This window comes from Sinohyriopsis cumingii, chromosome 13 (assembly GCF_028554795.1).
Source record: "Sinohyriopsis cumingii isolate HCF-2022 chromosome 13, ASM2855479v2, whole genome shotgun sequence".
In the NCBI taxonomy this organism is placed as follows: Eukaryota; Metazoa; Mollusca; class Bivalvia; order Unionida; family Unionidae; genus Sinohyriopsis; species Sinohyriopsis cumingii.
In genome coordinates, this window is record NC_142973.1 from 63,296,163 (window position 1) to 63,368,251 (window position 72,089).

Sequence of the window (72,089 nt, forward strand, 5' to 3'; positions counted from 1 at the left end):
TAAAGAAAACCAACATTGTGAAAAAAAGATAATTACTGAGTATGGGTGAGAACATATTAACAAATATATATGTTCATGTTATTATAAACGGAAAATGGGTACCCAGGTGGCCGAGTGGTCTATAACCCTCGCCCTTACTGAACATTTCCATCTCACCTCTGTCTATGTCTAATCGAGTCTCGGGCTCGGCCAGTGTGGATATGTGAGAAAGCATGTCATTAGGTTCCCGCGGGTTGTTTGTTCTCACGGGATTTTTCTGGGTTCTTCCTCTAACATTTATGCTCGCCGCCATGTTTAGCCTATGTTGGGCTGATGAAGTTAAATCCAAAACAACAATGACAACAAAAAGGAATTAATTTGTTCAGGTATATGAGTTTCTGTTACAAATTATAAAATGGAAATGCGGTTTAAAATGAGAATGAGAAGTATATAATTAAATCAGAATTAATCTGTACTAGTCTTTAGGGTAAGTAAATCACTCTAAGTTGGTATGTTTTTCACTCATTACACGATAAATGAACTTACTTCAAGAAAATTCTGTGCAAAAATAACACAACTGATGATATATTTACAAGATTTCACTACTGTTATATACACACTGTCATATTTGATCCACATGCTATGGAACTTTTCATGCATTTTTTAATGTCAAACATTGTTTAGTTCGCATTAACTTATAACATATATTGTACGAAACTTAATTAGAAAGAAATCAAGGTGATACTGCATCAAATATACATGTCTTCTATTGTAGGACAGTTCCTTACTCATAAATTTTTATATATAACATAAATTAATATCAACACATTGAAAATAGGCGGATTTTAAATTTCTCCTCATCATATATACTTAAATATAGTATATTAAGTATTTTAATATATATATATTCATCAATCCTTCATAGGACTTTGGCTCGGAAGATCCTCATTACGGACTTCAAAAAAAAAAAGCTATTAGGAATTCATTATGTAACGGATGAATGACTTTCTGCTTCTATCCGCACCTTATTCATGATTTGTGGAAGGTTTTTGACAGGCGGAGATCTTTACATTTTCGAGCTACGTGATGATATATCTCATGCGTACACTGTAGTGACCACGATGTACGGACTATCAATTCCACTCACTAACAAGTCACAAAAAGTGTGTGCTCGACATAAAAGGAGTTTCAAAATGGAATAAATGTGTCCACTTATCGTGTTTACATCATGTTTTTCTTCCCAGCGACTGCCAGACAATAGACCTGTCCGCCTGAGGGTCATTTGTTAAGCTCAAAACAGAGAGATAAACTGACAACGGGTCACAAAGGGTCTCTGACAGAAATGAAGCAGACGATACAATAAAGCAAAATGACGTCAATTTTCTGCACTGAAGCGTGGCGGATTGTGAGTTTTTGTAGCAGTTATGTTCCATTCATTGTAGTAAGTCACGATCTCGACCAGGCGGAAAAAAGGATGTAATTTTATATCAGATGGCAATGGGGCAATGGTTACTAAGAAGAAATTACGGGCTCGGGGAAGAAAAAAAAAACATAAGAGTATGATCGGGAAACGGAGATGTAAAATGACACGATGGATGTAATGGATTCTAAGTTTATTTTACAGATGAGAGGATATTGATGTAGAGACAATGCATATAGGCAGTTCGAGAAGCGACTTAATTTCAAGAAAGAAAATTTCATAAGATGAAAATTGGCAGTTTCAAATGTGTTCTTAATTGGATTATTCTAATTATGATAGGATTTTCTGATGCCAGAAACGGTAAGTTGTCCTTTACTTCATTGGTATATCATACCATTATTCACTTTAAAGCTTTAACATTCACTTTTATGACGAAGTTTTCAAAAGTTTAGACGTAAAAGATTGATTTGCATCTTTTTGAAACTCATTGTTGTGGTTTTGTATTCGACCATCACGAAAATGTTTGAAAAAATGAAGAGTTTACGCTGTACAGTGGTGATATGAAATGACAATGTATTAACAATTCAAATTGCTTTTACTGTACATTGGTTGATATGAAATGATAATATATTAACATTAACAAATCAAATTGTTCCTGTATGTTTAAAATAATTTTCAATTAATAATTCTGTACAAACAGTTAGCATCCATTTTTCACAAATACTGTTTTTTAACGTCTGCGTCTTAAAGTTGTATTTTGAACTTATTTCTTTCTGGAAATTGTCCAATAAGATTAGACAGTTTTTTCCCCCACATATACTACAAAGCGCTGATTTCAGGCTTATGTTAAATAAAATAAATGAATACGCATTAATAAATCTTCACCATTTAAACATACTCCATTATCAGATTCAATAGACATGTTATTCAAGTCACCCTGAAATTCAGCTGGCATTTATTAATATAGAAATATATTGAAAATAAATAAAAATGTCTCATGTAGGGCAACTATTAAGTAATTTAACATTTATTTAACTAATTTCACAAATTACGATACAGATGTTCTTTTCCTTTGAGAGATTTTCATTTCCACACTAGTTCATTATTAAATTTTTACAGGTGACCCTTAAATCCTGCATGACTGCGTAATTGCCTTAAATTAGAGAGTTTTAAGGCTTCCAACATATTATTTATCATCGTAGTCAGACTAACCTGGTAACTTGTGATATTTAGTTCTCAGAATTATTTATCTATGCTCTTTGATAGGTTTATTATTATTTTTGCAGTAGTTCGGTATATATTCAGTATTTACTTCTTGACATTTCCATCACAGTGTAGTTATGCTACTGAGTGTTTTGTTTTGAATGTTGATATTTCGGAAGCCTTCTTCCTACTTCCAAGCGAATCTCCAATTTTTAAGACAATATCAAAATTACCATCCTATTGCTTGACTTTGTAACCGTTTAAATGGTAGATCTCTAATAGCTACATGAATTGTGCACTCAGGATTGCTTTGGAATCATTTAGTATGGATGTCTCTATTACTAAATACTTGTACCCAAAGCGGCGAGCACAATATGTCATTTTGTTTCAAAGATACAATTTTTTTTTGACAAAGCATGAATGAATTGTAATCATGGGTAAGTGATATATCTCAGATTAGTATGAGCTTTTCCTTTTTTGGTAAGATGTAAAGAAATATCTTACATCTTTACCTGTGCAACGCCAAATTATCCTTGTGTTTCCAATGTACAAAATTAAGCAATTTTGGTATCTTTAAATATCATGGATACCAAAAACACCCTTGAAAATTCACAACTTTTGCAAAACATTCTTCGCGTTCATACACTGTGCACACGAACGTTTTAATTTATTTTTTTCTCTAAAACAGGTTTGTTTATGTGTAAGGTCCATACGGGTTTTTAAAAATATCATCGACAAAAACAAACAATATCCAAAATAATTTTCAAAGAAATCTATTCCGATCTGAAAATTCATCAGCCATTTTTCACCATAGTCCTTCTAGAAAAATGTGAAAAGGTTAAAAACACTCCATGTTCATTGTTACGTCTATAACCATGTATATTTTTTTATGAAGGTTTCAAATCAACGGATCATGCGTTCATTTCCATCTGTACTCTGTATGAATGTGTATTAAAATATCATTCACATTTTCCCATACCCTTTTAAAATTTTAAGGAATTTATATATTTGTACGTGTATCTTTAAATATTTTCACCTGTATCTTTATGTATGTTTGCCTGTATATGTTCTTTTATACACCTTTTAAAGAATTTTAACATATTTACTATTTATCTATTATCTTGTAGGAGTAGATGTTTACGTTTATTTGGAACTATTTATCTTCCTAATGTTTTTAATATAGTGTTTACATGTATGTCTTTCAATCGGCAATATATAGCCATGATTGTGCAGCTGTGCCAATGAACCCTTTACATACATATATATTCTATTAGAATAAATTATTTTGTCAAGATGAAAGTATTGTTACATCTATTGCTTGGATTCCAAGTTGATGTGTGCATTGGGGGGGGGGGATAAATGAGAAGAGATTACATTTTGATATCGTATTGCGACCATACTAGGGTTTATATCTTTATTCGTTGTATGAATATTAGTTATATTTGTGTCCCTATCAAATGATTATTTTTTTGTTGCGATTTTAAGACCCGGCTAATGTCAGGAAATACAAAAAATGTACAATAGAATGTAATTTTCATAAGCTTTTTATTGGAGATTTTCTTCATTTTTTCAGACCACACAAATATTGCTTACTTGAGTCACATTGGTGAGGTTTCTAAACTTCTCACTAACTGCGAATTCCCAAGATCTCTGCAACTCAGGCTGACGCTAGGACATGGAGGCGAAATTGAGTTTAAGTTGACGAGAAATTTTTATCTCAACATCAATGCTCCTATGTATCACGTGACTAATTTTTCCAGAGATAATGCTGTTTCATTATCGGATACAAATCATGTATATGTAAGTATATCGTTTGCATTTCCTTCACCATTTTTATCCTTATCGTTACCATCATCTCTAATTCTTCTTCTTCTTCGTTGTCCTAAATTATACAAAATCTTTAGTGGCATCAACTAAACGATCATAATACTTGCTATAGTTACGACTTGAATAGCATGTTATGACTTGGATTAGCATGTTCTGTACAATTCTGTGAAACAAGCCGATTGTCACTGTAGATTATACAAATCGTATCCAGTCCATTCAAAGTACTGTTGCAAGCACGCGAAACACAATGTGACCATTTTTCGTTTAAAATCACTATACAAGTTCCCAGGTGTACAATTTTGAAGCTGTCAATGTTTCTAATACTTTCTACTATCTCTATCTCTGAAAATTCCAATACTGACAGAAATACCATAAACAAACCTACCCAAAATCTCAATTTCACGTGAAACTTGTATAAAACTTAAGCCTGAATAAGATATTTCATTAAAAACCAGTCAACTACAACGTTACAAAGTAAAGGTCTCTACGATCGGTTAAGTGTGAAAGTGTCTTCTCAGAACTAAGCTAATTAACTTTATGATGTACAAAAATATGAGATCAGTAATAAACAGGTGGTTGTAGGTTATGTTTTGGCGTACAATATGCACGATCGGCTGTCCGTCTCTTGTTTGGTTTTCATACCAACTAATTTTTTTTCTCCTGCGGTGCTACCCGACACAAATTGGCAAAGCAACATCATAAGCAGGTAACTATGAAAGTAAAATACATGCAGGTTATGTATGTACAGTTACTCGCCTTAAATTAAATATAAATTGTTGTTGTAAACTTTAATACTAGCTTTGTTTAACCCGTGGGTCTATTCAGTCCTGTTATTGAATGCTCTGCACCTGAACTGTCACCAAGAAACTTCCAGAGGAAAATTATCAATCGCTATTTTTACATTGGTGGACAGTTACTAAACTGGATCAGAAAAAGAGCACGTCGAGTCTAATTGTCACAGTATAGGGTAGTACGAATTTGTTTATCAACATGCGTAGCTTTCATTGTGACATTACAACGCGCGACATTCAATCCGGATTGTACTGGATTATATGTCTAGGTTGATCTCGCCTAAAAATATCCAATTACTTTAACAATGATTTTGCCGTATGTACTTCTCGGAACGTGTAAATAATTATCTCCCAAAGGAATAATATGGATGTAAAAGGATCCAAACAAAGTGAATAATTGCCATTTAAATATATGTAGAATCAAATTCTAAAACGTTACATCCATTCCTGAAATAGTTTTGTTGAACGCCTGCATGACCTGTATGACATTTACCTTTAGCAAAATCTCTGTATCCGAATTGACTAGTCTGTGACGTCAATTGTACTATACTGACGACATTTCCATAATTATTAGTCTGAATAAAGTTTTAAAACTTCCCTTTGAAGTGAAGTAATTGGTTCGTGGTTGCACTAATTGCATGATGGGTAAAAAGTACGAAATTTCCATTCTTGCTTTAAAGATGGGGGATAGCAGACATCTAATGTTTCACGACCACGAGAAGTATGATTTAATTGTCAGCGACAAGTGAATTCGTGGGTTATGGGTCCATTCAGAGCTCACTTTCCTCTTCAATAAAATAGTATATGGGACACAAATGTCACCATCTGATATGAAATATCTCCGATTTCATTTAATATATTCTTTAGGACGTTGGAAACCAGCTGTTTGACGGATATACACTCCTTGTTGGATGGAGATGGTGTGACTAGAAAAAGTGTAATCGTAGGATCACTTTTGTTATGCCAATATTTTTACTGATTCGGTTTCTCCATCAGGGAAAAGTTTAAAAATATTGCGCAAAAATGGTTTTTGCGCTTTATTTTGATATTGGGTGACATCAGAGGTGAGACACGACATCATCGGTCTAGTCCGAAGTCGAAAACTGTTTTGTGCTACCTTAACGATGGGGGCATTTTGTAAACAAAATCAAACAAAAATTACAGCAAGAAAGCATAATCTTAAAAATCAAGTTTTTAGAATAGATTCTTTTCTATACGATCTGAGAATGAGCACGTTCTCGCAGAGAACAGAGTTTGCAGTATGAATAAAGAAAACATGGTCAACTCATTGACAACGTTTTTATCAATCAAGATGGGTCCGTTTGTAAGTACTGGATATCATATCAGTTCTCATTTTTTATCTTGCAAGAAGCTATACACTATAAAAAGTACCAAATGTAATTTTTGATTGATGCAAGTATTGTGAAATCAACACAAACTATTTGATTGATTACTTGAGTAAACTCTGGATATAGATTCACACATGATATATTATGCTAATATACCGTGCATATCGGTTAGCCACACATACATTCCACGAAATATTATATTTTGCCAATCCAATACTATTACTTGACATTAAGTGTTTTGCTTTGTAATAAAAACGCACGAACATCGATATATATATATATATATATATATATATATATATATATATATATATATATATATATATATATATATATATATATATATATATATATATATATATATATATAATGACGGGGCATGTAGACGCACGATGTACACACTTTAGATAAACGTGACAAGAACATGCAACGGCTAATATTTAATGAAATGTTCACCATTTTGAATCAGTCCTTCGTTCAGTAATTCCAGTTATACGTCATCAAGATATGATTCAATGATAAGTCTTAAACCTGTCGTCACCCCGAGTATCCAATACACGTGGCTTTTTCATTAGCATTCTCAGTCGACACTTCGAGCTGAATGGATGATTTCTATCCAGAAAATAATTCTCTTATCTGCCACGAATGTATTGAGCTGAAGTGATGTATGAGACCAGACGACAAATGCTGAGTAGTCTTGATCATAAACGTCACTTTTGAAATAAATGATTTCCAGGAAATTGAATATGAAGAGACAAATTTAGATTCATTCAACATACACTTCATAGTAAAATTACGTAATAAAGGCAGAGGATCAAAGACAAAATATTTGAAAGCCTTTTCGTATTTGCCAATTGGACAACTATAAATCTATAGTTAAAAGGTATGGCGAGTATTTCAGCCTTCGGTATCAATGCAATTATGTTGTTTGCAAATACTCTTTTTAAAAAGAGTATACACAAAGTAACCTCTCTTAAGCAGATACTGACGGGGTCTATAAACTTGGGCTGATAAGGGAGGTGGTTGTTGAGGAGAGATTAAACATATCGACGAAATAACGAAGAGAAAGGAAAATCAAAACCCTGCCTTGATATTAGGGGTTTAAGGAAAGATAACGTTATGACAGGTTGTACTAGAATGATTTTGACGCAGTGCACAAGTATTTATTCTCGTGCATTCACATCATTTCATGGATAGATAAAAAAGCAAACCAAAAACGTTTTAGCATGCAATATGCAAACGATGTCTTGACAGTCGCGGAGAAGGCATTATTAATAGAAAAATATAGAAATCCTACATCGGACAGTAACAATTAGATACATCCATTACATTAATGACCAAAAAATAAAAATCATGACATATCTAATTCTAGGTCAGGATCTGGTTAGCTTCATTTAGTAATTTATTAGGTACATGTCAGAACGTGATGCATTTGCCCTCCATCATGGCGGTTAATAGTGCTGAGTCATGCAGTCAGGACACGACTTACAATTTGTTTTAGCTGACACTCGTATTTCAAGCTCTTCCTCAACCAGTGAATCGGACTCAGATCCGTTAATCAAGGCACGGAGAAACCCGGATGTTCTTAATTTGTAGACCTTTTCGGGAACTCAACCTTTTACGAACGATCTGATCAGCAACGTGTTCAATGGGCACGTTGAACTGTTTACCATCCTATACATCGTTTTAATCATTACACTCAGCTTTTTAATGAAAGGCGTTTCCTTTTTAAATGAATTCTCCCTCTGTGTGCCGAAACTCGTCCTCAAGTAAACCGTCGGTTCGGCAACGGCAGTAAAACGAGTTTAAATGTAAATTAAATGATATTAAAAAGAAAATTATATACGAGAGGTGGTCATTAATGAAACTAATTACTGTATAAATTTACTTTGATTGTTTAAAAAAAAAGACGTAATGTTCAACGGCATTGGGAAGTGTAGGTTATTGTAAATATCATCTTAAAATTGAAAGGAGATGGTGGTAAGATTGTATGGAGAGAGAAACAAACGATTTCAGAGGCGATCAATGACCCTCCAATATAATGGCACTGAAGATGAAACCAGAAACCTGTTGAGTTCAAAACTGAATATTTTCCCACTGTACTAATTACATTTCATAATATAAGTATACTTGAATGAAATTTGACTTCTAAATATGTTTTATTGTCCAACGCTGTCGCCGTTACTTACATGTTATATATCGTCTTCGAATTTAGCTGAATCACTTAAAATATTTACCTCTAGAACTTTTAAACATTTTTTTTTTCTTCTGTTAAAACTGGTCACATAGGATAAATAACGTCAATAACTTTGGTTTTGACATGTGCTGGCCATTTTGGTCATTTACTCATTAAGTATTCTGATTAAGTGACACTGCATTTACTTCGCCTACCATGCCATAAGGGTGAAGAGATTGTCCCTGTCGTATCTGCAGAGCAGTCAAAAGAGTCCGGTTGCTCTGATCCAGCAAACTTTAGGTTTCTATTTTTGAATGACGTAGAACCCTTAATACCGAGCATATCAACGCGAGATTTCGAAGATTTTAGATCTTTGCGATCGGTGAACAAACTTGGAATCGAGGTTTGAATGTAAAGTATTATAAGGTATTCTTTAGTAAAATGTTCACTTCTTTTCAGTCGATATAACATAAAAATGTACTGGTAAAAAGTAATTTAGCATGGAAAAAAATAATGGTAAGAAGTAGTTTAGCATAAAAATATGTAGATAAAGGAGTAATTTAGTATGGAACAAATAGTATATAATATATGTATGTATGTGTTATATATATATATATATATATATATATATATATATATATATATATATATATATATATATATATATATATATATATATATATATATATATATATATATATATATATATATATATATATATATACTTTAATACTGGCTGAATTGCTTATAGAAAATATGAATTTGGTTGCTCTTTTGGTACAAGCCGCAGGATTTTTATTGGTGAATGAGATATGTGCAGGCATTTTTAACATATAAGCGCAAGATTTCGAGTATATAAACCTCAGCTAGTAGCGAATTTTGGATGTAGTTTTGAATTGCAAATAATTGTTCTTAAAACTTGTAACTGTTTTAAAATAAAAATAAAGAATCCGTTGACCATAAAACATAAATTCCAAGGAATAACTTTGCATACAAAATATAATTTGATTAATATATTCATGTGAGCTGATCGCTTCGGATAGTTACATACATACGAAATAATTTTGAGAGAAAACGACCATTTTAGTTACCAGAATCCAAGTTATTTCCGACTTTCCGACGTAAAAATCCCCAAATATAAAACAACAACAACAAAAAGAAACACACAGACACAAAAACAAACAGATTTATAGTTTTTCATAACATTGATAAGGCGTTATCTTTCCGAAACATCAATGACATTTTCTTTTCATATAAAATTATATGAACAGAAATCATGTGGGAAACGTATATCGATTTCAAAAGTAATGCGTCAAATTCTACAGAAATCATGTGGGAAACATATATCGATTTTAAAAAGTAATGCGCCGAATTCTACAGAAATCACGTGCGTAACGTATATCGATTTTAAAGGTACTCCGTCGAATTCTACAAAAGTCAGGTGTGTAATGTAGATAGATTATAACTGTAATGCGTAAGATTCTTCCCAGCATATGTCGAAATTGGCAGAAAATTTGGACTCAAAAGTCAGAGTCAGCGGCTCATCGGAAGCACAAATTCATGAAAGTGAAGCCTTGAGTTTGATATATTTACAACACGTTGTCCCTGGCGGAGGAAGTTGTCTTGAATAGTTGAACCATTGCACACGTACTAGAGAATTCCAATTTACAGTAGGAAACTCATTTGGTCGCTGGAATTCTTGGAGAGAAGCATTCACTTTTTACTTTCGAGATTAATTTTTTTTATTCCACATTTGTGATGTAAAATGAAATAATTATCGGCCGATCATCTAATACAGTACTCCGCTATCTATCATAATCAGTATGACTTGTTAGCTAGCATAATTTCAACTGCTGACAAATCGTACGATATAGGTATTTGAAGTAAAGTTGAGTATTTGTATTATTCTGTTGGGTCATCTTGATAGTTATATATATATATATATATATATATATATATATATATATATATATATATATATATATATATATATATATATATATATATATATATATATATATATATATATAATGGCATTCTTCATCACTTAAAATAAATGTGGCCGTACCAAGTAAACATTACATCTATAAATTATCCCAAAGAGCTTTCGAAGCCATGAATTTATTTATTGTGTCAACGATATCTCATAAAACACACGAGAATATCAGAGACATACTCTGATATAATTCTTTTTTGTATTTATGGAAGGTTCTTGCATTGAGCTCTCCTTGTAAAGAAAAGCAGTCTAAACTATACTCAATGCTCAACCCATCGTCAGGTCACTGAAACAAATTACAGGATAGATCAAGATGCAGTTTAATGACTGAATCAAAAGTACTGGAAGGTACATTAAGATGTAGTTTAATGACTGAATCAAAAGTACTACAAGGTACATTAAGATGTAGTTGAATTACTGTCATCAAAAGTACTACAAGATACGTTAAGATGTAGTTTAATGACTAAATCAAAAGAACTGAATGGTACATTAAGAAGTAATTGACTGACTGAATCAAAAGTACTACAAGGTACATTAAGATATAGCTTAATGACGGAATCAAAAGTACTGACGTATACGTTAAGATGTAGTTTAATGACTGAATCAAAAGTACTACAAGGTACATTAAGATGTAGTTTAATGACTGAATCAAAAGTACTACAAGGTACATTAAGATGTAGCTTAATGACTGAATCAAAAGTACTACAAGGTACATTAAGATGTAGTTTAATGACTGAATCAAAAGTACTACAAGGTACATTAAGATGTAGTTTAATGACTGAATCAAAAGTACTACAAGGTACATTAAGATGTAGTTTAATGACTGAATCAAAAGTACTACAAGGCACATTAAGATGTAGCTTAATGACTGAATCAAAAGTACTACAAGGTACATTAAGATGTAGCTTAATGACTGAATCAAAAGTACTACAAGGTACATTAAGATGTAGTTTAATGACTGAATCAAAAGTACTCCAAGGTACATTAAGATGTAGCTTAATGACTGAATCAAAAGTACTGGAATGTACATTAAGATGTAGTTTAATGACTGAATAAAAAGTACTACAAGGTACATTAAGATGTAGTTTAATGACTGAATCAAAAGTACTACAAGGTACATTAAGATGTAGCTTAATGACTGAATCAAAAGTACTACAAGGTACATTAAGATGTAGTTTAATGACTGAATCAAAAGTACTACAAGGTACATTAAGATGTAGCTTAATGACTGAATCAAAAGTACTACAAGGTACATTAAGATGTAGCTTAATGACTGAATCAAAAGTACTGGAATGTACATTAAGATGTAGCTTAATGACTGAATCAAAAGTACTACAAGGTACATTAAGATGTAGGTTGATGACTGAATCAAAAGTACTACAAGGTACATTAAGATGTAGCTTAATGACTGAATCAAAAGTACTACGAGGTACATTAAGATGTAGTTTAATGACTGAATCAAAAGTACTACAAGGTACATTAAGATGTAGCTTAATGACTGAATCAAAAGTATTGGAATGTACATTAAGATGTAGTTTAATGACTGAATCAAAAGTACTACAAGGTACATTAAGATGTAGTTGAATTACTGTCATCAAAAGTACTACAAGGTACATTAAGATATAGCTTAATGACGGAATCAAAAGTACTGACATATAGGTTAAGATGTAGTTTAATGACTGAATCAAAAGTACTACAAGGTACATTAAGATGTAGTTTAATGACTGAATCAAAAGTACTACAAGGTACATTAAGATGTAGCTTAATGACTGAATCAAAAGTACTGGAATGTACATTAAGATGTAGTTTAATGACTGAATCAAAAGTACTACAAGGTACATTAAGATGTAGTTTAATGACTGAATCAAAAGTACTACAAGGTACATTAAGATGTAGCTTAATGACTGAATCAAAAGTACTACAAGGTACATTAAGATGTAGCTTAATGACTGAATCAAAAGTACTACAAGGTACATTAAGATGTAGTTTAATGACTGAATCAAAAGTACTACAAGGTACATTAAGATGTAGCTTAATGACTGAATCAAAAGTACTGGAATGTACATTAAGATGTAGCTTAATGACTAAATCAAAAGAACTGAATGGTACATTAAGAAGTAATTGACTGACTGAATCAAAAGTACTAGAAGGTACATTAAGAAGTAATTGACTGACTGAATCAAAAGTATTAGAAGGTACATTAAGAAGTAGTTGAATGACTAAATCAAAAGTACTAGAAGGTACGTTAAGATTTAGTTGAATGATGGTCATCAAAAGTACTGATGTGTACCTTAAGACGAAGTTTAATGACTGAATCAAAAGTACTGAAGGGTCGATGGAGATGTAGTTGATTTACTGTCATCAAAAGTACAGAGGGATACATTAAGATGAAGTTTATTGACTGTAATCAAAACTAGTGAAGGGTACATTGACATCTAGTTTAATGACTTAATCAAAAGTACTGAAGGGTCGATGGAGATGTAGTTGATTTACTGTCATCAAAAGTACAGAGGGATACATTAAGATGAAGTTTATTGACTGTAATCAAAACTAGTGAAGGGTACATTGACATCTAGTTTAATGACTTAATCAAAAGTACTGAAGGGTCGATGGAGATGTAGTTGATTTACTGTCATCAAAAGTACAGAGGGATACATTAAGATGAAGTTTATTGACTGTAATCAAAACTAGTGAAGGGTACATTGACATCTAGTTTAATGACTGAAACAAAAGTACCGAAAGGTCCATTAATAAGTAATTGACTGACTGAATCAAAAGTACTGAAAGGTCCATTAAAATATGGTTTAATAACAAAATATTTGACTGATGTAAAGTACAGTCCAACTGAATTTTTGGAAATGAACAACATGGACACAAAATTCGATCGCCACAGCATTGCCAGTTGCATCTTTGTTTCCTTTCTGTTCTTCTTATATGCTTTAATTTGTTTCAGGATGTAGCCATGTATCAGGACGCAGAAAGGGGCGCTTTTGTTAGTGCCAAATGCTATCAGAAATCCAACACCACTTATATACCTCTTTATGTGAGTAGTGTTATGCACACACACACACACACACACACACACACACACACACACACACACACACACACACATATATATATATATATATATATATATATATATATATATATATATATATATATATATATATATATTTATTTATACATACATACATACATACATACATACATGATCTTAAAAATCTCTTTTTACGATGAGCTAGATTCACAGATAATTGATGTTAACTCTCATTATATTTAGTGTTACATATTTAACCAATCACAATTAATGAATTTCAGACTGGTGTTTTTGTACAAAGAAATGCAGAATTTACATTCAGTCCTCGTGCGGAGTTAAACAGCTCCTTTCCAAATGGTCTACAGATGTATATAGTAGAGAGAAAAAATCCTGGATCTCTGCCGACACATGATTATATATTTTCAGGTAAAGTGGTCAAATCAATCAGCGATATAACAATATATTTACAGACCGACCTACAGATTAAATAGTAGACTTGTATGTTTTTGTTTTTTATTCTTGTCAGACAATTTTTGTTTCAATTGTAAATTTTACATAACATTTCGGATGACAAAACTGAAATTAAATAATAGTTAGATTTTAATTTTTTTCTCAGATATTTGATAAATTTACCAATGGACCGTATGCATATTTTTCTCTTTCAGTACCTCCAGTTGCTAAAAACTTAGTTAAGAGCAATTTAAAACTCATTGTTCATTGATTTTAACATAAACTAGACATTCAACTAAACGTTAAAATAATATTTATACTTTATAAATATCAAAACATTGAACATATAAATTCAAATCAGACTATAAGACATGCAGACAAATTGATACTTGATTGCAGACTATATAAGACATTATTTCAGATTGATACTTGATTGCAGATTATAAACATGAAGACAGATTGAGACATGATTGCAGAATCAAAGAATCTGATTAGCAATTCTATCGTCTTTAGATTCCTTTTGTGTCATAGTAAACATGTTTGTTGTTTATTTTACTAAGGACACCCTAAAATGAATAATCAATGTGGCCTTTTAGCCCTTCTTTCCCATTTTGAAAAATTAAATCGTGTTAACATTAAACTGCACTTGTTGCATTTCCTGTAAGCACAATTTTCAGCTTAAGGCACATTGCATTCAACGAGTTTTTCGTACACTCTACCAACGTTTCGTTGTGTTGTCATCACTAACAGTTATTAATAACAGAATTATTAGTAAATATGTTTATGAGATTAGACCTTTTTCCCATGGTCTGTTGGGGTTTGGACGGTTCTAGAGAAATTAAGTAATTTCCCATTGGATGGGCTAGGTCATATGAATAGGTGTTTCGAAATGTTTATTGAATAGTATGATCTGACACGTAGATATTATTTGAGAGGAAAAACACTTGTTTGGACTGTTCAGTGGAAACAGAAGTGTCCTTGTTTTGAACAATGACATTATTCTGGAACTAATGTGAATTATTCAAAGAAATTTGGACAATGCCATCTTGACAACTTGACGATTCTTGGAGGACCAGTACATTTCCGGTTCTGTTTATACGGAACTTTTCGTTCTTTGGGACTTTAATATAACTCTTTCAGGATTATTTTGGATTAACTTCATAATAATTTTAGTGTGTCTCACATTTTCATTTACGACTTTGATAATTAAATTATTTGTTAAGTTTTAAATTTTGCTATGTTTTTGCTTCTTTTTGTTACTTAAGACCATATAGGTCTTGTGAGTAAAACCTTCCCCATTTTTCAAGATAATTGTACTGTTTGCAGTTAAGAATACGCAGAAGAGTCTAAAATTGTATGGTATCTTCATCCCAGAATGGACTTTCTTAAATAAGACGATATTGTGGCTTGATTACCCTCTGTTACAATTTGATATGTAAAAGAAGATATAGTCCATTGCCGAAGCTGTTTGTCAGTATTTATCTATGGCTATTTCTAACTGAACCACGACAGAATAATTATATTTATTCAATGTTGTTATACAGTGTAGTCCACTGCTGCACCACCATCAACATCATCAGCTAAGTTCAATTATCACTAGGTGTTTCGCCCGTTATCCCTGAACACCCTCCTGATGGAGGGACGGCACTCGCATCAGTCCCCAAAGACGTCTAAGCAACTTAAGGCACGTCTTGCATATCTCCTAGGGTATACCATTAGGTCCTGGGGCCGAGATCAATCAAGTTGTCCATACGACTTTGCGCAGTTCTTTCTACCGAGACTCCACCGTTTTTAGGGTATATGATGGTGTCTTTATTGGTGGATTCTTCGGACGTTCTTCTAGATTATCTTATCTATGAGGACAAGAATGTGTTTGTTACAGGAACTCTTCTGCTTCCCCCCCCCCCCCGATGCACTCCAGGTAGACAAAACTCAGTTTCACCAGAAAAGAAAAAGCAAATTTGTAGGTAATCGCAATAATGACCACCCTTTTGCGCGACTTAATTCTTTTCCTCTCTAGAAGGTGTTCAGTATTCGTAACTTTAAGCAGTCTTTCTCTAAGGACCTTCCGCAACTGTTGCAGCCGCACTTTATTTTCTTGTATAGCGTCCCTGACCTGTCTTATCAATGGCCGAATCCCTTGTCGTATCTTCTAATTTCTCCTTGTGGTCTACTGGGTCCAGGTTTGCTGACTTGGAATTTGTTTTTTGGACACCAAGCCGGTATTTACTGCGTTCATTAAGTCATCGTAAAACTCTGCCCAATGCACTCTTCGTTTCCATCTTAGAGCATTCCACTTTCTCCTTTGTTCCTAACATAATTCGTCGAGGCATTTCCTGTTGTTGACTTTGGTCTTCTGTGACAAATTAACGTGGCTCAGGCTGACTAAGTGCACTAGGCGCTCCCTGCTCAGGTGGTTGCGGTGAGTTCAGTAGTCTCTTTCCAGTACTGACAACAATGTCATAATTCGCCCTCACCTCCACTCCGGCTGGTGCACTTGTCTGGGGGGACAACACTGTGATACCTGATTGGTATCCTTCTCCGTCTCACAATAGCTGGCTGTGCGCTTTGCAACTAATATCTCACAGGCCCGCACCTCGACATTGATTGATGGATATGCAGACCCCTTGCATTCTTGCACTTTCCCCACAGTGACCGCTACCACGCATGTCAATGTCCATTGAACAAGGTCGTTTTCTTACCGATATATATTTAAGAAATCGGTGGAGATAAAATATTACAAAGTCGTGCTTGTATCATATTATCCCTCTACTTTATGAAGCTTAGATTAGTAACAAGATTCCCATGGCCCGAACTCGACTATATTATGTCGTATTACACACGCATTAATATCAAACAGACTGAATGACATGGATTGATACACGAGTATGCATGTTTCCTACTCACCTAGAACCTCGACATTGCCTTGGGGCTTTGTCTTGTTAGAATTGAGAGCTTCAAACTGCTATGGCTCGCCACGATATTGTTACAGGCAAGTCTGATGGCATCACGTCTTTATATTAGGCCTAATGCTCGACGTAAAGAAGCGGATACTGTGACATGTGAACAGATTGTTAATTGTTTTCGATGCACAGTTATGTTATGTCCGAACACACGTCTGTCATATGATTCTGAGACATTTTTACATACTGATTCATTTCAAGCGTCATTTAAATATAACAAAATATAACAAAAATGTCACCGGATTGTGTAATTTTACACGTTGCACGTCTCGTAGGCTTCCTTTTTTGTTATGTTTTATCAAATATGAATATTTTTTCTGATTTTTTTAGCATGCTGGGGCGTGAACCATTATGAACTTGTTATGTTACAGAGTTGATCATGCTGGGGCCTAGGCCATATGGACTAATGATATCACGAAATTAGTGAACAATCTCATGCATACATGGGTTACTTGTTCTATTTTACACTTAACTTTGTCTTTTCACTGCAGAAAATTCCATTGTACACATTCTTAACAAAGATACTGACCCTTCTCTGTCTACAAGGAGCAGACGGGATACAGCGGCAGTTAATTCTTACTACATAGACGTTCTTCTTGTGGTGGAATATAGTGTTTACGAAAGGTTAGCAATACGGAACTGACTAAAATTTAATTAAAGACGAGTATCGGCCGTAGAGAACGAATTATATATTGTTCTTTTTAAACAATTAATGGAAAAGTTGTAAATATACACTTTAATATTCGATAATGTTGAAGGTTTGTTTGAAGTTATAGAACGAGTTTAAATAATTTGTGACTAATATTTGAATTGAAAAAGTCATGGTCATGGTTTGACCTGTTATGGTATTGAAGTATGGTATTAAAATACTAAATACCTGAATCTTCTTAATCCCATATAAACGTAGTATACTTTCTGAAAAACTGAATCCGGTATAATGGTAGTATACTGTCTAACAAACTGAATCCCGTATAAGCGTATCATACTTCCTGAAAAACTGAATCCCGTATAATGGTAGTATATTATCAAACAAACTGAATCCCGTATAAGCGTATTATACTTTCTGAAATACTGAATCCCGATTACGCAGATTATACTTTCTGAAGAACTGAATCCCGTATAAGTGTATTATACTCTCTGAACTACTGCAAAGACGGTACTGTAGGTTTACAGCGGTAATTGCACATATATGTACTAAGAATTAATCAATTTTAGTATTTAGACATTGCATCATGAGTTGGGAATGATGTAGACTTCTGCACAATCCATTTATCTGGTTATATTATTATGGTAACAAATGTAGAGTAGCGTGTATTTTTAAATTTAACGTTATTCTTCGCATCTTCTAGTGTAGATTAATAACTATGTACGGAAAGCCAGTGTAAAAAGTATCGAGCATCCTCATTGATGAAGTAGCAATGATGCATTTTTATAAAAAAATCAAAGTCCCGCCAAGAATGTGAAGAATTAATTACCAATCTGTTATGAAGAAAGTTAATGTCTAACTTTACATCAAATAAGGCATTCTGGTGACCGATTCAAAGTTCTTACATGAAATGACGAAAATATTACAAACTGTTAAATTTATAGAGCTGCCCATATACCGGCCTTATAGTAAGATTTCTTTATAATGAAGCAAGTTATACATATGATTTTACTACCGCTTAATCAAATGAGACATACGACCATAACGCCTTATAACAGGAACCGTGTTATAATGAAGGCCCTATGGCGAAGGAGTGCTGTATATATCGCTTGACAATTCCCGCTAAAATAATGTCTATGTCATGCGTTGTTTCTGAGCTTATGTCCTTTTTTCTTTCTAGCTGGTACGGTTTATCATAGTCAGGTATTGCTATTATAGTATATGTAAAATCAACCTACTTAAATGTATCATGATACAAGCAATGATACCACAACTACTCTCAACTCGCATGTCCTATTTTTATGTCCTCGTTCGGTTATATTTATAAGTGAGAAAATAAATGTTAAAGCGAATACACTCTTATCTTCTAGATACCTCAATTTTATATAATAATTTTTCTGTTGCTTTTAACTCTGAAGGTGGTATGCTGATGCCAAAGGTCAGACTGCCAACGAGAAAGCTGCAAAAGCCAAGAAAGAGATCCGCCGATACTATGCTCATGTTATAAATGGGGTGAGTGATAGAATAAAAATATTCTAATTAAACTCTTTTGTAAAAATGTTATTATTTAAGTATACTTCTTAATTCGTACATCTCTACAGAGACTTTCAATTCCAACAAAATTGATTAGGTTATGGTGCACAAACCAACCCCTATATCCATTCAACTTAGCACGCATCACCAAAAATGATGATACAAAGTCGATGTCACATAGATTTGTGCTTAGCAGACACATGTAGACGGATTAATTAATTAATTATGATCTAAGGAAATAATCAACAGAATATATATATATATATATATATATATATATATATATATATATATATATATATATATATATATATATATATATATATATATATATATATATATATATATTCCAGAGAGAAAGAGGGAGAAACTATAATGCTATAATGAAGTAAATTAAAGCATTTAAATTGTGCAGCTTCGTGTCTTCCTCTTGAAAGTACTTTTCATCTTAAGTTCATTTCCTCATTTTCTTAGCTTTTTACTTCATCATAAACATCCCATGTAGACCATATAATTATTTATCATCTTGAAATATTGACCACTTTTAACATTTTACCATCACACCAGAGAACAATAAGTGCACATTGTACTCAGCTCTACGATCTGCTCTGACCAAGTTCGGTATGCTTCGTATATAGATTGCAATCATCCACGGTTTCGTGATGTAATATAGTACTGCATCGTTCCTTTATTACTTGTAGATTATATGTAATTAATATTTGAATGGTATTCCACAGGTATCAAATTATCTCTTGCAGGTTGACCTGAGGTATCAAAACATTGGATTCGCCGATTTCGAAATACGCATAAAAATATCAGGTTTTGTTATAATGGAGGTATGTTACAACCAAGCTACACACACACACACACACACACACACTTTTACTAGGACTTTTCTAAAAGGCATTTAAATTGGTTAAAATCACATAATATGACGCAAATATAAGAGAAGTTATTAGCTTGAACACGAAAATGGAACTACTTATACACCTATGTGTTCTTTATATGTACTTTCACATTATTTTTAAATTTATTTCTTGAGATTCAATATTATTTTTGTAGTTTTTTGTAATTATTAGAGCTGAACTTCATATTTTATTGGATTTAAGAAGTGAAGTATAAAAATAAATTACACACGCTGCAGGCAAGACATTTTCTATGCCACTGTTGTTCATCCTGTGCAAGACATTTTCTATGCCATTGTTGTTCACCCTGTGTGAACTCGATTTTCAAGCTTCATATTTTCATACATCATATAAAATAGGAAGCTCGATTTCTAATAATTTCAGCAATAAAGGATTTCTTTTATCGTGGTAGTAGTAAGCAGAACCGTATGTTCGTGATGAGGGACATGTCAAAAATCGGAATACACTGAAAACAAACTGCTTTAAATCAAGGATGCACAAGGATCATAGGTTTGGTGTTCCCCACTCTTTAGAAAATGTATCCGATTAGTATCATTGTAACAAATTATTTCATCATTTTGCATGCTTACAGTGATACACGTGAAAATTGTTTCTCAAATATTGCAACAAGTGCATACTATAAAAATCCGACTTGCTTAACTTGCCTTTATTATAACTGACATGCCTTCTTGTACAATGACCATTTTAAAACTCAGTGGGAAAGAAAACGTTATAACCAAGGTTGAAGCCGTCTATATTTGCGCGTCACAGAGGCTTAAAGATTTGTTTCCTCCGTCAATGGAGTCTGATGGTTTCTTGCTGTTTACAATGTCTTTCGAGAGAAACTTTATTCTTTGCTTTACATTTATTTCTTTAGACGGATATATAGATCGATTAATAAGTAAATACATTTTAGACACCCAGTATGTACCCGTGGGCAGAGACGAGAAGAGAGAGCGGTCGTGAAGGTCGTTATCAGATGAATGCTGACCAGGCCCTGAAGGACTTTAGACACTGGATTAATAGCACCAAATATCTTCCGAAGCACGATCATGCAGTGCTGTTTACTGGGTAAGTTTCGTATGTATTTAAGAATGTTAAAGATGGATGGATGGATGGATGGTTGGATGGATGAATAAGTCAATCTACATTTAAAGCTAGTTCTTGTTTTGTCGTATTTGCTTGATAAAATACCCCATTGTACCGCTTATATTTATAAACAAATGTCCGAAACTAAAAGGAATTTTACACATTTGACCAAACCTACCAGTTATGAATAGGTTCAATATTATATATAATTATGTATATAATTGGCAATATATCAACATAAAACCAGAGTTAGAATATAAAAAAAGGAATTCAATGTTTCTATACAATATACCAAGACTGGTTCATGTATGTCAAGCATAATGCAACTATATGACCATCTATCACAGGTATGACCTATACACCGTGGCAAATGGACGCCGGGTTGCACATACAGCAGGTAGGTAAAGCGATCAAGCGAATACACACACACACCACACACACACACACACACACACACACACACACATATATATATATATATATATATATATATATATATATATATATATATATATATATATATATATAATATCTGCTATTAATTGCATACATTTATTTCGTATTTATCTTGTGTTAATTTCCTCGTTAATACCAATATATCTATTTACCTTTCCTTTCAATATTTAAAAAAAATGAACATTTTTATATTTTTCTCTCAAACATTTTAGGATATGTAATTGCAAGTTGTCATATTATTTATTGGTGTCTGAGTGAAATGTTTTGGTATGGGAAAGTAAAACCTCATTGAAGAGGGGAGTGCAATGTTACTAAAAGAAAGAGAATCAATCATTCTTTAATACTTCGTCAGAAAGATAATGTCGTAAAATTTACAACACATGGGCAAATGCAACATAGGACAAATACGAGAACTACATGCATGCAACAGTAAGTAAATTTACACATTAGGAGGTCATTAATATGGTATTCCTATTTGAAAATTATAATATAGAAACGTTCCGAAACTGAATAACTACATGAACTGTTTGTATATTCAACAGTTTCAAAAGTTAATAACCACTTGGCTTTCTCCAATAGTAAGTTTTGATGTATTTATTTTCTCCTTATTTCCAATCTTTTCCGGATTCTAAAATAATGTGATTTTTGTCTTCAATTACACTGAACCACATTTTTCACAAGTCCTGTTTTCTTTTGAATTATTTTGAAATCAAACTTGTTTAGTTCGCGTGCGGTAGGCTAGAAATTTACATATACGTTTCTTAAATTCTACCAAATACATTAACGAGATAGTTATGCACACACACAAAAACCCACACTCCACACACACACAAAAAATTTTTTTAAAAAAATAATAATAATAATAATTTGATAAAGAGAACAAAACTACCTATATCGCACGAAGCTTTTCTTGAGTGTTTGCCTAAGCTCGTAAAACATGTTTTCATTGTCAACATATTGGTTTTGCCAAAGATAACCACGTTCACATTTTTTTCCAGCTAATGTATGCCAGTTAATTTTGTCATTTCTAATTCAGTACTAGTACTATCTTGACAGACGAATGTCGCCTGGCACGTATTAGAATAAATTAAGAACGATGGATACGTACTGATTCACATATACTTTCATCTAGTTACAAATTATTGTTATATTAGATGTATTTGCTTCAGTCTCCTCTTTTGAGAAAGCCCATTTCCTATTGTTATGCACTGTAAATAAACATCTAAGAACAGTAATGTTTGAAATCTTTTTATCACATGGCTTCGATTTTCATCTTTTTGTCACATGGCTTCGATTTTCAATTGGGAAATAATTGCAATAATATTTTTGTATTTATAATGGAAACTAACACAGATATTGCTCACTTTGATTATTTAATTATGGATTTCTAATTGTTTGCGTAACGCATTTGCCACACTATAGTTTTCGTGATTATCTTTAGAATGAGGAGAAAATGAGTTAATTTAATCTATTTCCTATCTTTTCGAATTCGAACTATGTTCTTGAGGCAAGAAAATATGTTTAATACAGCTTTCCTTTTACGCAATTTTCAGCTAATTTAATTAATTTCTGGTTCTTTTCGCCTACCATCTAATTCAATTTAATTCTGACACTTTTTTATTACTTATTATAACGACAATCTCTACAAAACGTTGTGTCTTCTACTTTCATTCCATATCAACTCATAGCTGATTTCCTTTAGAGGACAGAAACTCACCTTTGATGAGGTATTCCCTCGGCAAACACGGGGTTGAAGTTGCTGCGTGTCAAACTATTCCTCTATTCAAAACACAAATTCGTAACCTGGATAATTTTAAAAGATTCAATACAAAGATGACGATTTTTCGCAAAATCTGCCTTCTTTTCTGAAGTGTGCTCAGACTCGGTTTCCCGATGCAAAATTATGTTGTCTATGAGTGAGACTGACTCATCGGGTTGGTTAGCTACATGCATTTCATTTCTAATAACCTTCTAGTGCCTTTTTTAAGACATCGATTTAAATGTGATTGACATAAAGTGACAGTCTTGTCACTTAACATTTTTCATAGATATATCTAACATACATATGCATAGTTTTCTGCACTTGTTAGCCTCATATTGGAGTCAAGTTTTAGACTCGTGTCTTCTCCACCTGTAAGGTTAATTATTACAGGATATGTTTGCAACACTCATTTTGCACACTTATGTTCGATGTTTCCAGTCACAAGTCACACACACGAACACACACACACACACACACACACACACACGCACACGTACACGCACACACTGACACACGCACACACTGACACACATGGACAACTGTTCTTTAGATGCATTTATCATTATAATGATTTATAGATGGACAGTTAGTTCCCTCGATGTAAGAGACTCTCATTCGGTCAGGATGGCTCCTTACTAAAACGTTTTTCCATTAATGTTCAGACTGTCAGTATATGATTTAAATAGCTCAGTTTATTCAAAGCCACCTATGCTGTACATTATGTATTCCTCCTCGGTCTGTTTAAGCAACAAGGTGTCACTGTCAAACAAGAATCTCCTCGCCAACGTGACAACATTTGGAGTATCCAATAAAGTGTAAGGTAAAATACAAAAGTCGCTACTGGATAAAAATTAGGTCAGAGCTACCCATCTTTGGTGTGGCTGTTTTACTCCTCTTGAGATGCGTCCACATTCCAGTGTTCTTGTGTGTAAGTGAAATGGGCTTAAATATATTGAGGATGTAACAAAAAAAATGTTGAAAATATAAACACCAGTTTAACCTGATTTTTTTTTTAAATTGTGACATTCTCTGTAAGATGCAATAACATACCATTTTGTATTATTATAGGTGAAAAAAGGTCCAAGATATTGAGAATGTAACTAACAAATAGCTGAAAAATACAAAGGCCACTCCGTGGCGAAAATGAGGTCACTTTGACCTAGGATTTGGCATAGCTGATTTATCCTTTGTAAGATGCATCCTGATTTAACTTTTCATGAGTGTTGATGAAACAAGATAAAAATATAGGATTATCGAACAGATAGCAGAAAATAGCAAAAGTAGCTTTAGCATGAAATTTAGGTCATAATGACCTAATTGTTTATATTTGAGTTTCCTTTATTGAGATGCACCTACATACCCATTTTCGAGAGTTTAAGTGAAATAGGATCCAAGATATTGTGGGTGGAACAAGCGAAGAGCTGAAACTACCAAGTAATCATTTGTGAAATTTAGGTCTCACTGACCTAGTTTTGGTATGCTTGAGTTATACTGAGATGTCTCTACGTATTAATTTTCATAAATGTTACTTCAGTAGGATCCAGTATTATTAGGTGTAACGAACGGTTACAAATACAGTTGTCAATTTTGTTTGGTTAAAGATTATTAGGTGTAATGAATGAACAGTTAAACATACACGTCACTTAAGCTTGAAAGTTTTGTTTCATTTACCTGTTTGTCTGTATAAGTAAGTATCGTTAGTTAACAAGCATCATCGTGTTAGTTTTCGTGAGTATACGTGAATTTGTCTCCAACATATTGCAAGTGTAATGAACGAACGACTAAAATAATAAAATCACTAAAGCGTCAAATTAGGACACATTGGCCTAGTTTTGCACGAACTGAGTCATTTTTGGCGAGATGTATCTACTTACCAATTTTAACCAGTCTTGGTGAAATAGGTTCTAATATTTTGAATGTGTAACAAACGATCAGATGAAGACACAAAAGATACACAAACTTGAATTGTAGGTGACAATGACAAAAGTAAAAGACCGCTCGGTGACCTAAGTGATTAGAGCGTCCGCCTCGGATGCGGTAGGTCGCGGGTTTGATTCCCGGCCTAGTCATACCAGTGACTTATAAAAATGGTACTAGCAGCTGCCTCGCTTGGCGCTCAGCAGTAAGAGGCAGTGTTAGGACTAGTCGGTCTGGTGTCAGGATAATGTGACTGGGTGGGACATCATGCTACATGTCTGCGGCATGATGCTGCATTGCCAGACATCACTATAAACTGACACACTGCAGACATCGTAGCGATATGACTGGAAATTGTTAAAGCTACGTTAAACATCCATACACACACAAACATATACACACACACAGACACACACACAAGTCAAGAGTGTAGGTGAAACAGAGTCCAAGAAGGAGGGCATGCACAATGAACAAACAACTGATATAAAATACATAAAGGAACACACGAATACACAAACAAACCTACAAAACCCTACAGCCTGATTTAATATAGTACTTATGATATTCATCGAACAACTTAAAGGAAATAAAATACGGAATACTTTAATGCATTGTTCATGTACTCACCGTTTGAACCAATTGGCAGATAAAACTTCCATTTTGCAGCATAATTTAAGGTTATTCAGTTCCTTGAAATGCACAAGAACCTGTCAGAAACACATTTCATCATATTTTAGAGTTTCTTTTACAGTCTGAAAGCCTTGCAAAATCTTTTGCCAACCTTTTAATAACCGAAGTTTTACAGAAGCATGATTGCTCATTAGGCCTAATTTTAAAACCATTGTATCATATTATACAAAGTGGCATTTTCCATCTACTTTACAAAATTAGTGGAAGAAAATTCCACAAGCAAGCTAAGGTACATACAACCCCATTAACGTAGAGTGGCCTCCTTTATGTAAAATAAATTGTCATGCCCTGCTCGCGTATAGAAAATACATGCATGATCCCACACTTGTAAGACTACATGTTTATTTTTATTTGGAAGGGGATTATCTTCCTAAAGGTTATTGCAATTTCTTTTTACCTTTACATTGTTATAATTTAATAGTTAATCTGTACTACATAAGTAAGCATTGTGATCAAGTGCCATTAAAACCTATTCATACGATAAACAGAAGTGAACCACCAACATACCCATCGACGGTAACTCTTAGGTGTTTTGTAAAATTCAGTTGTGCTCGTGTGTGAAGAAAAGAATTTTACTTTTAATCCTACTTTTAACAAAAGCTTTGAAAATACTTTGTTGACTTGCAGTTTATCTTGCCCGTGAGTCAAACTTAAAATTATGTCAAGAAATAGATGTTTTTCAACTATTTACTTTCATACCAGCATTGAAAATAAAGTGTTCAGTTAAGGTTTATGTTGACTGTCAGTGGAACATAATTGCAACTGCATCAGTCGATAAATGTAGTGAACATTTCCATTGGTCAGAACATAACCATGTGATCAGGCCAAGCTGCATTTTATTTCTGCATAAAATGCATGGAAAACTACTTTTATACCAACTTTTATAAACAGAGTAACGTGCAAAGTAACAAATGTAAACACTGAAAGAGATGGCATACAAGCTGCATGCCTTTAAAATTCAATACAATTGTTGGTCGGTTTATATTTTATTCTGAAAATTGAATTGATTTAGACATAATCAAATAATAAATCTTTGTATTTTTTCTCTCTGAAAATAGATCATCCTTTCTTTTATTATATTTGATATAAGACTTGGAAAAATGTTGAATGTACGCTAGACTTTGGTCTGTTGTGCCGCTGGTATTCTGCAAGCAATAGCTGTGTCCAAAATTTTGAAAATTTTCGCTAAATTTGCCATATGATAAATTTCATACACGGAAACATTTAAATAACTGACCCATCAATATCTGACGTGCCTTCTGAAGTGGACAGTATTTCACAATTTGAATTATCAAGCATTCCGAATGAACCAACTTATTTTAGTCACTTGCCAATGGAATTGCAGGATGCTCACAAGCTAAAACGAACTGAATCTTACAAAGAGGAACTATGACCAGAATACAAAACGATCGAAATCTCCAGAAGAGTAATAGTTGTTTTGTAGACCCCTATCTCAGACATTTGAACTCTAAATCTACCAAGAAAAACACTGGGGATACAAGACTTTCACTGCGAATGGTTATAAATGAAATTAAAACTATAGGTAAATAAATATAAGGATTGGGAGGAGGTAGTTCAAAGACTACCATAATAACAATTGGACCCATAGTCCTCCAATGTAAGAAGTCGACACTGACATTTACGATGTGGTATGGGGTGGGTGGGTGATAGATCCAACCTATTCCCCATCGTAAGTGTCAGTGTCGATGTATTGCTTTGTTTGACTATTGGACCCCCTCCCCCAATCACTATAACCATTTACCGCATTTACCGATAGCCTTAATTTTATTTGTAAGTAGTCCATGTATGTTGTCTAATTTGTAAACGAACACGAAACTAGATTTAAAGAAATGAAAATTACTCACTAGACTGGACAATAAACAATCGACCAAATCACATTGAACTCGCCCATAAAAGCATCGAATCCAAGTAATTTGTATGTCCAATAAAGCAACACCTTATATGCTTCGAATATTGAGCTTATACTCAGAACACGTATGCCAATTTAGACAAAATATTAAGACCATGATGTGAAATGTTCAAAGTCTTAGATCGCCTGAACTTGCCTGGTTGATGTTGACTTAGCTATTACATACTTTCTAGAGAATCCCCTGATCAATAAATGTTTGCGTAGCAGACGCCATCAACAAGAATTCATACGCTTAAATTAGACTCTAAAACTTTTAAAGGTTCAATATTGTTTTCCCTGAGTTTAACGTGGTATAAACTGTCAATTGCCAACTCGTGAAACTTATATAACGCCTTTCGGGCGTTATTTGCTCTTTGATTTTTCAACCGACAGTTTGTACCACGATAAACTCAAAAGAAACATTAAAATGTTAATTAAAATGTTGCAACGAGAGATTTTTTTCAACTCTTTAATTTTCTTTTTTCTTCACCTACATGATAAATCAGATGGACACTCACTTTGACCTGCAACTGCTATTATTTTGTTTGAATATATTCGAAAATGTATCTGTAGCTGAAAATGACTTCCTGTTGCGAGATGTATGTATGCGATGATTGACACATAACATACAAGAAAAAATTATAAGCATTTGACTAGGAATGTGCTTGGGAAGTCTTTTAGAAAATCTAAAAGTAAACGTTCATGGTAATATTAATAAACTATCACTTATCATCCTCATAATAAAAGCATGCAACAACAACAAACAACAACAATAACAAATAATAATAATAATCTGTCGAGACATAATCCAGTATATATATATATATATATATATATATATATATATATATATATATATATATATATATATATATATATATATATATATATATATATATATATATATATATATATATATATATATATATATATAAAGAGAGAGAGAGAGATATCAGGGGTCTTAAACAAGCGGCCCGCCAAGCCGTATCATGTGGCCCGCACAATGATTGGCATCACAAGGTATCATGAGAAATAGCAAAGGTGTTGTGGCCCTTGGCTCATCAAAATGCCCTCATGCGGCCCTCAGGGTGGTTTGAGTTTGATACCCCTGATATATAGTATTATTTTGTCAAAATCTCATATGAATACTGGAACTGACGTATAACACATGTGCCCTTCATAAATTTGGACTTTTAATGTTGACGTTACAGCCGCCGACGCATGCAAGGCAATACTAATTCTACGGCTGTTGCTACTACTGCTTCAACTACTACAAAATATTTTAATTTATTATTATTATTATTAATATTATTATTATTACGCAGGTTTAGCGTTTATTGGCACATTGTGTCGCTATGCAGACAGCGTTTCAATCATTGAGGAACAAGGAGGTTTTCAAAGTGTTGGTACGACAGCACATGAAATCGGACATAGGTAATGTTTAAAATTTGTATAAATTGTTTGAACAGCTAAGTCAATATGATGGTATATGACGTCATTAAATTAAAGCTTCAAATGGTACTTCTGGTCCTTAAATTATTCTTGAAATGGCAGTTGACATCATTAAATTTAGCTTGAAATGGTACTTGACGTCATTAAAGTTAGCTTGAAATGGGACTTGACGTCATTAAATTTAGCTTGAAATGGTATTTTACGTCTTTAAATTAAGCCAAATTATATGTTATCCATTAACATGGTCAGAATATTTATATGATCTTTAAACAATTTTGTTGCTATTATATTAATTTTTCGTTTTAGAATAAAAAAGGATTATCCAGCCTTCTAGAACGGTCTTTGTAATTAGTATGAAAAACTAGATAGATTATTCATTTTATTTTGTCTGGTTTTTTTTTTTTCTTCTTCATGAAACATGTTCATGTTCATGAAGTTTTTGTTTGAGATTTTACATAACGAAGAGATGAAAATGTGAACACTGTTTGTTTGAAGGTTTTAAGGATCGGCATAGATAGTTTTCATTTCAACAGCCGAAAGTAGAGACTAATTCTCCACACTTCCAGAGTTTTCTATAATTAGGAGTTAAACACAATTCAGGATCAGAATAACAAAGAAATCTTAAGAAAATACGAAAATACGTATGTACTAACATTTCTTTTATATTAGTCTTGGCGCACGACATGATGGTGAGGACAACGGATGTCGCTCTGACGAAAGATTCATTATGGCGGCTTCCGGAATGGGACCAATCCCAGAACCCATACGTCTGAATCCGTGGCACTTTTCCACCTGCTCAGTTGACTACTTTCGGAATTTTATTGCTTCCTTATTGGCGTGAGACATTTTTCTTTTTATTTTAATTTGTTATTTTGTCATGCAAACAATATGTATTTATATGTTTATAGCATAGACGTCTTTTTATCAAATTATTTGAAGTATATACTCATTTCTTCGATCAGTGTAATTATACTATTTTCATCGATCAGCGTAATTATGTTGTTGTTGTTGCTGTAGGGTTTAACGCCATTTTTCAGCACAAGATAGGCTATACATGGCGGCCAGTATCAATGTTGGAGGAAGAACCCGGGAAAACCCCGGAAAGAACCACCGACCCACAAGAAGCTACTGGCAAGCTTTCTCACATACCCACATTAGCCGAACATGAGACTCGAACCCACGCATACAGAGGTGAGATTGCAATGATCCGTAACGGTGAGCGCTTTAGACCACTCGGCCACTTGGGGCCCCCAGCGTAATTATACTAATACTAATTTCATCGATTAGTGTAATTATACCGCCCTTTTTTCTAAACTAAAATTCAACTATATACTTGCGTATATATCTAATTCAGTTACAATCAGCATGGACCCAAATCAAATGGTACATAACGCGCTGGCAGACCATGTTCTATACTGTTTATTTACTGACTAGTTTTAACAAACTATAAAGACACAGACCTGTCGGCTCATTATACGACAACATATCCAGATCTGTGATGTTTGTTCTATTGATTTATTATAACAAATTATATTGACCTAGATCTGCCGGCGCATTATAAGCCATTTTGGATCTGTCTTGTTAGCAGTTAGGTCTAACTTGTACGTTGCTGTTTGTGTTTTATTTTTTCAGTTATATCCAAGATGGAGCAAGTAAAAATAGGTTTTTGTACATCGTTTCATGTTTTTGTCGATACAGAAGCGGCTCAACATGCTTGCAAGAGACCACCAGCGATCCTTCTTCGGATGTCTACGCTAGTGAGATGCCCGGTCAAATGTATGACGTGGACCAGCAATGCAGTATGATTTGGGGACCCAAGTCTTTTCTATGTAGGGTATGTAAATTTCGGAGCTAAAATCAGCTTGCGTTCTGCATTTGGACTAGCAATAAACAAAGCATAATTCGGGACTGTAAGACTGGTGTTTCTGGAACTCTGAAACGGTACTTGATATAGGGGTCATACACGGTTCGCTAGTTTAAAACGCTGAATTTAAGCCTAAGACTGATGTTGAAAGGGCATTCCCAAGAGTTCCAGAAAACGTCTCCTCGAACATGGCGGATGGGAATGTGAACTTGAAGCCTAAACTTGAAGGTTAATAATCTTTTCTAAGAGTTCCAGTAAACGACGTTAGCAAATCGTGTATGGTTGTTTTTCTTACATGCTCAAATTACCAAATACATCTTACAAATTACTATAGATTACACATGAAAATTAGGTTAGACTGTCAGTTTTTACATCTGTAAGAGATCATTTTTCTTATCATAAATACCTTTTCGGCTCGTGCATGGCAGTATCATGCAACGTTTAGGAACATCATCGATCACACGTGTCAACCCACCTGGTAATGTAAGAATGAGCATTTACGTTCTAGCCTAGAGGTTATTGAAACATTCTAAGGTTTGGACTCGGACTTAATTCACAATTCTGACGTCTGATTGGCTAACGCCCAAGAACTGACCTATCAGATACCGGAATCCGAGTTGCTTCTGACGTTGATATTGATTTTTCTAAAACATTTTTGCTTCGTGCTATTTTGCGTCAATGATTGTTTTGACCATACCTGGTGAAAATGCAATATCACGAATGGATATAGATCTATTTAACAGGAGAGTTGTCGTTGTTGTAGGGTTTAACGCCATTTTTCAGCGCACGATAGGCTATAAATGGCGGCCAGTATTAATGGTGGAGGAAGAACCCGGGAAAACCCCGGAAAGAACCACCGACCCACGAGAAGCTGCTAGCAAGCTTTCTCACATACCGACATTGGCTGAATCCGAGACTCGAACCGCCGCAGACAGGTGAGATGGCAGTGATCTGTAACGAAGAGCGCTTTAGACCACTCGGCCACTCGGGGCCTCTAACAGGAGAGTACCAACAAGGATCCTGCCCTTCGTGACCTATTTTGGGGGAATAGACTGTCATGACTGTTTCAGAAGTTCAGTACGCATGGATATAATTTTGATCTTTGAGAGCTGAAGTCGGTCAAATTCAACCTCGTCTTCTTTTGCATTATAGATAATAAAAAAGAATATTCGCATATTGGTATAGGTAGCATCTCTTAACCAGCAATAATATGACGAAACTTTCAGTAGTGTACTAACGGGGGGGGGGGGTCGGACGTTAAGCCCGGGCGCTAGAGGTATTGGGTCTTATAAACCCCTTCGCCTTCATCGTCGCCCCGGACGTCATTTACTCTTGGTAGGCCACTGTATAATTTAATAATAATTTAATATCTGCCGTTAATTTCTAATAGGGTACGGAATTTGGAAATGCCAGCACCGTCTGTACAGCAATGTACTGTCGAGACCCTAGCAGCCCCAGTGACTGTGTTCTTCACTCTGCAGCAAGGGGAACGTCCTGTGGGAACAAAGCGGTAATGTTCACACTATTTGATCTATTCTCTTTCTTTCCATTAGTTTTATTCATGTCTGAATACATTATTTTACAGATTATGATTATTTTTTCCTTCTTCTTTCCATCCGAATCACGAATCTGGCTTACATTCAGCATATTTGTACAATGGAATGTATATCAAATGACATTATAAATTAGTTGAAAATTTGATTAATTTTTATCTACTGGATTATTATTTGATTCAATATATTTATCATGTTAGTAAATATAAATGATTATAGGAGAAACATATTTATCCCGGCTTACACGACAATTCTATGTTGTGAAGAAAAAGCTATATCAAGTTGTCTAGTATACCTAAACCTTAATTTTTTATGTATTACCTTGTTATCTGCAATACTATGATTATTAAAAAAAAAAACAACAAAACCCCCCCCCAAAAAAAAAAAACCAACAACAACTAAACATTGGAACTGCTGCGATAGTATGATTCTAGGCTAATTTTGAAACTTTAGGACCGCGATACAATTACGTAGTCAAGCTCGTTTTGTAAATTGTAAGGTGTAAAGGTAGCAATTTCCGAAATTTGTATTTTTCAGTGGTGCATTGATGGGATATGCACACATTCAAAGGACGCGCCACAGAAAGATGGTAAGCACACCTTTCAGTCTATTCTTCTCTAACTTTCGGAACTCCGTTCTCCAACAAGTTAATCACCATACATTCTTCTACTTACTTCAAAATTCCTTCAATAAATACATTATGATAGGTAGTTACCTTCAATATTCTTGTATTTAAAAAAATTCACATATTGGTTGCATGATGAACTAAGTAAATAATATTTTTGTTATGATCAGCCGCAAAATAGTTCGTACCAGGATTTTCTCTGAGCGCGTTCTTTGAGCATTGCAGTTGTAAAGCATAAGGGACTGACCATTTACTTTGGGAGGCTAGTAGGATGAGGTGGGTTGGATGAAGGAGCCTCTAGTTAAAAAACCTGGCCTTTGCTGTTTTTGTAAAAATAATTATATTCATCTTATAATTTGACAGAAAATTATCTTGAGATCAAAGAAAAGAAATACTCTGGTTAGAAAGAATACCCCGCCACTGTGGAAATAAAGTAGTTCGTGTATATATATATATATATATATATATATATATATATATATATATATATATATATATATATATATATATATATATATATATATATAATGATTAATGTAAAAGCTGATTTTAATAAAGACAGTAATTTTAAATTATATTTCACGAGAAAGATTAGTTTCTTTTAAAAATTCAACTCTTTTTCAGAGACATGTACACTGGGGGACCAGCCCGGCATAGCGTTTAACGGCCTGACATGTAAGGAGTTGTTGAGCGTGTCTGCATCGTATTGTTACCAAAGCAAGGTCCGCGCCAGATGCTGCGCTTCTTGTAACAAACATCATACTTGGATGCAAGGTATGCATTAACGCCTGAACGAATCGAGCACAGTCTGCTTAATTTGATCAACATTAAAATTCACAAGTTCCGGTGTTTTTAACAACGATCACTTCTATACCTGGTGGGATTGCGGACTACAAGCAAGTTTTACTTACCTCCATAATTGAAGAGCTTTACAACGTGCAAAAAAACTTTGCACGACCGAAAATGAAGATTTGACAAGGGAATAGCTCCAATAAGCATCGGCAATGTTTATGCTTTTCAAAACACATATTAACACACTTCTTGGAAGATGGGAATTTGCGCTGAGTTTAAAATTACTTCCAAGAGATGTATTAGACTGACTTCAGTGATGAATGAAAATTAACAAAGTAATGGGGCCACGTATTTGGAACCAATTTGTTTCTATTAACATACAGACGTGACTTCGGACTTGAATGGTGCAGGGATAATATTATAAACTGGATAGTAAATCGTCAGATAGCAGAGTCGCTTATTTAGCGACTATGGCGCAGAATGGACCGAAACTCTGTATTCACATATCCATAGTTTGACGTCATTTCCTGCAATAACCGTCCATAATTACTTACTACTCTAACCAGAAAGTTTGATTTACTTAAATATAAACATTGTAGCTTTTCTAAATTAAGTGATAAATCCGTCTTAAAAGAAAGTTGATTTAAGTATAAGCAAAAAATAGAAAGTAAGCATATATTTAACCTCTTTTATGTACTTTGTATTAAACACGCAGTTTCTAAGTTTGAGATCTATAGCACTAGACGAGAACTAATGATGGAGCAGAGCAAATGTTTTCATCGAGCAGAAACATATCTCTGACCCGTATGCATGCTAGCTAAACTGACTTGCCAATTTTCTTCGACAATAAAGAAAACCTCTTCGTGAATATTTTTCTCCAGGTTGCGAGTACGGGGACCGAGTAGTGGGCTGCTTGCCATGGCACTGTACCCATATTTCAGAAACTCGCAAGATTCTCTTCGATTGTTGCGGAACATGTAATTCGGGGGAAGTAATGGAATCTACAACCCGTCATCAGCAAGTGCCACATACGACGCCACATATGTCCGGCTATCCAGGAATGGACTGTGAGGATTCTGTCAGCATTAATGGCCGATCATGTGAGGACTACATCCTTCGAATGGGATCATCCATGTGCTACGGCTCCAAGGTTTCGAGATTATGCTGCAAGTCATGTGCCCGGATGTACAATGTAGAAGCTAAAGGTATCTTATACGTGTATCAGTATCATAACTAACTGATAATTTCGGCATGACATCCCTGGCATCCAACCAATTAAACATCACAATCTGACTCATTCGAGTAGGTGATTGACTCAGTTTGTATCCTTTTAGACTTTTGTCTTTGATAGGGAAGAAAATCCTTCTAACCTACTATTTTTGTTTTAAAATTAAATATTTATAACCAATAACATGTTAAAATGTATTCCGAAAATTTTTCAAGAATCATTTTTAGAAATTCTATGATGACGAAATTAGACACTTATAAGGCAGGAGGAAGGATAAGACCGGAGTAAACTAAATGTTTCCCCTACTGAAATTAGGCGTCAATACTATTTCAGCGCGTACGTCGAAATTATCAGTGCTATGTACGTAAAACCTAACAGCAAACGTAGGAAAGGCATAAGCAGTGATTAGGAACATTGTAGCGTTTTGCAGTTCCTGCATCATCTAGATCATCAGCATCTGCTGGTTACTGCATTCCGTAACCAATCCTTGCGCAAAGGTTCATGACTGATTCTCTCAGTAGCAAAAAGTATCGTTTTTATTATTTAAATAAATGCCGTTATGAATTTGTTAGAAAATGACAGTAATCAATTAGCGATTTATCAATCACACTTTTCACAAAACAACGGTATACATTTAGTTCTGTATCTTTTTCTTAGAGGTCAGTTACGGTAAAAGTCTTTTTGAAAAATGCTAATTTATAGTGCTTGTTGTAAAGCAGTATGTGACGATTATAAGATTGATTCTATGGTAGATTCCCCAAATGTTCCCTTAAAAATAATGACATTACCGACTGTGTTAACTCCCTTCACTAAGACTGTTTGCTGTCAAGTGTGACGGAACTACAAGTCGACCAGCTACATATATAGAAATCATGCCCGTTTTCTTTCGGGCTGTGACTTTAGCAATCCCTGGGAATTTTGGCGAATGTTAATACCAGATAAAGACATATGTGCGATCGCTATTCCTCCATAAAAGTACAACAAAGAAAATTTTTGAACATTCTCCGATAAATTTATAGCTTCCATAGTGAAGGCGCCGATCAGGTACGCTGGCTTCATTGAATACTTTTCGAGGGGCGTTGTACCCTCCGTATTAAACGGATGTACGTCTCAGGGTGCAAGAGACAATTTTTACGCACAAATTTAATGTTGCGTGCACCTGGCTAATATAAAAATTCATACAAAATAAAATACATGAGTGAGGTCAAAAGGGTCATATATTTGGATAGGTATGACAAAACAAAATATAAGAATCTCATTTACTTGACCTGACAAGTCAGTGAAATTTCATTTTTTTAAAAGATGATGTACCCCACCTTCAAATTTGTACATGCATTTTCATGTCCAAAGGCCATTTTTGAGAACACGTGATGCTCACAGTGCAAACACAAGCCCTTTCCATAGGTGATAATTTTGAAAAAAATTGTGTACTTAATAGCTTTATGCAGTACAAACTAGTTGTCATCCAGGCAGGTTTTTTTAATAGATATCTTACTTGCCCTGAACCAACGTGTCTACTGCTATAAGTGGCTAGCTCGGCTTCCTAGCCAATTGTTGGTATTTCACTGGCTGCATACTGTGCAGTGACTACATGAGGTGTACATGCCTCACATCAGTTTCAAGAACAACACAAGCCAGAAAGACCAAATTCACAAATATATCCATTTATTTAATTATTACACAATAATAGCTGAAAAAGTCATACCATAGCCTTAAGTTAAGAAATTTTAAAAGAGGACAATTTACGAAACTGTCCCCTATCACTTCAGTATAGTGTAAGTTTCGAGGAATAAACCGAGTACCAGGTCTTTGGCGTGAATTTACGTGAACCGTTCGAGCTATATGCAGATGAATCTGTTAATGTGGAGCGGACGGGTTTAAAACTCCCCGTTGCGTGCATTGTTAATCCTTTGCCCTGAATAAATAAGACATAGGGCAAGATCACGTGAAATTAGATATTAATACATGGATTTTAATACATGGATAAGGCAAATGGATACACCACGTTCAAAAATATTGCGCACGCATTTTATTGATTGCATGGTAAGGTCAAGTAAAAATTATCATACGTTCATAAATCGTGATAAAAACATAAAAGGGTTATTCTCTTACATTGAATTTCTACTTTAATTTCATTGTTAATCGATAGAGTTTTAACAGAAGCTTCCATACTTGACCCTTAAGTACCCATTTACCTTTATAGTTCTTGTAACCGGATGAGAGGAATAGATCCATTTGTCAGTTTTATTTGTCAATCCTCAATCTGATTAAAATCAGATCTCGCTGTCCGACGTGAAGATCTGACGATGACCATCAACAGGTTATGTTCTGGTGACCTTTCAATTAGCCAATGGAGATGCAGCTTTCAAAAATCTGAAAGTGAATCAAATCGTTCGGTACACATTCATGCTCTTCATCCACAGTACTCTGTATCCAAAAACGAAGATATTAGACTCCATACGATTGGTTGATAGAATAAGCGATTATGGTGATAACATAGGTTGCCAAAACATGACCGATAACCGGTCGTTGTCAGATCTTCATGTATAACAGCGGAGATCTGATTCTAATCCGATTGTGTCAATCCTTGGTCTTTGGAACGTATAATACTAATCTGATTATAATCAGATCCACTGTCTTACATGAAGATCTGCCAATGACCGCTTAGGGGTCATGTTCTGGCAACCTATGTTATTACCATAATCGCTAATTTTATCAGCCAATCAGATGAAGTCTTATATAGCGTTTTGAGACAGCAGTTTGGATGAAGAGCATGAATGTGTACCGAACGATTTAATTCACTTTCAGAGTTTTGAAAGCTGCATTCCCATTGGCTAATTCAAAGGTCAGAACATGACCCCTAAGCGGTCGTCGTCAGATCTTTACGTAGGACAGCGGAGATCTGATTTTAATCAGACTGGTACAATACTAAAGCATCGTCAAATGGAGTAAAAGCCGGTTGATAGTGTGCATTAAATTCTTTACTATTTCACTACCTTAAAGTTCTTTGAATCTGATTTTGCACCTTCCATTCATTTTCAGGCTGTGAATACGGTGACAGAAGCCCGAAACTGTGCTCTCGGATTGCAAATGTTACGAAACTCGACTGTGAACGTCATGCACAGTTATGTTGCGCCTCCTGTGTTGGAAGCGAGACCAATGCTGCTTCCCGTTGCAGGTTGCGCTTGGAGTTATTTCCCTTGGCAATATTTGTACTTTTTGTATCATTATTGCACTTTCGTTGATATTGGTGAGCATTTAATATCCTTGAAAAAATGCGATGGATTATTTATTAGAATTTATAATTTACATTCAGACGCAAATGTTCTTACGGTTAATTTAGACGTGTCACTTATTTAATTTATCATAGCATTGTTATATAACATATAATTCATTCTCAAAGTTTACATTTATTTTTAACATTGATCAATGCACAGGGAATTCATGAAATCATTTTGTATAACATGAAAATTATGGTGCAATATGGTATAATAAAACGGCATAGCATATATTAAAATAGTGGAACCTACATTTTTTCCACTCATGAAATTATGTGTAAATATAAGTTTACTGACTGAAATTGCTGATCATCTATCTTTCAACACAAGGAGTGTTTGGTAATTAAACGTGTACTGAATTACATTGTTTATCGTTGAGAAATCATATTAGAAAGCCGATATGTTTTGAAAACACAATCGACCATTACACTATCATTGAAATTCTCGACTCAAGAAATTTGTTTAAAATTAATACAAATACATAATTGTGCGTGATATTTCAAAAACATTTCCACCAAAGTTTTAACAGGAATTTTAAGTTGTCCACATCGCTTTCCGAAATATATTGGTTGATCGCATGTCATGTAGTTCTTTGCAATATATAAGTGCTCCAGTCAGTATGATTTTTAGACAGTATTGAGCTTTCGTGACCATAAGGCTAAGCGAGCTTATGATGTTGCACTGTGTCTGCAGTGTATTGCATATCGTTCGTTCGTCCGTTAAATCCGGAAAAAATTTGACAGTGAGTATACCAACAAGACACTGCCTTTTAATTTTGTACGAAAACTGGAGATCCTCATAAATTATAGCCGTTATTACAAATAATATAAAAGTTTTGAAAAGATTACATAAAAAAACAGGTGGACCAAAACAATTTTTAAAAAAAATAAATTTGACAGAGCGTATCCGTACATTAAGGCTCTTAAGTTTGCATAAACTCTGTCAATCTGATATCAAGTATGGCCGCAGTTACTAAAAATAGAAAACAATCTTTCAACAGCTTCTTTATTGGCCCTTTAAGAGATTGTGAAAAAAACTGGACAGAAAGCATAACGGCAATAAATCTTTTCACATTTATAGAAATAATGCATATCTATCGTACAGCATACTCACCATTACCACAAGATAGAAATAACGTATAAAGGACTCAAAGAAATCTCAGCCGAATTTTACCTTTGACAGAGAGCATATTGGCGTCAAGCCCTTTTAGATTATATAAATGATGTCAATCCATTATTAAATATGACCGCATTTACTGACCCATATTACATTGTCAGTTGATATTGTATTTAGCAATCAGACTGATTTCAGATAAGTGAGCTAGCTTGGGCCTCTTGTTATGAAATCTTTCTCAGGTTTTGGTAAGACCAAAAGCGTGAGAAGTAATTTCGTTTTTGCATTTTGTTTTTTATTTATGTTTTGGTTTTATGTCAGTATTGAATACTTAAATATCTAAATCACATGTGCTGTATCTCTGCGTTTCATGGATATCAAATCGAGAACAGCTTCATATGTAAGAACTATGTCTACATGGTTGATGCAGAATTTATATTGTTTTGTACTGAAAATAACATAATTTTCGTTGCAATTTACATTTCGAAAGATGAAGCTTGTTTTATATCTTTGTATTTTGGAAAGAGATACGAATTTGTAATTTTTGTACTGAATACAAGTAGTTTTTCATTACAATTTACATTTTGAAAAAGAAACGTGTTTTAAAACGCTTTAAGCATTACTTACTTTTTTCTCTCCCCCCCCCCGTCCAAGCTATTTGTATGATAAATAAATACCGCTAAATGTTCTTGCATTGCATATATCTCTGGCTTTTACAAGTCTAACACGTTCTAATTTCTCTACAATCATTAGTTTAGTGCACATTGATTTGGGCTTTTGTCCTTAAATGTTTTCTTACCTTTTTAATATGTTGCTTTTCACCGTCGAAGGATTTATATCTTTGTGGGGTTTTATAAAGTGTAAATTCAGAGTGGGTATTGGTCAAGGAACGGCTGGTGCGGTTGGGTGGAGGAGAGGACTGAGTTGGACTGATCTTACTTAGACGGAATTTAAACAAATATAATTTTATATACTTTGAATGGTGAACACCTTGTGTATTAGCTCTTTGTTGTATCTGTTTAACGATTTTAAAGTTTTCTAATGGATGGGGAAGAAGGGGGATCTTGTTTCATAGGCTTTATACCCTCTGAGTTGGTGATTGGAAAGAGTCGTAAGCTATTTGATTTGGTTTGATCACCACATGATGAAATATTGAGTCTCAAGCCACATGAGTAGGTTTTCATCACCACATGATGACTATATTAAGTCTCAAGCCACTTGAATAGGTTTTCATCACCATATGATGATTGTATTGAGTCTCAAGCCACTTGAGTAGGTTTTCATCACCACATGATGACTGTATTAAGTCTCAAGCCACTTGAGTAGGTTTTCATCACCACATGATGACTGTATTAAGTCTCAAGCCACTTGAGTAGGTTTTCATCACCACATGATGACTGTATTAAGTCTCAAGCCACTTGAATAGGTTTTCATCACCACATGATGATTGTATTGAGTCTCAAGCCACTTCAGTAGGTTTTCATCACTACATGATGATTGTATTATAACCACATGATGATTGTAAAGAGTGTGAAGCCACTTGAGTAGGTTTTCATCTCCAATGTTGATTGTAAAGAGTCCGAAGCCACTTGAGTAAGTTTGATCACCACAGGATGATTGCAAAGAGTCTGAAGCCACTTAGGTAGATTTTGATCACCACATGATGATTGTATAGAGTCTGAAGCCACTTGAGTTGGTTTTGATTACCACTTGATGATTGCAAAGAGTCTGAAGCCACTTGAGTAGGTTTTCATCGCCACAGGATGATTTCAAAGAGCCTGAAGCCACTTTAATAGGTTTTCGTCACCACATGATGACTGTAAAACGTTTGAAGCCACATGAGTTGGCCTTGATCACCACATACTGAATATAATGAGTCGAAATCCCATTGAGTTTGTCTAATACCACACAGTGATTGTAATGAGTCGGAAGCCTCTCGGAAACTCTTGAATTTTAGAGGTACACATACCTTTTAACATTTGCGGTTGAGTTGTGTGTATCCACAGACGATTTAGGTTCCATTCTGACAGAGACTATTAGTCGTATGATAATAGCGCTTTGAGACTAGCCGCTAGATTACATTTCAAAATCACCTAAAGCCATTCTAGTACTTCCATGAACTTTTCCTATTGAGGATCTTTCGCACACACGTGAGTCCATGATTGTAACCCGCGCTGTGCTACCTAAGTGAAATCTCCATAAGGCGTCCCAGTGGATCAATGCACTATTACCAAAGTTACCGCAAAAATATTTTCATTGAATTTACATATAATTTATTCTGCAGATATTTTTCTTTGTGAGAATATATTATATTAGACCAAAAACACTACTACAACAATGTGTGTGTGTGTGTGTGTGTGTGTGATTTTGATTTTTAACGTAGCTTTAACAATTTTTCAGTCGTATCGCTACGATGTCTGCAGTGTGACAGTTTATAGTGATGTCTAGCACTGGGGTATCATGCCGCAGACATGTAGCATGATGTCCCACCCAGTCACATTATTCTAACACCAGGACAACCAGTCCTAACACTAACCTCTTAATGCTGAGTGCCAAGCGAAGCTGCTGTTAGTATCATTTTTGTAAGTCTTTGGTATGACTCGACCGGGGTTCGAACCCGCGACCTCCCGCATCCTAGGCGGACACTCTAACCACTAGGCCACCGGAGCGGTCTAAAACAATATGAATATGGAAATTCCTTTATGTGAGAATGTTTTATATTGATCACGACTATACTGGATTTAATAGATTTTGTGGAGGATTTCCTTTTTTGGCGAAAATATATTAAAGGGTTACTGTGGTATATAATATACAGGCGAAAACTTCACCGATATTTTGAAATGATTTATGAGCTTAGCTAATACTGGAATAACATTGTCCGAGTAATGTCGTCTTTGTAACATAATGGAAAAGAAAAAAAATTATTTCGCCTAAATGGGACATACAGATGTATCAAAGAGACTCAAAAGATGTATGCTTTTTCAAATATGTATTAGGAACATCTTGATCAATTAATCGAGTTAGGGAATGTATTGGAACAAGAACGACTTAAACTGATATTTGTAAATAAACAAATAAGTCGGTGACATTAACCGAGTCACCAGTCAAAGATAGTGGATGTAGGGAATATGTCACCTGTGATAACAAACCTAGTAATTAGGAAATAACTAGAAATATACTTTGACATTTATATAGCAACTGAATCCACACCCGACTTTCTTGAGGCATATTATGAAATGATTCACAACGCCACAGGAGAGCAGCTGAAGGAATGGTGGAGGTTCTTCGAACTAATTTCCAAGTCTGCTAGAGCAAACACTGTAGCTGAGATATACAAGTATTCTATTAAGATATGTGTATTTGGGATATATACGGACACAGTCTCGTCGTATTCAAGTTGGCGGCATACTAGGCGACGGTTCGTTTGAGCTCATTTGGGCGAACACGAGCTTCGAAACTATTCAGGTTTGCAAGTGAATTTCTTGATCTTGGGACAGACCAAACCCGTTCATTTGGAAAGGATTTATTCATATTATTGTAGTAGGGACATTTGATATGATTTAACTGTTTTCCAGTTTTCTAGTCTTGTACATAGTCATGTTGATTAGAATCCAGATTTCAAGAAATGTTCTGCTTCTGCAGTCCAAAACGATACAAGCAGAATCTTTACAGCACACTCACCCCATGGTCTTATGGACATAAATCATTTGGTTTAACAGGTCTAGCTCTATGGTCTATGTAGTGAGAACTACATGCATTTGTATTTATACAAATTAATTAGATGATTATTTAAATGGGCTTATAATTAGTTTTAAATTTTGAAAATGCTGATGACATTAGACATAAGATAGTAGATTAAGTTTCTCATATTAACAAGAGTATCTTATATATAGATTTTAAAGAAACATATATTTTATACTTGAACTCTGCCAACCTCTGCCAACCTCTGCCAACCCTTACACATGAACTACATTTATTTAATATTTATATTTTGAGGAAGAGGTTAAAAGTGAGTGTGAGTCTGATCAGATATATTATAATCATTTATATGTTTTTAAATCAACTTCTAGACCACTCAAATGTTTAGTTTAATGTAGGAAATACATATCTGTGTACCAGAAACAATAAAGCCAGTTATAGAAATATGATTCAGGATGTCTACTGTGAAGTCCGCTAGGCTAGATATATATATATATATATATATATATATATATATATATATATATATATATATATATATATATATATATATATATATATATATATATATATATATATATATATATATATATATATATATATATAAATTACGTGTTGGTCTCGGTGCTCGACCCTGCCACAAATATGGTACCGATTTAAAGTCACGTATTCAGCTTTGCCGAACATGTGGATTTGTTCGCGTGTATTATCGGGCGCGCCATTAAAGACTCACCAACACAAATATGTAACCTATCATCATGGAAAAATGCAACGATGGAAAACGATGCAGAAGTCAATGAAATAATTGTCAGGATTGCAACGATTGCAGTTCCTAATCCTGGAAAAGTAAAAGAGTTACAGAAAATTTCCTTGTATACCTGCATACCTACCGTGAACCACCTCAGGCAACTCGCGCTAGGGCATGTAATAATGATACAGAAAAGTACGGCAAAGGCATGTATACTTATATTAGGATTCAATTTGGACGAACCACACTTGAACATAAAACAGCTTCGTGCATAGAAATCAGTTATATATTAAGATTCTTCCAAGAGCCAGTCGAGTCGAAATTGCACACTTGGTTGGCGATGATGGGAAACGCCGCCACCGTATCACAGCTTCCACAGCAGTTGAGGCTGCTTCACAAGCACGGCGAGCCAAAGTTCCAGAGTTTACGTTGAAACAGCGCTGTGATGATTTAAAGGATTAGCTGGCAATTATCCCAGTCAAATACGATTCAGGTAAAGACGACATGAAGCTTATTTGAAACATGCGTCCGTGAATTATATGACCGTTACATTATACGAACGTTTGTCGGAGCTCACTTTATTATGCCGCTTAACCCCATTGAAAGCATCGATTTGCCTGACAACGATATTTTCAAAATTTCATTTACGTGATTTTGCAATGATTTTTTTTCTTCATCTTGAACCGTTAAGACACTGAAGCCATAAATGATGAAACCGAGAAAGCTTTCTAACACCCCATGTACATAGAAATACCGAACGAAACTGTTTCCGAGTGTTTATAATGTTAGTTGTTGTAAAATTGTTCTGTGGGCAATGGCTTGATTTTCGCTAAGTCACGTCAGCTAGTTTTAGAGCGATCATATGTGTGGTTTCTTTGTTCAGCACTGATATAATCAAGCAAAGACGTGTCACTCACACGCGAGATCGCTCTGCGATTCGAGGCGGCTTTAGAGAGCTAGCACTCCGGGTCTAATTCATCAAAAAGTTATATGCCTACCGATGCCCAACTAATCGTTCCGTAAGTGTATGGTTAAATCGTTCCACAATCACCTGATAGCGATTTATATTAAGATGTCCTAGACAAATAATGACAATGTTTTTTGCCAACAACGCAGCAATGACTCCAAAAAATTGTTTGGCCGGGTCTACCTGCAACAGCTGCGGACATGATAGCGGTGAGCGTGTATTGATACGCTTGAATGTGTCTGCGACACGGATCGAAACTGTTGACGTTAGTGACCCAGCTTCCTTTTATCTGCTAGCAACAGAAACAATGTGTGGCTGAGTCCACGACGACGTACTTGATCATGTAGGAGAAATTAAATGTTCGACTGATTAACTTCTTTGGAGTCCTCCCATCAAACCATCAATGGGAAATATTCCTTGGCGTGGGTAGATAAATCTGACATAATAGTTGTTTTATCACACTGATCGAACGACCTTGTAGACAACTATTGTTGCGCTCTCTGCTTTAACCTTCCAATACATACGCGAACTGTAGTATATTGCGGCTAGTTTCTTATCCATGTTTGTTGCATTTTTATTTTGAATGAGTGGATTGTGTCCTACAGTTTTACTTTGAATGAGTGGATTATTTCCACAACCAATGAGATTCTTAGCCTTCATACCTCTTTTGATGATCCATCTGGAGAATCTTTCTCGAGTGTAGGTTGCTTGCGTTCAAGTCATCAACACATTGACGCGCAAGGATATCACTTGATGTTTAATGTGCTAGATCCTTTCGATGACACTGAAGATCATTAAGCATTAAAACCTTCAAATGTTAGGATGATCTTGCCAAGAACGGCACTCACAGAGTACAAGAATCCTCTTCGAAACGACGCAACAATAATAGTGAATAATATTGATAAAATAATGGTTCCGAGGTATACTAATAATGAGAATGAGATAACAAGGTTAAATGATTTCTTTATTCGTGTATTTCATTCATATCAGAATGATTTGACTTGAATTTTCAGTATGTGGAAGATTACATAGCATTGAATAAGTTTACTACTTGGAAAACTTGGAATTTACCTACCACTGCAGTACACCAAGGTTGTAACAACCATCTATATTGGAATGATAATAAATACAGTCCAACATGGGTAGATAGACTTGATAGTTCGGTAAAACTGGGTTAAATTCTCGGCGAACTCGGTAAAACTCGGTAAGGTTAACAAAGGGGAAATAGGCGAGCAAATTGCCGACGCTGAAGTGAATGCAGCATTGCCTGTTCAGTCAACTTGTATGCATACTCAGCTAGCTGTGTTCCATTTAGTGTATCTGCGCCTCCGACATGATGAGTAAAGCTTATGTAAAACTTCATAAGTGTGTATTAATCACTAAGATAAATATCAAAGTTGAACGTGCTAATTCAGTGATAGAATTGGAAACGTAACTATGATTGACACATGGCTTCATTACCGTGTTTATTCTGGTCAAATGAATAGTATCAATTTCAGTACTTATATTGTTGGAATATCTCCTGAGTTTCATTATAAAATACAATAATGTCAGCAGACCGTTACAACATTCAGCATCGATACGTTACGAATATCCAAACGTGTCCCAGTTCTGTAGTGATTATATCCGGAGATATGTTCTTCACAAGGGCATTTGTTCTGGCGACTGTTTTTTTATATTATAAATAAATGTAAACTTTGCTTCACCTACGACTCAAGTTTCAGCGATTACAGCTCTGATGTTATGTGTTACAACACGAATTGGATTTGCAGTACGATTTGTTATCGCACACAATATCAAGGCCTGATTGTGTTATAAAACAATTAACACATAACATGATATCACAAAAAAGAGAAACCTCCGACTTTACAAAAGCCGATTTCTCTGCACGGGAAAACCACAGACCACCCATGCTGACATGTTTCCAAAGCTCAGTTCGCTCACTGATCATTGTCCCTGCTGGTTCCGGAAAAACGAAAGTTTTTGTTCCGATCATGACATTGTTAACATGGGATCAGCCATATTATGATGTACTCAAGGATTTCACGGAAGCGCTGTATGGTCGAGAAGCTCGTCGTCGAGAAACAGAGCTTCCACCATTGAGTTCTTTTCCACAATTGATGAAGCCCTAGTCGTTGACTACCTTGACCCAGAGCATAATAATGTTTTCGTGTACGACGATGTGATGCCTAAACATCAAAAGAATCCTGCTATAATTCTTTTCCGAGGGTGACATAAAAGCGCAGACGTGATCTTTGCGACACATTGGTACTCACAAGTCCCTAAAGTGTTTCGAGACAACTGCAACATGTTGATGATATGTTGTGGTGTTGATGTTCATGGCGTTGCAAACATTCATGGGCCTTGGCACTGCCGCCTACTATATGTAGGATGAGTTTCGAAATATGTTTGTGGCAGTAACACAAGACCCTAGTAGTTCCGTCACGGTCTACTTGACCAGAACTTTCAAAAGTATCGCTCGGGTTTTACAAGATCAATTTTAATAGCTGTGATCAATATATTATGAAAAGAGCAAAGAAAACCGTCAGAGATGTCATAGCCAAGTATGCGGACCGACGCTGCATTGCTGACAAGGATCGACTGAAACTTCTTCGCGAATACTTACCCTACCGTGCATGTGTCAAAGATATGTCTGTGTCACGACAGGCCGCACAGGAAACCTCACATAGGATTTTGAACCAACCTTTGCACCGCCGATTCAGCCATCAAAAGATGATGTAGCCAAGGCTGCAGAACAAATGAAGAAAGTCGCGAGCACCACATTAGAGGGCATGCAAGAGATGTTGGAGAGAAACTTACGCATGTTTGATAACAAGAACCACCAAAGTACATATTAAAGTTGAAATCAGCAATTCAGCAATGTAACCGGAAGACACGGAAGATAATCTTAGACCATCATTTAAAGTTTGCCGCTAGGTACCTAATCCAAATGAATTAAAAGAGTATATATTAGAGCATGAATACCCGCGAAAACAATAAATAGCCCCGCATCAGTAATGTTACTTTTAACACCTTCACATCATTTTACCATATCAAAATAACAATTCTGACAAGCACAATAAAGATTCCAAACGCCGCTGTGTAATTCAACAGATACAATCTCAAAACTCAACATACGAAATGGAACTTTCAGCACAATCAATGCGATTCAACATGTTAAATTGAAACTCGATACATGACATTAAAATTTCAACAACCGCCGTGTATTTCAGAAGATACAATCTAAAAACTCGACATTGGAACTCAAATTTTCAACCAGCGCTGTACAAAGTCAACAGATGAAGTCTAAATATTCAACATATGAAATTTAAAATTCAGCATAAACTACACTGGTCAACAGTGAAATCATTACTGACTTGAAAAGGCCCTAATCTGTTGTATTTTGGTGTGCCGAACACGAATATAACCGTGAAAAATTTGTATTGGCTCTCGTTTTGAAGATATTCATATACCTCATTTTCTATGTTTCACTGTGTAAATTTCTCCAGTAGGACTGCAGCAACATCCGGAATAATGATGTAACATTGCATAATACCATCATGCTCACATCATCCACAGTTGATTGCATCATTTTCTGATGCAATGCAACACTAATGCCATGCGGCTGCTGAAGTAAGTTGACGTCAGCAGTGTACTATACATGTGTAGGCCTATTATACTAATGCCAGGCGGCTGCTGAAGCTGACGTAAGCAGTGTACTATATAAAGCCCAATCAGATAGGTTCAGCATTTAAAATATTTTAAACGTTGTGCGAGACAGTTCAAGCTACTGTTACATAAAACTTATTATTTTATCCATTTACGTACAATAAAGAACAGTAATGCCTCGAAAGTGTGTTAATACCGCGGACAATTTTTGCTATATTTGTGGGGAAGTGACATTTGCCAACCAGAAGAAAAGTATCAATTCTCAAGTGAAGAAGGCATATCATCTTTACTTCGGATGCAAGGTTGGTGACCAAGACAAGCCTTGGGCTCCGCATATATGCTGTGCTACATGTACAACACAGCTTTCACAGTGGTTGAATTGCAAAAGGTCATCAATGCCGTTTGCAGTCCCAATGGTGTGGAGAGAGCCAAGCAACCACCTAAATGACTGTTACTTCTGCTTGGTTCCTCCTCTTTCCGGCGGAATAACGAAGCGAAAGAAGTCGAGAATAGTCTACCCAAACATTCCGTCTGCATTGAGACCAGTTCCACATGGTGAGGGACTTCCTATTCCAGAACCTCCAGCAGAATATTCTCTTGATTCATCTGACGAAGACAAAGGTGAGTCGACCTGTTCTTCTCCTGGTCCATCAGCATGCAGTGATCCAGATTTTCACTGTGGTGCATCATCAACCCCACACAGAATAACACAGGAAGAACTAAATGACCTGATTCGTGATTTGGACTTATCAAAGAACAAGGCAGAATTGCTAGGATCAAGACTCCAACAATGGAATCTTCTAGAAGAAGATGTCACAATTACTGCATATCGAAAGCGCCACCAGCAATTGGAGCCTTTCTTCAGAAAGGAAAGTAATCTGATATTCTGTTCCGATATTGAGGGCCTCATGAATGCTTTAAAAATCACTCATGACCCACAAGAATGGAGACTATTTGTGGACTCTTCGAAACTGAGTCTCAAGGCTGTGCTTTTGCACAATGGAAACATTCTTCCATCTATTCCAGTAGCGTATGCTGTCCACATGAAAGAGACATACGATAACTTAAGGCAGCTACTGAATTTCATTGAGTATAACAAGTACAGCTGGTACCTCTGTGGTGATTTGAAGGTAGTTGCCCTTTTAATGGGACTGCAGCAAGGATATACAAAATACATGTGTTTCTTATGCGAGTGGGATAGCCGAGCAAGGGAAATGCACTACATGAGGAAGGAATGGACTCACAGGCAGAATGTAGCCATTGGAGAGAAGAATATCCAACACCCAGCTCTGGTTGAGGCTCAGAAAATCTTGCTACCACCCCTTCACATCAAACTAGGTTTGATGAAGAACTTCGTGAAAGCCATTGACCGGACTTTGCCAGCATTCCGATACCTGCATGAAAAATTCCCTCGACTCAGCGAAGCAAAGATTAAAGAGGGAGTTTTTGTGGGTCCTCAGATTCGAGAGCTTTTCAAAGATGACCGGTTCAACAACTTGCTGGAAGGTGACGCGAAACAAGCATGGAATGCTTTTCGCCTAGTTTCTACAAACTTCCTCGGAAATGTTAGGGCAGAAAACTATAAGGAACTAGTAGAAGACATGTTGATGAAGTATAAGAAACTTGGCTGCAATATGTCTCTAAAGATTCACTTCCTTCATTCCCATTTGGATTTCTTTCCTAGCAACTGTGGTATTGTTAGTGATGAACACGGCGAACGTTTTCATCAAGATATCGCAACAATGGAACAAAGATACCAGGGAAAATGGTCCACTACAATGCTGGCTGACTACTGCTGGACACTCCTCAGAGATGTTCCCGAACAGCTGTACAAGAGACAGGCGAAGAAATCTAAGATGTAGTCAATGACTTGATTTTTTATAGGTAGGCTATTACAGCTGACCTTTTACTATTGGAATGCATTTCGTTATGTAAACATTAATTTCTTGCAGATTACAAAAAAACTAGAGCCAATTTTGCAATTTGACTGTCATATTCGTGTTCAGCACATAAAAATTGATAAGAATTGACTAATTTTATTTCAGTAACATGACTTTTGTAAAAATTTGTTGTCCAGTGCTATTAGAACCAATACGTAAATTAGGAATTCTCGACGTATGACATTGAAATTTCAACCACCGCTGTGTAATTCAAAATATACACTTTACAACATCGACATAGGAAATATAACTTTAAACCACCACTATTCAAACGACACAACCTAAAACCTTTACATGGAAAATATAACTTTCAACCACTACTGTTTAATTCAACAGATACATTCTAAAATCTCGACCATGAAAATAGAACATTAAGGACAAGAACCTTTGATACAACACGTGAAATTGGAATTCTGGACATGACATTAAAATTTCAACGGCAACGTTCTGATTGGACCAGCTTTTGTCCGCTACAGCGCCTCACAAGATACAGCTGCATCTTCGCCTATGGCCGTGAATTTTAGAAAACAAGAGAGGCCCTGAAAAGGAAACAGAAAGACCTGAAGAAGAAAGTAAAAATAAACAAACCCAAAACTGATTAGGCTGTCAGTGATGATAGCATCAATAAATTGTCTGAAGCATCGCGTATGTCCCCTTAAACACCACTCAGCTTAGTAAACACTTTAACGTTTAACAATACTTTGCACTTTATTTTTCAAAGCAAGAATATCAACTTAATTAAGAATATTTAGAGTTTAACTAGAGACAGGCGACGACAAGGACAGGGGAGGATGTACGAAACACAAGAAATGAATACACGCTAACCCCGTCTTTCCAGATAGGTGTCCTGAGACCGTCTACAAATATTGTAAGAAGAAACGTCCCAGTGATTTTTGTGTTTCGGACCATACCACCCATTTAATTATGTCACTGTAAGTGACGTGGATAAATTCGGATCAAATGAGCAATTTGTTTTCCCACCGGCACAACCTGAAGCAAGAAAGCTTAGCATCATAATGACAAAAAGGAGTGGGGAGGGGCTGTGAGTTGGTTTCTAAACTCATCACAAACTAAAGGTGAGAAAATATTTATGCCAGAAGCTAATAGAAAACAATGTTCCAGATAAACAGGTTGTACACATCATTTGCCACAAAATTCCTAACTCTCAACAGCTACCGCAAACCTAATAACATCCAGAAATATGTTATGTCACACTTGCTTTCCTCTATCTTTGCCAAACACCACCAACTCCCAACCCCAGCTGAATAAAGCACGATCATGTATGCAGAAATTAAATATTAACTGTGTAGTGTGTGTGTGTGTGTGTGTGTGTGTGTGTGTGTGTGTGTGTGTGTGTGTGTCTTTTCATAAACGGGAGTAATTTTACAATCAGTATCAAGTACATCACAAATGTGTCCTAGTTTCACCACTTCCAAAGAAAAGGAGAGTTATATATGATAATACCACATATTTCTAACTATTCAGTAATGGTCCAACAAGTACCAGTCGCTCCACATTTTACTCTTCGTTAGAACTGCGTACCCAGTATCGTATCAATGGTTACCACAAAAACTTTCATCCGAGTTCATTGGCTTTAACCTATACAACTATTCGAAAATCAAAACGATGACAAATTAAAATAATATTTTTTAAAAACATCATGTGATATACCACTTACATATAAAACTTCTACAAGGCAAGATTATCCATTGCGTAGAAAATATATGATAACAGGAAAATTCTGACCGCTGGACCTTTCTCAAACTCGTTTTTTTTCTTCATATTCAGTAGATATACCAAAGATCTTCATCGCTCATATTCTTTCGTTAGCTTACTACGTGACCAACGATATAGCTATTGTCTCTTCGTTCATAAAATTCGAACGAAATTTTTTAAAATTTAAATAGAACTTTCGCTAACGTTCCGGGCGGGATGCAAATTTTTCACTACAATTACCTCTCTTAGTGTTTGTAAAAATAATAAATTTGTTCCTTATTTAAGTAAAATTCAGGCTCATATTGAGAAGACGAATTGTGAATTGCGCACACATTAAACCAAAACTTTGTCTTTTAATTTTGTATAAATCTGAAAAACCTTAATATCATTGTGCTTTCTGTCGAATTTGATGTTTAGTTGTTTTCGGAAAGAAGTAAAATATTAAAAAAATATATATTATTTAGTAACAATTAACATTTTTAATAGCAGCTAGATTAAAGTTGCGCCCTTTACTATAGGTGCTTTTGATTATTGATCACAAAATCTTTTTAAAATTATCTTTCTTTTACAAAACGATTGAATCTGTCTCAAATTAATGGTGAATATTACAAATATAATTATAATTAGGATCCTATGATCACATGTTTAACACGTGTCTCTTATGTCATCACGGTGGCCAAATGGAATGCTCTGAAAATTATTCGAGCCCAATAAAACTTTCGGAAAAATGCGGATTTAAAAACAAACAAACAATAAACCTCACCAAGAACAAAACAAAACAAACAAACAAAAAAAAAAGCCCAAAACAATACATGTCATGCTTTAGTTATTTACTAGCGTATGTGAATGTACTCAGTATATGTGTTCTTCTGTAAGACTGCGAATCATCCTACGATTTTCAGGAGCGTACTTGTTTTCTGTCTAAACTTTACATAATACATCAAGTCCACCAAATATTATATTGTTTGTTGAGTAAGTATTTTTATGTTAACGTTTCCTCTTTGCTAAATATCCTGCCCGGCTGATGGTATCAAAAGAAAACTGAAGGCTTTATTTTCATAACATCCTATTTTTATCATCAAGGTCTCGAATATCATCACGATATATTTCATACTATCAGCTGTAGTGTTAGCTTAATTAACTCACTTTATTTACAGCTTTTACATTATGACTTATACAACTATTAACGCACACATAGCAAATTCATCTGTTATAAGGTATTGGCTAATTAATTTTCGAGATGTGGGGATGGCTGTGAATTTATTTTTAGCTGAACTATTTTCTTTTCTTTCATCTCAGGAAAATTAATAAGTTTTTCTAAATAATATCATGGATTAATATGGTAATATTTTTTCCAGTTAGTGACAGGCAAAACGTAAACAAAAAGTGTCAGGTTCTGCCCCAAAACATGAAATGTTTGGTTTGGTTTAGTGCTTTACGTCAACACTAGTATTTTTTTTTAGTGCCGAGGCAATGGGAGTAAGGTACCATGCCCAAATACATATCACGGTAGCTGACCTAGGCTGGTTCGATGGTGGGATTCGAACCCACTCTCCGAACATTAAAATGTTGGTCCTTAATATAATTGCGGTATACCGTGCGTTCCATACAAAATTGTTCGTGGTACCCAACTCGACATCGATAGCAAAGAAGCCGGAAGCGTCCTAAGTCAACAGGATGGCTATACACGTTTCACCAATGACTAAATTAGCCGGTACTCAGTCCTGAATTATTAGTTATATCACACCCAATGTAAGTTAAATAGCGTTCGTAACGACACATAGGTGCAGTTGACCAGGGCTAGCCTGGGATGGTATCGAACCCGTCACTTTCGGATTGCGAATCAGACGCTCTACCAACTGAACTACCACCGCTTCCAATTATCAAAGAATCGATAATTAATTAAGTGTAAAAACTTGTCTCTTTCAATTAAAATCAGTTGTTAGTACAATGCAAATAGATTAAAGTTTCCACTTCATGTCATCGATTATGATTGTTTTCGTAAAGGAAACAACAGACACTCATATTATTCAGAAAACATGTTAATCTATTTCAGTATATACATTTCAGAGAACCTGAATGACAATGTACACCCATAGCGTCAATCCTTGTCAACCGTACTTACGCGGGGCTTTGAATGGTGGGGTATTTCCTCTATAATGATATACCCTTATCTAGGTACATCCCGCCCGATTGGATGAAGTTTTGAAAATCTGGAATTACATATGTAGGTGTCTTGTTCGCGAATTCCAGATAAACGAGTCAGGGACGTCATTTCAACTTTTTTTCGGGCGGGGGGCCGGGGTGGAGGCAAAACTTGACGGGCTTGTCAATTTTCGTATATAGGCAAATCCCCCCCCCCAAATGACGAGTGGGCCGTTATATTTGATTATCAGCACATAAATAGGTTCACAGTTAAGAGTCATTGTTTTATTACCTCATAGTGGCTGTCCGGTTATTGGGCACGACAAAGCACTATGCACTTCTGCCTTGACAAGTAGGCTTGTATATAACGATTATCAGTCTTATGTAAGTCTAGTATCGTATGTACTCGCGTGTATATCTGGTCTAGCAAGCAAAAATAGACCCTAATCTACCATCGTATAATTCGTCAACAAAGCAGGATGTATGCTTTTTTCTCCTACTGATTTGGTCTAACATACTGCATAGACTCAGATCTACTGGCTCTTTATGCGACGCCAGATCTGGGTCTATACGATTTACAGTAAATATATAAGGTGCATGAATAGTCGTGTGAATTTGAATTCACTAAGGTACAAGATCGGATTCCTTTTAAGAAACCCCGAGTTGCACATCCGAAATCAAAAATATGAAAAATACAACAGAGCTCAGCCCACCTCAACTCACCTACCTCTCCGCTCCCCGGAATCATGCTAGCGCCGGATGAAAGGTTCAGGTAAACATGTCAGAATAGAGTCAGTAGCAAGAGTCCGAGGGATATAAGAATATGTGACGTTTGCACGCATTGGGGTGGGGTTCTTCCAATATAATTTAATTAAATTATGATGAAAGTTCCACCCTGGCTCGTGAGGTTAGAAAGTTAAATTAGTGACGAGGTAGATTTACAATACTAACTCATTTCTTCAAAATATGCAAACATATTAACAAAACAAAGTAATTCTTCGTACTACGATTCTAGTAATAATAAAGTATACATACAACCTACAATTAAAAGGCAGTCGCATTCCACAAAGACCGAACAAATATCCCACTGACCTTATTTGAAGCTCTCTGTACTTAGAATTTCCTGCTCTACTATTTTCCCGCCAATAACGAATGGCTATTCGGAGTTACGCTAACCTCTTCTCTGGGTAATTTCTCTCAGCGAACTAATTCTTGCCGGAAGACGTGGAGATATCATTCTACCCAAATCAAGGTCTCTCCCCTATCTCGATTCTCATTGGGTGGCGCTGTGATCCTGTCCAATCGTCTTAGCGGCCAGTTCAACCTGTCTGTCTGCCTGCAGGGAAACTTTTCTCATATCCGCTTACCTTTACTCATTCGGTCAAGCTAGTGCGAAGATCAGTACCACCTCCTGAAGTCTCATCTTCACTAGCCAAGGTTCTGATAACCCGATCTACACCTTGGTATATCGAGCAGATATTTCTGCGCCTCTGGTCTGTAAATCTCATTAGATACAGCGGCAAGCCACCACATCCAATCAAAATTAATTTTTTCAAATTTGAACACTGTTCCTACGTGATCGAGACAAGTGAGCACACAGCTTGAATGGGACTGATAAATAAGCACTTTTCCAGTGTCGGTCCGTGTTTGCACAAATACCTTTCACTCAAATACACATGTAATGGCTTTCCTCTGGCACATTGTCATACTTTAGATGTTAAACTAACAAAGTATCCTTTTTAGGTCAATTGCAACCACTGTTTTCGGCGGATGTTCAATGCACCACGTTATAGGTTAGTGGGCATTATATACTAAGGGAGGCAACACATGAAATCCAATAGATGTCGCTAGGACAAAACACCAATATGGAATCGGGTCACAATCAGTACTTCCAGTTCAGTACCCCACGAATGTAGTTTTAGTCTATTTTTAGAACATTTTTTCCTCTCATTTTGGTGGTGATAGAAGAGTTATATTTATGCATGTTTGGTAGGGATTTAAAGGTAATTGTTTATTCTTGAGAATATGAGCACAGGGTGTGGTGTTCCATGTGTATTTCGGCGACAGTGCATATTGAGTAATAAGGCCTTGGTGATGATCCGGAAGTGAAATCTGTGTTCTGTTTACATGCTGCTCTGTTGAAGGTCCAGCCTCTCAAAAAAATGCAGATCAACCTTTGACAAGAACTTCACCGTGAAGTCATCTTTGAAGGTATTTTAAATTAACATATGATTTGTATTGATTGTACACAGTGGAAAGGTCAGTATTGAGAAACAAATGTAGAGAACATATAGTAAAAATAATTGGGTTCTATGTCCATATAGCTGTTCAATCCGCCAAGGTCTAGATAGGGTTATCGGAACCTTGGCTAGCGAAGATGCCGAAGTCTTGGTTTTCCGGGTTCTTTCGTTTCCTACACACTTCATGGAAAGCCTCGTGCCATTAATCTGGCGCCGGGAATACTCTATGTGAATTGTGAGGTCACGCAGTATGATAGACCTAAAAGGGAATGAAGTTTTCATGTTCCATACAAGGAACTACGGGATGCAAGTTTTCTAGGGTGAACACAATAGATTTCGGAGAATACTCGATATTTCGATTTTTGCGGGGGTGGGGGTGTAGCTTCCAATCGTAGGAATTCGAAAATTGTCTGCTTGGTTTAGTAATGCAGTATGCAAGACAAAATTTTAAGGCGCAAACTATGCAATATATTTATTGACTTTAAATATAGAAAGGCGTTACAAGGTACAAAATTAGACATAATTTTATTATATAATGTCCACGTTTCCAGAGACATCGATACCAATGGCATTTCAACTGCAATTAAAATTTTGCCATTCGAGGACAAGTCCGTAATGTTATTTAACCTCCTACAATGATATCTTTTTGCATCTATGCAGGTTTGTTTACAGGTTGCCTGCGTTCGAGATCTGTGTGTCAGTACTTTTCAATTGAAAATGTGGTCCTGGTTTTTCCAATGTCTGTCGGCTTACACGCAAATCATGTTCAAGCTTTGCCATGGCTGATCAATTTTGTTTAATATTGTCCAAACCGCAATCTTCAACGACACTCCGTTATAAAGACACCTTCGCAACCAGCATTACATAGGACCAAGAAGATGGTTGGGCGGGATAGAGCTGGGAGGGTTTGGATACTTTGTGTTCTCAAAAAAAATGCAAACGGTGTTCCTAATTATATATCAAAATCTACACGTACGTCATGCTCAATGCATTTTCAAGCTAGGATAAAGCCAAAATAAAATCACACCAAGTCCATTTAAAGTAAAAACCACCACTAGGTTTTATTTACAACTATATTCAGGATTCAATTTAAAAAAGATAAGAAAAAATCCTTTCATAAGTAATAAAGCAATTTTTGACAGTACTCTTTGCTTTTTGGTTCATGGGCAATCTGAATGAAATCAATCTCCACTCTTCTACGTGAAGAACAGCGGATATCTGATTTTAACGAGATTTCATTCTTAAGAAGAGGATCCAAAGGGGAGTAAATCTTGCAGGAATAAATTTAAAGGAACTCAGAACCAAACAGATATGACGGAAAGGCCGTAATATAATATTCTCGGTCCATCTGCAATAACGAGATATGTATCGTCTATGAATTTTAAAGCAACCGACACACATCAAACCACTATATACAATGTAGTAATAAACTCCGAAGCATTTTGTAGTAAGTACTAAGTAGCAAGTATTAAGTATCCATTCGATGTAGCTATACTATGCCCTCTACGCTAGTGGAAAGATAAAAAAGCTGGGAAAGTCAGAAAAACTCAGGCTATTTTTTATTCCTCTCGACAAATAATTAACAGTTATTTCTTATCCCAGTCCTGAGTAATTACAATGCGTAGTTACAGAACTGTATTATTTTATGTGATTCATCTTTTAATGGCTACACATCAAGGAAACGGCTTTCTCCATTAATGACGAAAAGGTCGATGTCCATATACAAAGTGTTATTGCGCATTTAAATTGTATATGTGAAGAAAAAAAACAATGGCCAATTTTTACATCAACAAGCAGCAGTGCAAATATTTATTTTGTCCGGGGGGTCAGACACTTACTACAACGTAATAAACCAGAGATTCTTTGCTACTGGCCTACTCATGTCTCGAGTCAAACTAGATACCCAGTCGTGTATATGGAATTCACTACACTACCCAGTCAGGCAGGATGTCTCAAGATTCGAGTACTAACGAAGTCCTCGCCACACCCCGTATGTACTTTTCATAATTATTGATTACTCGTATACCGGATTAACTTGTAGCATGTACGTGGTATACTGCCTAAGCATGTAATGACAACACCCGTGAAACACAACATGTGTTGTGGTAGATAATCTGCGGACCGTTTAGTACACGTAACCTATTTCTATACCTCACGTAGTCAACAAGATTTTCCGTAATGTACATGCTCGTATATATTAGTCCTGACACGTATTTTGAACAATAATTTATAGGTCAGTTTTTTCGTCACATTACGCCCTAATACATTACTTTTTGATTTTTAATTCAAAGGACAAAACGTTTAAATAAATTTAGTAATTATCAATGTTGAAAAGTTTTAATTTAAGTCCTTAGGAAGCAGTGGTAGCTGAGTTGGTACAGCGTTGGATTCATAATCTAAGGATCGTATGTTCGATGCATGCTTAGGCCAGCCCGGGTCGGCTGCCTCAATGTGTGAAAAATGCTATTAGCTTTCGTTTGCCAGGCATGATATAACCAATAACACAAGGGCGGACTAAGGCTTAGGGTGGGTGTGGGGGCACTGCAGTTTTGGGGAGAATGCCGGGGATTGTAAGATAAAGAGCTACACAAACACCCTGAAAGCTGTCCGTTAAATATATACAATAATTCTAGCTATATTAAGCTAAGTATTAGAAGGCTTAGGCCTATATTTTGTTTATTTAAACACATGCAGTTTTATCCAGAGCATGCGGTGGGTGGGATGGACATGGCAAGAAGGCCCCTACCCAATACGCTCCTACCTTAACTCGGTACTGCAATCCAATGCTGAAAAAAGGGCAATACTTATCATTTAAAACAATGGCATGTTTTATATTTTCTTGTGATATTATTTGATCTTCTGTGTGCGTGTGTGTGTCATTTGGATTTTTAACGTAGCTTTAACACTTTTTCAGTCATATCGCTACGATGTCTGTAGTGTGGCAGTTTATAGTGATGTCTAATACTAGGGCATTATGCCGCAGATATGTAGCATCATGTCTCACCAAGTCACATTATCCTGACACCAGGGCGACCATTCCTAACACTAACCTCTTAATGCTGAGCCCCTAACGAGGCAGGTGCAAGTAACATTTTTATAAGTCTTTGGTATGACTCAGTAGGGATTCAAACCCGCATCCGAAGCGGACAATCTAGCCACTAGGCCACTGGAGCGGTCATTTGAGCATCTTAAGATTAATGTTCCCACTTCGGTCATTGCAGCACATATTTTCGCCATATGACTTCAAATGAAAAGAGCAGAAATTGTACATTGTAATTTTTAAGCAAATCTGATAGAGTACTTTGAATGCTGCTAAATTGTAGAACTGTTTAATAAACTGCAATTAGAACGAGTTTTGGGACTGAAAAATTAAATAAAGCAATGCATTTGTATTTCAAAATTAAAGATTATAGGATTTACTTGTATGCCCCAAAATCTTTCTTCATTAGATCATGTGATCAAGTAGACCATCAGTACATCAATACGTAATTTAGATGGACACTGTGGTTTAAACGACTTCCGGTAATAGTTTAGGATGAGAATTAAAATGAACATGGTTCATTCATTAATTTTTAAGAAAGGGGTTGGGGTGGGTAGTTGTATAACATAGTAACTGAAATAGAGATGAATACATCTTGACATGTTAAACACATTTTAATAAGTTGGAACCTAGTGATCACACAGAGTGAAGAGTAAGATACTACTATTAAATTGGTATAAATGATTTTTCCAAATTGGTATCATCATAGATATATACAAATCACAGAAAGAAATATATTTATTAAACATCCTTGATCTTATTTTTACAAATACTAAAAGATTGTTATTTTTTTATTATCTCGATAAACCTTTATTGTGTTATATTTAATAGTTTTGATAATGTTGTCAGTTTTTTAATATTACCACTTGGCATAACTGCCAGTAGTAAAGTGGGGCGGTATAGGGTCTATGGGAATTAGCATTAAAAACACCCCAGGGTCACTATAGGGTCTATGTAAATTTAACATGGACAAAACCCCTGGGTCGATATAGGGTCTATGAGGAATTAGCATTACAGACTTCCCTGGGTCTGTATAGGGTCTATGTAAATTTAACATTAATCACCCTGGGTCTGTATAGGGTCGATGTAAATTTAACATGGACAGTAGTATATAGGGACACCCTAGCGTCAATGCACTTACCATGCAAAAACGGTCCATACACTCTGGCGTCAAGGGGAATTTAATATGGGGAATTTTAACATGGATGGAACTGTAGAGCGTCAAGGGGAATTGAACATGGTGGGACTGTCTATGGACAATGATGGTAGAGGGTCAAACACAACAGAGACAGAGACATACATACACTAGTACAAGCGTGAGATTTATATATAAAGCATTACCAAGACCTGAAATCTTGCTGGGGTGTTCAAAAATTTGCATAATTGTAATGATGCTATAAATAGCTATAATCAAGGAAATGCTCAACGGCAAAATGGATGTGACTAAAAGTAACGCTAAAATGACGAAATTGTCCCAGAATTTAAAGGAAAATAAACATATCCCCGAAAATTAAATTACAATGGTTTAGACTAAAATGGATAAAATTAGTAACTACTTACAATATCAGCTTGTGTGACGATCGTGTATAAACACCCATGTATCTATTTATAGCTATAATCAGCTGAAATTCCTATGAAATCTCACTATTTTATAGCTACAACTTGTGGGTTATTCCTTTGGAAAACCCCACTATCTTTTTATAGCCTCAGCTTGAGTGACGTTCCTGTTTATGAACTCTAGTACATATGTATAGCTACAACCTGTGGAAAACCCCAAGTCCATATTTATAGTCTCAAAATTTCCAGCGTCAGTGACATCACTGTACTGGAAACTAGGGGATAAATGGCAACAGTGTTGCAAGTGGCTGACCTGAATACGCGCTACTGTAGGTAGGCAGGTAAAATGTATTTGATAGGGATAAAGGGAGTTTTATAGGGACAAACAGAGACCAATACACACACACACACACACACACACACACACACACACACACGCACGCACACCACAGAAGGAAGAAGAAAAAACAAACCCAAAATATACTATTCACACAGGGAAGAGGAAAAAAAACCCAACAAATATACTATCCAGACGTTCTTACACACACACACACACACACACACACACACACACAGATCGAAGAATAAAACCAAAAATAAAATATACTATCCATACAAACGTATGCTAACGCATAGAAACCCCAAATATACTATCCATACAAACGTACGCGAACGCATACAAACCCCAAATATACTATCCACACAACGTCGCTAACGCGTACAAACCACAAATATACTATCCATACAAACGTACGCTAACGCATAGAAACCCCAAATATACTATCCATACAAACGTACGCGAACGCATACAAACCCCAAATATACTATCCATACAAGCGTACGCGAACGCATACAAACCCCAAATATACTATCTATACAAACGTACGCGAACGCATACAAACCCCAAATATGCTATCCACACAACGTCGCTAACGCGTACAAACCCCAAATATAATATTCACACAAACGTACGCGAACGCATACAAACCCCAAATATACTATCCACACAACGACGTTAACGCATACAAACCCCAAATATACTATCCAAACTCGGGAGGAAGAAAAAAAACCAACCAAATATACGATCTACACAACGTACGCGAACACACACACACACACACACACACACACACACACACACACACACCACAGAGGGAAGAAGAAAACCATTATACACTATCCACACGGAGTGAAGAAATAACCCTTTATATATACTATCAACAGAGAGTGAAGAAAATAACCCATTATATTCCATCAACACAGAGTGAAGAAGAAAAAGTTTTTTTTGAAAGCACCTAAGCCCTCACCTGCAATGACCAACTCTGCCAAACACCTACATCCCACCCCCCACCCCCAACACTACAAAACCCATTTAACCCGTTATTTTATGGCATCAGTGTGTGATTTAGGAAACATCAAGACACAAAATGATGGATGAATAGACTGACTATTGTTTACCGACTTGCATGCCTAAAGAACGTGCGTGAAGGAAAACATCCTTCCATTTTAATTCTAACTAAAACATGATCCAGAGGGATAGAGAGAGGTGAAAGAGCACAATTTCATAAAGTGTGAGTAAAAACAAAACAAGCCATCCTTATTATACAATGTCAAGACCAAGAGACACTTACGTTTTCTTTCTGGTCTATTCTCTTTTAGAAGGTAGTATGAAATTTCACATCAGGGCCAACGCATCGGCTCACATTGTCAATTTTTTCCATTTCCATGTCTTCACTGGCACAAGTTCTTCCTCATCTTCAATTTCTTCTTCTTCTGAATTCCTCTTCTCTTTTTCGTATTGTTTCTGTTTCTTCTCTTTTCTCTTAGGACACTCTGAATCCCAGTGTCCTTTCTCCTGACAACGATATTAGGTATCTTGACTTTTGTCTCTCTTTCTTAGACGAAGCAGGTATTCTGGAGACAAATACCCATTTACCTTTGCAGATATAGCAAACTTCATCAGTACTTACACACTTTCGTATGACTCTCATCAAATCAATGACCAAAAGAGTAAGTTTTGTTGCCACTTTCGCCTGTGAATTATGCTTTCGTATGACGTTTAGCATATATTTGACCAGCAGGTCGATCTGTGCTGACTCTTCCATCTTCTTCATCGTTTGAGAGTGGAATGAATACTCTGACGCTAAGACACTCTCCCTATATACAGGGACCTGCTGCGTATGAAACCTAGTCAAATGTAATTTTTGCAATAAGACGGACACAATTTCCATGGGATCGCCCATGGTACCATTGTTCGTGCATTAGTTTAATTTTTTAAAATATTTTTTTATATAAATCGCCTATAAGATAGACCCAGTAAAGCATGGCCATTCTCGTCACTGTGTGAATAGCTACTCAAGTCAATTCGAAGTGAACGCGGTAAGAAAATAAGTATAGCCAATGAAATGGCTTACAACGGGTGATGCATTGTTTTGTTCTAGGACTGTGTGGCATAATAATCCCTACGCTCTTGCGTTGTTACCATTACAGTGCAGACAGACTGGAATGTGAACTTACAAGCCCTCTTTGTGTATTGTACCATTTCTTCTTACCACATCAAAATACTGAGCGTCACAGTTTTGGTTCGCGTTTTCAAGCTGACCATTTTTTCATATCTTACTTAAATATTTTAACATAAACACTCACACTCACATCGGTAGAGTCAGAACAGACGTGTTACAGTATTGAGGGGCATGTTATCTTTTTTTTCTTCAAACTAATAAATTTGGGGTTTGTATGAAGTAAAGAACCGAAAGCACATTGAACCTCAAGGATGATGACCCAATCTGTCTGTCTATTGATGCGTGTATTTACTTAAGAAGAAATATGACCTCTGAAACACAAAGAGATACGGCAAGCATGATTAGAATGAACACAACGATGTTTTCCTTCACGCCCGTGTAATTTAGAGTTTCAATCCTCTTTCAAGACAAACTTGGTCTCCTTTTGTAGGGCTTGAAATAAAAAAAAATGAAAAATCTTAAGCACTTTGCTTTAGATAATTTCATCAACAGACTAAACAACATAAATACCGTTACAACACCAGAAAGCCTTAAATCTTCTATCAAAAAGAAATGCATCAAAAAATTAAAGATTAACGATAACTAACCAATGAAACCGAATTTAACAAAGGCAATGACATGTGAAGAAATGTCTCTCACTTTGGAAAGGTAGGCGAATGTAATCTGTCATGCACCATCAACTTGAAAAAATTATAAACCGAGAGAAATCTGAATTCAAAATTCATTTTTTTTTAAAAATTGCTTCGTTTCTTTTTTCTTTTTTTGGAACAAATCTAAACACCAATGTAGAGTGGAAAAGGGAAAATGCACATAAAAGCTTTGATATTTCTGAAAAAATGAGGGGATATTCCTAACGTTCATAATCACCTATATATGCTTGGACTTGTCTGTGACTTATCCACAAAACAAGATGTACATATTTCTGGTCAAGCTGCAAGTGTGTACGTGTTTTGGAAAATGGTAAAAATTGGATATACAATTTTCTCTTGACACTTATAAAGTGAAGAGTCTGTGCAAGTGTCAAAAGCCAAAGTCATATAAGTTTTGTATTTTGTACGGCTTGTAAAGATTTCCACTTTAGAAAATGTGAAGTATCACAAGTTATTATCACAAACAGAAGTGGAACATAGGGGCTTGCAAGAAAGAAAATAACCCAGACAGTTGGTGTCATCAAGAGTGCTAGAGACGGTACCCGAACTTGCTTGCTTGCTTACTTGAATTAAAGTGATTTTCGCTCCAATGGAGCATGTATCACTAGTTTAATCACGCACCGCGTGATTTTTAATTACTTCTGGGGAAGGAAAGAGAGCCTCATCCCCCAGGCTTTTATGTACTCACAGACTACTTTTAAATTTAGCGCCACTCAAGGTGTAGGACTAACTAGTCCTTAACAACCTGACGGAAAGGCTTTAAACATGAGTGGGAATAGTCTCACCACACACTCATTTTTCTTTTGAAATGCCTCAGGTGTCAACCCAAGCAGTATGTAAAGCCCGCTACGATTGGTCGGTAGCGATGACGTCACATTAGGACACATGGGCGTGTGGCAGGTGGAAATCGTTCCACATTCTGCCACGTGTACGATGTCCGAGCGTGATAAAGGAGGAAAAAAGGTGCTCAGCAAGCCAGCGATGGATGTTAAGTATTCCCCAAAACGCCAGCCCGTACTTATTTCAAATCAAGTCGTGTCACCAAAAAGAAGACGTGTACGACATCGAAGGCATTCTCGAACGCAGAACCCGTAAAGTGGGCAAACGACGTGTCAAAGAAATCAAAGTGCGTTGGAAAGGATATCCACCCAGTTTTGATTCTTGGATCGACGCTTCGCAAGTCATCGACTATAAAAAGAAGTGACCATCATGCTCTTTCACACAGATTCAGTTACTGCGATCACTCCTTCACCCAGTTCTTCTCTGCAAGATTTACAAAAACAACCCTTGTGGGTGTGGTGTGGAGAACGTGTGCCTAAAACGCAAATCGTCTTTTTCTGCCAAATCTTCGTGGCGTATTGTGTCATCGGGGCAGCCATTGCCAATCTGAGTTTGCAGCAAGGAGACAAACAATTGTAGACCATTTTATTAAGCAGTTTCATCGGTTACCTGTTTCCCAATCCCTTCCTGAAATTCTTCTCGAACAGGAAGAATGGGAATCTTGCGTCCAGTGTCAGTCACCACTCTAACAACAATAACAACAACAACCCCATTTTAGGCGGAGACACTCCTCTGACGTCTAGTAACCCCTCCGATAGCCACAGAACTCTGGAATTATGAACAATAACAACCAGTTTTACTTAACCTTACCCAGTGACAGTTCTATGGAGGTGTTTCCCAATAACACGTTGTGCTGTTACACGGTCAAGTTACCTCAAACCATCCCATTAGATCACGAAGCCCATTGGGAAGTGGCTTTGGTGGAAATCATTCACCCAACACAAATCAAAAACATCACCGAAAAGCAAAACACTTTCCAGGTGGAAATCCTGAATGCCCAATTGGAAGAAGGAATCAATAAAATCGGGTTTTTAGGGGATACAAGACCAGCTAGCAATCCAGCCTTCATTATCTACACCTTGAAAATTCCTTCAGGTTATTATTTTAGTGGTGAACATTTGGTGGACACTATTGCGACAGGTTCAACTTAGCCTTTGGCAAAGCACTGAACAGAGCAAAAAAAAGTGTGAAGATTGAGTACCATAAAGTGGCTCATCGTCTCATGATCAAATTTCAAGATACGGACACATTGTCCCTCAGGTTCAATGGTAGTTTGTTTGAAATTTTGGGTGGACATGCAGAAATGGTCGCAAACAATTTGAGCCCCAAGATCAACAGTAATATGGATTTTTACAGAGCTTTTGGAAACCCGGTAGAACTGAACCAAGGACTGAATTTGATCTTTGTGGACTCCGATGTGGTGGAGTATAACGTGGTGGGACACACCTCCGTGCCGTTACTGCGTGTCATTCCTTTCAAAGTGGATAGTGCCACGACCAGTGACCAGGAAGGTGGAAACACCTATCACTTACACCGCGAATTTGTACATCCTCATTATTTGCCCGTCAGTAAGTCGTATTTGGACACTATCAACATTGCTATAAAAGGAGATCTGGGACAAAATATTCCATTCACCAAAGGGAAAGTTACAGTGAAACTCCATTTTCGAAAACGGTTCTCTAACGAATTGTAAGTCAAGACAGCGACGAGGGACATTTCCACCCTATAAAATCCGGCTAGATTCGTGTGGAAATTCAGTTTGCAGAAAATCTAAGCGCAGATAACATGGTGAACGTCATCCTGTATGCTGAATTTGACAATACGATAGAAATCAACAGTTTGAGAGAAGTCATTCTAGACTATTAGAAGTCATGGAAAACTTTTATCAATGTTTATATAGTAGGGATTCTTTGGACATGGAACCTGAAGATCCTGAGGAAGCAAAACCCCAAGACAAAGACGAAGAAGTCACCATGATGAAGTCTAGATGGCCAGAACAAGAAGCCCATTTAGTTTCCTGTTATGCTATAGTCTTGGCAGAAAAAAATGAAGGAACTGATCAAGAAAGATTGCTATGGATGTCATAACGATCATCCCAGTCAAATTCAATACGATAAATGCCTGATGTTGAGTCAAGAAGAAAAATTGGACGAATATCTGGACGAAGCTTGGAGTCTCATCTCGGAAGAAGACGTGTTGCAACAGTGGTATAAAGGCTTGCGTGAACATTCTTTTCCTCCATTAACAACTCAAGAGATCCATCGCATCGAAGCTCTCTTGGATCAGAGTTGGGAGACGAGACGAAGAAACGGTTACTTGTCAGACATTTTCAAGCAAAAAGTCAGAATCGAATTGGTCACTTATCATTACCTGTAAAGAAGAAGAAGAAAAAACCACACAAATCAATGGATACCTGGGAACTTTATTACCTTTTGAACCACAGCTCGTACACGGCTTCTTGGAATCCTGTCGTCTGTGCTAAGGATGAACTCCCTCATCGCAAACCTCAAGACCATCAAGCTTATGTGATCAACACGGACGACAGTCATCTCCCAGGAACCCACTGGGTAGCCGTCTACTTTCCTCAAGAAGGATGTGTGGAATATTTCGATTCGTATGGATTGCCTCCTTTGGAAGACGATATCATCGACTTTATGAGAAGAAATGCTCAGACCACCCGATTCAATAATGTGAAATTACAAGGCACATATTCCTTGGTGTGTGGACAATATTGTGTGTATTTTCTGCATCATCGAAGCCTGGGCTATTCCTTAGAACATTTAGTGACTCATTTTGATCCTCGTTCTTCTTCTAGAAACGATGTGAAAGTAAATCAATGGTTTTGTGACCATTATACTGGTCGTTTGTCTCAAGCTAGGAAACGTAGTGTCCATCAATGGCCTAATGACTTCCAACAGTGGAAATCACAATTTCATTCACAACGTTGTCAGCCCTGTCCAAAATAATGTATTAGTTGAGAAAAAATGTTTGTGATTTGAAACAAAATGTTTGATGTTATATTGTTTAATTATTGTTAGTGTTAAGTGATTTTGAATAAAAAATGTTGTGTTTTGAAGAAAGAAAAAATGCCTTTGTGATTTGTTTGGCTATAGGTATCCTGATTCATGCTCTTTGACTTTTTACTATCCCTTTCATGACACTCATTGACTCGAAAACCGTGTAGGGATGTTTTCCTTCGCGTCCGCGCTTTGACTTTAAAGCCGGGGTAGTATCCAGTCTGCCCATCCATTGTCGACTCATCTTCCTACGAAGATGTGCTCCAGACTAGCTAAGTTGAACGAAGCCTATGTGAATTTGCATAGGGTGATGACAAGTCTGATATCGCGACCTGAAGAGATAGACAATGTGAGAATGTTGAAAGTCACTGAAGACCTGAAAGAAGAGCTCTTCAAGGAGGAAATCAAGAAGGAGAAAGAAGAATGGACGGAGAAGTACAGACTTCATAAACAGCAGAGAGAGCAGCAACAGCAGCAGCAGCATGAACCTGACAGAGGCTTTGTCGACTGTCGTATCAATACCAAAGAGTTCTTCTTCTCTTTCCGAAGAAGCAGACCTTATCCTGTGAGAAAGCCTGTCGTCAGAGGAGGCCGCCATCTTATAACCTAAAAGATCGCCATAGCTTCAAGCTCACAAAAAAAAACAAAAAAATATAAATAAAAAAAATAAACTTTTCAGGGCTACCCCATACTCTCGAAAAGAAATAACATTCCATTGCCTATGATATGTTAGTCAGTTAGAAAAAAAAAAACAGAAGTGAGTCTATAAGCACATGATTTCTTTATCTTGGTTAGAAAGTGTGACTCTAAGCCCTTCGTTTCCGTCGCCTATCAAAATGTTTAAAATAGTGATGGTCAGTAAAAAGTGAATGAGTGTTTCTTTTAGGTATGTGCGTTATATTTTTTTGGTGATAATATGGATAATGTAAGTTCGGGTACAACGAAATTAAAATAATTAGACCAAGAACTCGGTGTGGAGGGAAGAAATATACGCAACAGCAGCGGGAGCAAGAAATGCAGACCCAGCCAGTTAGCACTCCACCCACCTCGAGACCACAAATAACATCTAGTCAACAGCCGACTATACCTAACAAACAACCCACCCCGGAAAGAGTGGTGGCAGAACAAAGAGTCAATTATGTTAGACAAACGGTATGGCAAACTCAGACTCAATTATCGGAGGCACTACGTTCTTCTCTCACTCCGATACTACAGGCAATCCCAGCTGAAATAACAACCACAACAATAATAACAGCGACAGACACCATAGCAGCGGATTTGAAACTATCTACCTCAACTGAAGAATTAGTATCAGAACCAGAAGAGGAAATAGAGGCGGTTGAGGAGGAGGAGGGGGACGCTGACCCTCGTTGAGAAGTACACCGAAATGGGGCTAGATCAAGCATTGAATGACGTGAACAAAGCAAGACAGTGTATAAGAGCCATACAACACGTTGCCTACAAATCTCTAGACGCCTTTAAACCAAGACCTTCTCAATGGGGATTTGGGGACAGAGTTCTCCCCCAATTCTGCAGACAAGCCTACACTGGATACCCCCTCAGTCAACTTGTAGAAGCCGCTACTTACATTGTCGCCCATCATGACTACGCATTTCCTGATATCAAGAATCATGAGACTAGGAGTGCGGGAAAGATCGTGAGGGCGAAAGAGAGACGTGGTAACTTCTAGCAGAAAAACAGCCCTTTTTAGGGCTCCAAAAGATTTCCTTTTATTAAATAGGGAACCATATTTGGCTTGGTATCCCACCTTGACTAAACTATTCTCGAAACAAACTTGACCCATTGGAACACCACAACAAACTTAACTTCTTAAACCTAACAGTGACAAAACTTGTATATGTCGCTTAGACATATTAATTTAAATAAGACCAGTATGGTTATTTTTATGTATACTAAGTACTAATATTAGATAGATACGTTAGGAAGTAGGAAATTTAACAGACTCGTTAGATTTGAACTAATTGCATAGGTGGAAAACACATTATTGGTACTTTTTATTGTCCATTAGCAAAAACGGGACTTGATTTGAAATAAGTACGGGCTGGCGTTTTGGGGAGTACTTAACATCCATCGCTGGCTTGCTGAGCACCTTTTTTCCTCCTTTATCACGCTCGGACATCGTACACGTGGCAGAATGTGGAACGATTTCCACCTGCCACACGCCCATGTGTCCTAATGTGACGTCATCGCTACCGACCAATCGTAGCGGGCTTTACATACTGCTTGGGTTGACACCTGAGGCATTTCAGAAGAAAAATGAGTGTGTGGTGAGACTATTCCCACTCATGTTTAAAGCCTTTCCGTCAGGTTGTTAAGGACTAGTTAGTCCTACACCTTGAGTGGCGCTAAATTTAAAAGTAGTCTGTGAGTACATAAAAGCCTGGGGGATGAGGCTCTCTTTCCTTCCCCAGAAGTAATTAAAAATCACGCGGTGCGTGATTAAACTAGTGATACATGCTCCATTGGAGCGAAAATCACTTTAATTCAAGTAAGCAAGCAAGCAAGTTCGGGTACCGTCTCTAGCACTCTTGATGACACCAACTGTCTGGGTTATTTTCTTTCTTGCAAGCCCCTATGTTCCACTTCTGTTTGTGATAATAACTTGTGATACTTCACATTTTCTAAAGTGGAAATCTTTACAAGCCGTACAAAATACAAAACTTATATGACTTTGGCTTTTGACACTTGCACAGACTCTTCACCTTATAAGTGTCACGAGAAAATTGTATATCCAATTTTTACCATTTTCCAAAACACGCACACACTTGCAGCTTGACCAGAAATATGTACATCTTGTTTTGTGGATAAGTCACAGACAAGTCCAAGCATATATAGGTGATTATGAACGTTAGGAATATCCCCTCATTTTTTCAGAAATATCAAAGCTTTTATGTGCATTTTCCCTTTTCCACTCTATATTAGTGCTTAGATTTGTTCCAAAAAAAGAAAAAAGAAACGAAGCAATTTTTAAAAAAAAAATGAATTTTGAATTCAGATTTCTCTCGGTTTATAATTTTTTCAAGTTGATGGTGCATGACAGATTACATTCGCCTACCTTTCCAAAGTGAGAGACATTTCTTCACATGTCATTGCCTTTGTTAAATTCGGTTTCATTGGTTAGTTATCGTTAATCTTTAATTTTTTTATGCATTTCTTTTTGATAGAAGATTTAAGGCTTTCTGGTGTTGTAACGGTATTTATGTTGTTTAGTCTGTTGATGAAATTATCTAAAGCAAAGTGCTTAAGATTTTTCATTTTTATTATTTCAAGCCCTACAAAAGGAAACCAAGTTTGTCTTGAAAGAGGATTGAA

The 72,089-nt window shown here is 35.9% G+C and overlaps 1 protein-coding gene across 1 annotated transcript; it reads left to right on the top strand.

Moving 5' to 3' along the window:
- The first annotated feature begins 1,092 nt into the window (after nucleotides 1–1,092).
- LOC149785712 (A disintegrin and metalloproteinase with thrombospondin motifs 4-like) lies at nucleotides 1,093–40,939 on the top strand. Its single transcript, XM_089979576.1, has 17 exons — nucleotides 1,093–1,759; nucleotides 4,176–4,402; nucleotides 13,695–13,784; nucleotides 14,063–14,207; nucleotides 17,686–17,818; nucleotides 19,259–19,352; nucleotides 20,132–20,209; nucleotides 21,195–21,349; nucleotides 21,715–21,764; nucleotides 29,427–29,535; nucleotides 30,223–30,390; nucleotides 31,252–31,387; nucleotides 32,808–32,927; nucleotides 33,508–33,559; nucleotides 34,220–34,369; nucleotides 35,269–35,592; nucleotides 38,658–40,939. The coding sequence occupies exons 1-17, from the start codon at nucleotides 1,684–1,686 to the stop codon at nucleotides 38,858–38,860; spliced, it is 2,310 nt and encodes a 769-aa protein (XP_089835702.1). The 5' UTR covers nucleotides 1,093–1,683; the 3' UTR covers nucleotides 38,861–40,939.
- Nucleotides 40,940–72,089: the final 31,150 nt, after the last annotated feature.

What these genes read in the sequence shown, in the direction of transcription:
- LOC149785712 (XM_089979576.1), top strand. Translation starts at nt 1,684, where the DNA reads ATGAAAATTGGCAGTTTCAAATGTGTTCTTAATTGGATTATTCTAATT. An exon ending in CCAAGTCTTTTCTATGTAGG is followed by an intron (nt 31,388 to 32,807) that starts GTATGTAAATTT and finishes AATTTCTAATAG; the next exon opens with GGTACGGAATTTGGAAATGC. An exon ending in ACATCATACTTGGATGCAAG is followed by an intron (nt 34,370 to 35,268) that starts GTATGCATTAAC and finishes ATTTTTCTCCAG; the next exon opens with GTTGCGAGTACGGGGACCGA.